This window comes from Solanum dulcamara, chromosome 6 (assembly GCF_947179165.1).
Source record: "Solanum dulcamara chromosome 6, daSolDulc1.2, whole genome shotgun sequence".
NCBI lineage: Eukaryota > Viridiplantae > Streptophyta > Magnoliopsida > Solanales > Solanaceae > Solanum > Solanum dulcamara.
Genome location: NC_077242.1, coordinates 77,772,263 through 77,842,702, shown reverse-complemented (window position 1 = coordinate 77,842,702; position 70,440 = coordinate 77,772,263). Strand labels below are relative to the sequence as shown.

Below are 70,440 nucleotides of genomic sequence, written 5' to 3'. Positions count from 1 at the left end.
TATTCGTACACAAGAAGCCTCTGATCTCCATCTGTGCAACAGCCAAGAAGGCGGACCAGGTTCTTGTGCTGTATGCTTGTTATCAGCCGCACCTCAGAAAGAAACTCCCGGTCGCCTTGCTGCGATTTGTCAAGAGACAGCTTCTTGACAGCAATCAATTGTCCATCTCCTAGCTTCCCCTAAGAAAAAACACTAGCGCCAATTTTTAACCTTGAAAAAGTCCTCATCCTCTTAAACAATGCAGCTAATTATAAAAATGGATTTTACAAGTGGCAAGACACATTAACATTACCAGGAAAACTGGACCAAATCCACCACATCCAAGCAGGTTATTTGAGTGAAAATTCTTGGTAGCCTTCTCCAATGTATGGAAGTTAAAGTAGCTTATTGTACGAAGATATACACTAAGGGCATCATGACTTGTCCCTTTATCATTTGAAAAAAAATAATCTTTAGTTGCGAACAACTATAAGAAACTCAAAAGGGCATGGATCAGTAAAAACAAACCTGGAGGAGGCTTAGGTGTGCAAGTAATCAAAGCAGTCAGTTTTCCTGGTTCGAAAAACTTGCATAGGATGAGTATGAGAAGTAACAGGATAAAAAGAATAACTAGGCTTCCAAGAAAAAAGAACAAGCCAGAGAAAGGCTGCATCTCACTTTTCGATATCACTGTATCCACAAAGGACAAATAGTTAATCAAGCTAGATTATATGATGCCATGCCAAACATAAACACTTGACAAACTATCAGCTTTAAGTATTTCTTTTCAAGAATCCAAAAAAAATGTTACTTTTGACCTTAGCTGATCTTATAAAAGCTTATGGACTATATATTATATTTGACCTTAGCTGATCTTATAAAAGCTTATTGTCATTTCATTGTGGAGGAAGAAACAATATAGTTAGTAGAATAAAGAGATGAAGGTAGAAAGCCAAATCTTCAAATGTTGGGAGAATCGAAAAGCTTCGGAAAATCCAGAGTTTGTCATGCCAGCCTAAACTAAAAATAAAATACTTTGTTTCAGTCGTCACTACTGAGGACGGCAAAATATTGTTAATTCTATAGACAACATCTTTACTTGTATAATATTTTAATTATACCTACTAACTTATAAGAAAAAGACCATATCTAACTTGAACTCAATTGTTTTAATAATAAATGTGAGTTGGAGGAGTACATATACGTGAAGAGATTATATGTACCATGTGGATGTGGAAATAATAAATTAAAAAATAGCTAGTTAATACTATTATTGATTGAATCGGAAAGAAAGTTCATGGAGCTGTATTAAGGATGGGTTATTCATTTGATTTTATGATAAACAATGATCTCATTGATATGTACGCCGCTAAGTCCAGTAGAGTGAAACTGTCTCTCAGTGTTTGACAAAATGCCTGAAAGAAAAGTGGTTTCTTGGACCGCTTTAATGCGTGTATATTTACAACATGCTAATGCTCAAGAATCCTTGTTGATTCTCTTCTCAAACGTAAGACCCAATGAATACACTTATTTTTACTAACTTAAAGGCATGTGGTATTCTTGGGTGTTTTGGAAACTGGACAACGGATTCATGGGTTCTGTACTAAAAGTGGGTTTGAAAAGTATCCAGTTGTGGGAAATTCAATTATTCATATGTACTCAACATGGTGATGCTGAAAATAATTTTCATGAAATGCCAGAAAAGAATCTCATAAGTTGGAATGTTATGATAGCAGGGTATGCAATGGGAGGATTTGGTGATAAATCTATGTTTCTGTTCAAACAAATAGAACAACAAGGAGAAATGCCAGACGAGTTTACGTTTGCAAGCACATTGAAGGCTTGCAGTGATTTTAAGGTTGCCTCTGAAGGAAGCCAAATTCATGGTTTTCGCATCACTAGGGGATTCCTTATTTCCAGCCAGAAGGTTATTGCAGGCGCTCTTATTGATTTGTATGTCAAATCAGGAAACTTGTTCGAAACACATAAGGTGTTTAGCCAAGTTGAACACAAAAGTGTGATATCATGGACGACACTGATTGTTGGGTATGCTCAAGAAGGTAAACTAACTGAAGCATGAACCTGTTCAAATAGCTCAGGGAAAGTAGCATCACGTTGGATGGGTTTGTGCTGTCAAGCATGATGGGTATCTCTGCTGATTTTGCTCTAGTTGAGCTCAGGAAACAATTGCATTGTTGTGCCGTAAAAATACCTGATGGTTTAGACATGTCTATATTGAATTCCATCATGGATATTTATCTAAAATGTGGGATAATAGAGGAAGCTGAAACACTTTTTGATGTTATGCCACAGAAAAATATGACTTTGTGGACAGTTTTGATCACCAGGTATAGGAAGTATGGTCTTGGCGGAGAAGCAGTTGAACAATTCAAGAAAATGTATATAGATAGTATTGAGCCTGATGAGGTTTCTACTTAGCTCTGCTCACAACTTGTAGTCATTCGGGGCTAGTTCAAGAAAGTGAAGAATACTTCTCAAAACATGCAATTCAAACTATGATATCCTGGATCGATCTGGACGCCTAAGAGAAGCTAAGGTTGTGATAGAGAACATGCCCGTAAAACCAAATGTTGGTATTTAGCAGACACTGATTGGTGCATGTAGAGTACACAAGAATGTAGAAATAGGAAGAGAAGTTGGGGAGATTCTCTAGAAAATAGATGGAAATAATCTGGTGAATTATGTTATGATGTCAAACATTTTCGCTGAGGACCGCCTATGGGAAGAATGGGAGGGATTAAGAGAGGCCCGTGAAAGCAAAAGGTTCACGGAAAGAAGCAGGATAAAATTGAGTGGAGATGGACAAGAAGATGCAATTGTTCTACAACAGAGATGGGACGCACCCACTTACTAAAGCTATCCATGAGTTTTTGAATAAGATGGAGAATAAGATGAAAGATGATCTTGGTTACACACGGGAAGTAAGCTTTTCATTACATGGTGTTGAAGATGAAACAAGGGATGAGAGCCTGATATTTCACAATGAGAAATTGGCATTTGGTTTGGCACTTCCTTCTGGTGGAGATGAAATTGAGGGGAAGCCAATTAGTGTTTTCAAGAATTTGAGAGTTGTAAAAATTTTCATGAGTACATCAAGGGTTGGTCAAAGATTTTGAACAAAATACTTCTTGTTAGAGATGCCAATCGGTTCCATAAGTTTCAGAATGGAACATGTTCCTGCAGAGACTATTGGTGATAGTATATTTGATTTGATAGCTGAATATCAAGGTTAAGTGACTATCAGCAACTGTTATAAACCCTATCATTATTTTATCTTAAATCTTTTTTATTAAGAAACAGGAAAACATGACACAACTAAGGGAAAAAGAAAGTGTGAAGGGCTTTCTGAAACCTATCTAAGCAGGAAATGCTGCCAGAGCCCGAAGAGGTAATCTCTGCCTCTTGCTCTCTCATAAATGAAAAATATTAACATGAGAGTTCTTATCTTATGAAAGTATATGTTGTATCATTGAAGGAAAAACTATTATTTGTTCATACAACCTTTATCATCATTATTCTGTGTTTTGCTTAGTTTGGTACTATAATTGCTTACATTCGGTTTTCCCTGGTAAAAAAATAATTCGTAGGTTGTATGAACAAATAATAGTTCAATTCTTGGTACTTAACAATTGATTAGTCACAATTTTTTCTATGGGTAAACACTCATAGTCATTCTTTGATACTTCTGTGTGAATACGTATGTTTGTGTGTAATAAAAGCCGACAAGATTTTGATGTTGTTACAGACTTGCAGTGGTATGAAATTGCATGTCAATCATATTTGTTTGATATTAATACCATGGAATATCCACACTAATTATTTCTGCAGTATATGGAGTTTATTGACATCATTCTAGTCTCTATTGCCCCAAACATTGTGGCAGCCATACATAGAGCAAAATGTCTGGAATATTAGCAGCAAGAGAATGGATATTGACATAGCAACAGGCAAGAACTTGAAAGAAACATAGATGTTTTTCTTCAATCCTCTACGAGCCCTAACGATTAGCCTCTGGTCATAGTACTTGTTGACTTTCTCCATGGCAATCTCCACATTAGAACTTCCAGTAGACCTCACAAATGACCTATGCATGGTACTGAACAAAATGGCAATTTCATTATCAGTCAAATCCCCTTTGATAACACCAGCTTGCCTAAGCAGCCTCACATCCTTAGTAGTATCTGCAGTCCCACTCATTAGATTGATGTATCTAGCAAATTCGAGCTTGGATTTCAACATGGAAGCTTCATAGACCATCAAGTTTCTAATTATGACTTCTGATCCAGCATTCATGGTTATCACAGGAAGATATAAAGTTGAAGAAGCTTGTTCAAATTTAATCCTACTGATACCCTCATGAATGGGGCTGCATCTGACTCTGGCATAACACCATAATCGGGATGCTGAAGGGATAGTATTGATATTCTCGCTTTCTTCATGTCCATTTATTTCCATACCTTTCCTAAATAGATCCGATCAGTTTCGTGATGAAGAGAATTTCCGATGTTGAAAGGTATCGTCACGTGATTTTGGGATCTTTTGTTTGCTCCGTAAGGTAGTCAGAGCCAGCCAGTTTTTCATTAAACAGGCATGATAGTCTTCAACTGCACGAAAAATCACTTTTTGAAAGAAATCACAAAGTCGGAGAAGGGCGGCGGCGGGGGAATTTAGAATGAGTGTCGGTGTCTTGATCAATTTTTGGTTTTTTCTATATATGAATCCCAAGTATGACATAGATAGAGGAAAGAAATTCTCATACATGCCGAAGGTACATCTGAGACCTTCCTTACCGGAAATCGTTGACCATGGTGCATTTCCCATGACCTGGTTAATGGACTTTAGAAGTTTTTGCACGTTTGTTGGGCCTATAGGCTCCAACACCTGACAAGTGAGGCTTGCTCAGTTGGTTAAGCACCTCCACCCACGACCGGTAGGTCCTGGGTTCGAGTCACATTGGAGGGGAAGTGTGGAAACACTATAAATCCTCCAAAATGGGGGGTAAAAAAAGAAAAAAAAAAAATAGGCTCCAACACCTCCAAGATTGTTTCAAAGTTGTGAATGATGTCTTCATGCGTATCTTGATCTTGAACATCTTCTTCATCTTTATCATCATGTTTGATAATGATAGACGACATTTGAATAGGAACCGGAGCAAAATCTACATGATCATCGAGGATTAAATGATACATAAGATCGAGCAAATGAAGAGGCCGAGTTTCTTTGGCATTATTTCTATGGTACTTAGGCAAAGGAAGTGGGGAATGCATTTCACAGAAGCGCCTAAAAATGGAAGTTAACTCAGTGTCTTCTCTATCCTCAGGGGAAGAGAGACAGAGAAACTTTCTGATTTGCTTCATGGCAACAAAGGGGATTTGGTTTTCAAGCATCATAAAGTCTTGGGTGAAAATGGTGTCATCAATATTATTATCATCATGCACATTATTTCCATATGCTGAACGGAGGATGTTAAGCAAGAATAGACCATCTATGGCTACTATCCAAGCTAAAGACTCCTCATCTATGTCCATGAACCGGTTATAACAAGCACAAATAACAAGGTCATTGTCTATAAGTTTGTCGATCAAGAGATGCTCGAAATTGAGGATTTGAGCAGGCTGAAGAATGTCCTTTATGGCAGCAAGTTTGTACCTTTCCATTTGATATAGATCTGGGCTTAAATGATGATAAGGTCCCATGCCAATGAGCTGAGGAGTATAGGCTTGTGGTTTGTGGTGAGTTAGTGTTTTGGGAATGTGGACAGAAACGGGAGGGATAAGATTGAAGTCAATGACAACTTCTTTCTTCAGGGCATTACTTATGCGGTCTGTCCATCTCCTGGCGCTTGAATTTGAGGGAACAATAGGATCCAATGCCATGTTTAAATTAATTGTTTGCAATTATTTCATGCATGCATATACATATTTATAGATGTGGATAATCATTCTATATATTATATATCACGTTTTGTTTATGAGTTTTGAAAGAGACTAGCTATTAAAATTAATTAGTTTGCTGCTATAAGAGAAGTTTCTTGGAGTTGAGATCATGATTGGCAACAAAAATAGTATTAATAAATCTAGGGGAGTATTAGTTAATCACGACAAGTCTAATCTGATTTTATATGATACTTTGTGTAAAAAGTATATATATCTATATAATAATATATTATCACCTAAGTATATGCCAATGGATTATCATTTGATAGTAGAATAAATCTGGGAATTAAATTTGTTATCTATTTGTTATTTGTTTGTTGTTTTTCTCATAAAGCTTTTAATTTTCTATTCTTATCTAACATTTTTTATGCATTTATGCTTTTACTGAGCCGAGGGTCTCCAGGAAACAGCCGTCCTACCTTGGTAGGAGTAAGGTCTGCGTACATTCTACCCTCCCCAGACCCCATGTTGTGGGATTTCACTGGGTTGTTGTTGTTGTTGTTGTTGTTGTAATGTGGTCAGTAGTTCTTTTACACAAATAGTAGTGTTTAATCTAATGTTGTTTGGCATTTCAAATACCCCACATGGGATAATTAAGTTATGCACATGTTATTTTAGAGGTGTCATTTGAAGTAATGCACGTTATGTTAATTTTGAGAGAAGTATCGAAAACACATTCGAACTTGGCGTGGATTATTGATTTATTTTTGAACTATTGGTAGGCTTAAAAACACTCTTCAATGTAACGAACTAAGTTTAAATACACCCCTCTCATTTCATACACAAAAATATGTTATTCACGTGTTATACATGGATTTTTTTAACGGATATGGCATATATATATATATAATTAAAAAAAAAGAGAAAAGTATTAAGAACACCTCCGAACTTGACGTGGATTATTGGTTTCATCCTTGAACTATTGATAAGCTTAAAAACACCCCTCAACTTGACGAACTAAGCTTAAATACACCCCTCCCATTTCAGACATAAAAATGTGTCATTCACGCGCTACACGTGAATTTTTTTGACTGATATATATATATATATATATATATGTATATATATATATGTATATATATATATGTATATATTTATAAAGAAATAAAAGAAAGGGTTTTGTTATTCTAAAGTTCAACAACGAGTCTTTAGTTTCCACCTCTCTTCCCCACCAAAATTTTTCTCCAATGTCACAACATAACCCTTCAGTTTCCATGGAAATCAAAGGGTGTTAGCCTAGAAAACGTTGGTTAAAGTACTGATAAGTATATGCTTTGTTATTTCTTTGTTTTGTTAGGATTTTGTTCGCGTGTTTTTTACTGATTAAATTTTGATTTGAAATTCTTTAGGGCTTTGTTTGCTTCCATATTTTGCTCATCGATATCTTGTTAAGCATCGTCTTCAAGATTAATATCTTCTTCGATTTGGGTTTTCAACAAGCTCGAGCATTCAACTGTAAGAAATTGATTGACGGAACATTAGTAACCAAGTTTAATACATAAAATAAATCCGACAAAAAAAACTAATTCATACCTTATAGTTTTTACAACTCCAAAATCTTCTTTCGGGATTGTCCTCCGATCATTAAATTATTTATGCCGGAAGTCCACATCGACAAAAAATAATCACGAACACAATAGGAGGAGAAAGAATATTATAGCTATGAAATTAAGCTATTAAAAAAGAGAATGAAAAAAAAATTGGATCTTGTTTGGAGGTTTGTGTTAATGGAGGAGAAGTTAAATAATAATAAGAAGAAGGGTAGTAGCCGTTGGTAATTAAAAATTGAAGGAATTTTTTTTGATATGACTTTTTTTTTACCCCTTCACTCGCTTAAATAAATTGTAGCCACTTGCTATGTCATGTGGCATGGGAGGGGTGTATTTAAGCTTAGTTCGTCGAATTGGGGTGTTTTTAAGCTTGTCAATAGTTCACGGACGAAATCAATAATTCTCGCCAATTCGAAGTTGTTTTTGATACTTCTCTAAAAAACAAATAAGGTTGATGTGGCATTTTTTTTTACCCTTTCACGTGCTTAAATAAATTGTAGGCACTTGCTATGTCATGTGGCATGGGAGGGGTGTATTTAAGCTTAGTTCATTTAGTTGAGGGGTATTTTTAAGCCTGTCAATAATTCAGGGACGAAATCAATAATCTGTGCCAAGTTCCAAAATATTTTTGATACTTCTCTCGTTAATTTTTTTTATTTTATTTAGCTTAGGAGGAATCTCAATTTGAATTAAATGGATTAAAGCTACATAGCGATTGATTTTTGTTTCAATGCTTACTAACTGCATAATGAGATAAGAATAGCATGAAGACAAGTAGTTAGGGGACAGTTGAGTAATTGTACAGCTAGACTATTAGTTGTGCAGCTAGTTAGTTAGTTATAAAATAACAAAATCTGTTGGTGGTTAGAGAGTGTAGAATGTGTATATATATAGAGCATTGTAATTGCTCTCTTCTTCCTCAAGACTTCTGAATAAGATCAATACTTCTTCTCTTCTCTCATTTAGTTCATTCATAGTGTATCTGATTTTATGCACTAATGAATTGAAGAAGTAGCATTACTGTATGTGAAAATTCACATGTTATCAGAGCACAAATCATAATTGTGAGTTTATGTTATCCTGTTTGAAGAACAACAATGGGGACAGTCAAGTTCGATCATCATCACACCCTATTTCTACATCCTTCTAATAATACTGGAGCTTCGATTATACCAATGCAGTTAACAGGATCTGAAAATTACTCTATGTGGAGTAGGGCCATGCGTATTCAATTGCTTGGAAAGAACAAGCTTGGAATTGTGGATGGCACCTGAAAGAGGGAGGATTTTGGAACTGAATTAGAACATCAATGGGATAGATGCAATGCAGTCGTCCAAGGATGGATCATGAGCTCAGTAACATCAGAATTGCACATAGAAATTGTGTATGCAACAAGTGCTAAAAGTAAATGTTTCACGAATCTATCAATTACATAAAGATATAGCTAGTCTTATACAAGGAAATGATAGTATTCCTGTGTATTTTTCAAAACTGAGGAATTTTTGGGATGAGTTTGCTAGCATAGTACCACCACCATATGATTGCCCTAGATCTAAAGAGTTTTGTGCTCATATGCATAGACAAAAGTTACTGCAATTCCTGATAGGTTTGAATGAAACATATGATCAATCTCGGAGCCAAATTTTGATGAGTAAACCAACTCCTAGTTTAAACAAGGCTTATGCTACGCTTGTTGAGAGGAAAAGCCAACAAACCGTAGCTAGTTCATCTATGAGTGGTGAAGGAACAGATCTAACAGCACTGATGGCCAAAATAGGTGAAAATTATCAACATAATAAGTGGGAAAATCATCAATATCAGAAAAGGAAGAAGAACTGGGATCAGTAATGTGACTTTTGCAAGTTGAAAGGGCATGTGAAGAGAGACTGGTATAGATTGAATGGATAACCAGCTGACTGAAAATTCAAGAAGAAAGACAATATGAACACTGCTAACAATGTGCATGTTAAGAATGCACACTCAAATGTACTAACAGGGATCAAAGACAAGAAAGATATGTTGAATAAACTGACAGCAGGAGAACTTCCAAGAGCACCTCTTATGACAGGTGAACAATATGATCATATCTTGGGAATGATCAACAAGGATACTTCACAGCATGGTGTAATGACTAGCATAGCAGGTATGGCAGGTATTTCCCAGAATCTTATAACTAAGGTAGAAGATTTAGAATGGATAGTTGACAGTGGTGCAACTAATCACATGGCTTCTAGTTTGTTTATATTAACTGATATCAAGTTGGTTAATTCTGATCATAATAGGAGAGTTCATTTGCCAAATAGAGGAGTTACTTTAGTAACACACACTGGGAGTTGTAGAATAACTTAAACAAGAAAAGTATAAAATGTATTATTTGTCCCAAATTTTCACTACAATCTCTTGTCAGTATCTAAGCTAACCAGGGAACTATATTGTTTTGTTTCATTTTATCCTGAATTTTGTCTATTTCAGGACCTTTCAACTGAAAAATTGAAGGGGATTGATAAGCAACATGATGGGCTTTATCAGTTAATTCCACCATATCCACATAAGGATGGGAACACACAATGTACAGATGCAAAGGGATTCACAACACATAATAACAAGAAGGATGTAATGTTGTGGCATAGAAGATTATCTCATGCTTTTACAAAGTCAATAAAGAATGTATTTGGCTATGCTTTAGATGATTGTAAATCAGTACTAAACAATTGTGACATATGTCCATTAACTAGATATACTAGATTTCTTTTCCCAAGCAGTGATACTAGAACAACTAAGGCATTTGCTTTGTTACATTTGAATGTATGGGGTCCCTATAAGACTCAAACTTTTGATGTGAACAGGTTCTTTCTGAAAGTTGTTGATGATTCCTCCAGGATCATTTGGATATTTCTGTTAAAATTCAAGTGTGATATGTTCATGGTTCTTAAATAATTTTTTAAAATGGTCCTCACTTAGTTCAATACTTTAGTTCAAGGTGTTAGAATAGATAATAGTGGAGAGTTTGTCAGCCACCAGATGCAGGGTCTTTTTAAATACTTAGACATTATTCACTACAGAACATGTGTTCACACCCCTCAGCAAAATGGTATTGCTGAGAGAAAATACAGATATTTATTAGAGGTGGCAAGGGCACTTAAATTTCAAGAAAGCATTCCTATAAAATTCTGGGGACATTGCATTCTTACAATTGTTTATATCATTAACAAACTACCTTCTCATGTTCTTGAAGGTAAGTCACCTTATGAAGTTTTCTTTTAAAAAAACCATGTCTTAAACACTTGAGGACTCTAGGTTGCTTATGTTATGCTAGTACACTGCCTAAAGTTGATAAATTTGCACCCAAAGCTGTCAAGGCAGTATTCATGGGTTATTCTAGTGTTACCAAAGGTTACATCTTATTTGACCTAAATAAATAACAGTTTTTCTTGAATAGATATGTTGTCTTTCATGAATATCACTTTTCTTTTAAAGATTCATCACCTGTTCCTAATAGTCCTGCCTCAGATTTTTTTTTCTATCTTGAGGAGTCCACTGATTTAGTTTCTAATCATTTTATTCCTATTCCTACTGTGTCTCCACCTCAGTCTCCTTTTCTTCCTAATATTCCTCCTGAACCTGTGTCACTGTGGATGAACACTCTTCAGTTTCCTCTTCAGATACTTCTCCAATGAGTCTTCCAAGTTCATGTCCCCAAACATCTATTCCTTTTAATAATTCCCACTCCGTTCCACCCACAAATCCACCTCCAAGAAGGTCTATTAGAACCTCTACTCAACCTATTTGGTTATCAGAGTATGTCACTAAATCTTCTACTAGTTCTACTCTCTATCCCATCGCCAGTTATGTGTCATAGACAAATCTGGCTCCCTCATATCAGCAATACTTAGGTGCCTTCTCAGCCATACAAGAACCTACTTCTTGTAAGGAAGCTATCACTAATTCCAGATGGATTGAAGCCATGGAGTCTGAAATTCAGGCCCTTCAAGACAACCACACCTAGGATCTAGTTCCCTTGCCTCTTGGAAATGTTTCTATTGGGTGTAAATAGGTCTACAAGATAAAGTTGAAATTCAGTGGTGATATAGAAAGGTTTAAGTCTAGATTGGTGGCTAAAGGTTACAATCAGAGGAAAGGTTTTGACTTTAATGAGACATTCTTCCCTGTAGTCAAGATGACTATTGTGAGAACTGTCTTGTCTTTGGCTGCTCAATTCAATTGGCATATCCATCAAATGGATGTTTATAATACTTTCCTCCAAGGTGATCTACATGATGAGATTTATATGCAGTTACCTGAGGGATTTCTAAGCTAGGGGAGTCTACTAATGGCCTTGTATGCAGAATTGTGAAATCCCTCTATGGACTTAAACAAACAAGTAGACAATGGAATCTGAAGTTTTGTGAGGCACTGTGTCACGACCCAAGCCTAGGGCTTAGACGTGACATGGCGAATGAAGAACCCAAAAGTACCTCAAACAAACCTCTTAGCGTACTTTTAGCCTTTCATAGATAATGACAATAAATAAACAAGCGGAAATCATAATAGTAAATCTTCAACTTATATATGTCCAACAATACCTCTAACTTTTAGATTTAACGGGGTTAAGACAAGTCCCTAGCTCACCCTCAATCATAATAGAAAGAAATATCATAGTAAGTGTCTAAAGATCTCAACATATCATAAACGAAAAATATAAAGGAGTATTATTTTCGGAATATGGGAACTCACCAAAAGTAGTGAGTACTATTATTTGAAAAAGAATATGCATTAGTACTTTGAATGTACTAAGTATGTAAGCATACATGAACATTTAGGAAACATTAAAATATTTATGTAATATGAAACATAATGCAATGCATGCATAATCAATCATATAGATATCCTTTAAAACATTTATTTTTTGGGAAGATGACCATAACCGACATTTAAGATCATGCGAACTATTACATAAAATCCAACATAACCCCCTACGTTGGCCGAAGAGACTACTTGCGGGGTAAAACTCCGTCAACTTCATTCATTTCTTTAACTTTAACTTTAAGGGCTTTCATGGATCCATTAGCCTAAGCCTACAAGGTCTCCTATGCTGGCACATAGTTAATGAGATAAGGGGTTGCTACTAGAATTTCCTTATTAAATCCCACCTCATGTCCTATTCGGTGCTAAATCAATCCCACAGAATAGTTTAATACTTCAAAATATTCATAGCATATAGCTTGAGAATTCAAAACATCATATTCAATAGAATAGCTCATTAAAACATTTAGTTATTCAAATATGCAAGAATTATCCTTATTGCATAAAGAATCCACCATTCATATCATTTCATCATTCTTTTATTTCATAAGACTCCCTTTTGATTATAGACATTGCTTTCATAAATATTCATTTGGAGTCAAAGCTTTCAAGTCAAACTTCATTGAAAATATAGTAAAACTAGGTGGGTTCAAATCACTTCAACTTTCAAACATTTGTGTAACTGAAATTATGCATAAATACTTTGAAATCCATTAATTAAAAATCATGTTTTAAACAACCCATCATGAATTTCAAGAACCTTTAAAGAGATAAATAGAGAAATTACTTGCAAACCATCAATTCATACATATAAAATTATTTTGCATCAAAATAGATCAATAATCATTTGTTTAACCATGATCATGCTATTAAGTAGAAATAAGAATTACCCATAAGAAAATTTTATTTGAAATCAAGAGATTTAGTTGAAAGATTTACTACATGGGTGGAAGAACTCATGGATAAACACCCACATAACTTAGAGTAAAACTTGAAAAGAATTGGGTAAATAAATATAATTTATCATATAATCAAAATACTTTAGGCATGAGAGTGGAAGGAATACTCTCATTGAAGTCTTGCATACCTGGAATCCGAAGCGTTACTCAGAATCAAAAGACTTAATGAACACTCTTGAATCCTAGCATTTTCTCCTTGTCGGAGCGTTTTGTGTACTATTCGAAGTATATGAATCACCGAAATAGTATTTTCTACACTACTAAAACTATATTTTGAGAATGAGTAAAAGAGTGTATAGAGAGAAGAGTTGCTTGAGAAAGTTTGATGAACAAAATGATGAAATAAGGTGAGTATTATAGGTGTGAAGGAGGGACCTAACAATAATTAAAATAATTACAAAAAAGATTGAAAATTTAATGGAAGATTGTGATGTCATGGGTGATGCCAAATGGAGGACTATTGATGTCATGAGTGATGTCAAATGGATTTAGATCTTTCCATGGTTGGTGAGATGAACCTTCTTTTAACGGAATACCCTTTTTCGGAGCTGCGTTTGAACAAGATAACTTCCTCATTAGGATTTGGTGTCTTCGTATTGTTTCCCTAGAAGTCTACTTTCATATCGTTCAAGAATCAACTGATTTAGAGCATCTTACAGTGAGATATGATTTTTCTTCTACAAATATTCCATTTCGTCACAGCACCATGTCTTGCAACAATTAATTTATTTGACCTACTTAACCTTCGAAACTTAAAATATGGTCACAAAAGTTGTAGGTAATGATGTTGGGGTTATTCAGAAATTTGAATCACCTAATTTAGACCGTCCTATAAAAAGTTATGTCCAAAATACAAAAGTTATATCATTTTCATCGAGAATTGGAACATCATATACCACGTTTTTAGGGAGTGTTACACACTACTGTAACAAGGTTTTGTTCAAAGTAGTTTGAATCACTCATTGTTCCTCAAGAAACAAGGGATAGACATTGTAGTGATTTTAATCTATGTGGATGATATGTTATTAACAGGAGGCAACATGAGACTCATTGAACACACTAAAGCTGACCTGCACAGGGCTTTTAAGATCAAGGACATAGATGATCTTAAGTTCTTCCTTGGCATGGAGTTCAGCATGTCAAGTAAGGGAATTTTAATCAACCAAAGAAAATATGCACCGGAGATAATCTCAAAACTGGGACTAGGAAGCGCAAAGCCATCCTAGACATTACTTGGGGCAAACATTAAGTTAACAACACATGAGGTAGATGAAGTGACAGAATCTGTTGGTGGTTAGGGAGTGTAGAATGTGTATATATATAGAGCATTGTAATTGCTTTCTTCTTCCTCAAGACTTTTGAATAAGATCAATACTTCTTCTCTTCTCTCGTTTAGTTCTCGTTTAGTTCATTCATAGTGAGTCTGAGTATATGCACTGATGAATTGAAGAAGTAGCATTGTTGTATGTGAAAATTCAAACTGCACATGCAAGATCTTTGTAAGAAGTTAAACACATTATTTATTTTAAATCAAACTCTAATAGAAAATTAACTAAAATAACCCTTTATTAATGAAAGATATCCTGCATGATTTGAGAGAGAGAGATTTAAAAAATAAAAGCAAGTATGTATTCAATTTTTTATTCCTATAATTAATTTGATTTCAGAATATAAAGGAAGATATTAGAAAGACTTTTTGGAAAATTAGATTGGTAGATAAAGAATTCCTTACTATAATTTTGAATTTAAATATAGTAAGTTGACTGAGTAAAAAAAATGAAAGTGAAATTATTAATTTTGTGTGGCATTATTACTATTTACCAAAAAGAAAAAAAAATGGTTTGCGTTAATTCATGTTTGTCGGCCTTATAGGTGGGAAGAAAATGCCTTATTGCATTCCTCCATATGGCACGTTATACTATTTTCCTTGTCCTTTTCTTTCTAATTTCAAGTCTCTTCTTTTTTAGCAGAAGAGTTGTTGAACCCAAAATCTCTTTTTACAGAGACGGCCTTTCTCAAACACCTATACTCTTGCAAAATCAGACACCCATTTTGCCAAGATCTGATTTTTATGATAGTTTGGTTAAACCCATTTCACCAGAGACATCAAAGTCTCAAGGACTAGAGGAGATACCCATTTTGCCAAAATCTGATTTTGATGTTAATTTGGTTAAACCCATTTTACCTGAGACTAACTCTAGTTCTAGTGAGACGCCAAAATCTCAAGGACCCATTTTGCCAAAATCTGATTTTGATGATAATTTGGTTAAACCAGAGACCAACTCTAGTTCTAGTGAGACATCAAAATCTGATACACCCAAATCTAATTTAGTTGAGAAAAACTCAAGACCAAAGTTGGTTGACTCAAGTTGTGATCTTTTCAAGGGAATTTGGGTGAGAGATGAGAATCACCCAATTTATAAGCCAGGTTCTTGCCCTTATGTGGATGAGGCTTTTGATTGCCAGACTAATGGTAGGCCCGACTCACAATATCTTAAATGGAGATGGAAGCCACATGGATGCCATCTTCCAAGGTAACTTAAATTACTCATTCTTCTTTTTTCTCTTTGATCCATCATGTTTTGTGTTAACATTTCTAGGATAGTCAAGGAGGTTGTTATACTTCTCATATTCATTTCCTACATTGTGCTTAGTTACCAACTTCATCACGGTATATATCATCTTTTTGATATGGATTAAAAAGGGAAGTGAGTCGTATAAATTGTGACATAGGGAGTACTATTATTTGTAAAGAAAAAGGGATATTATATATTTGAGTATTTTCGATTGTAACTCTGTGTTTGAGTAGGGTAAACAGTCTTAGTGTAGAGTGAAGTGCAATGTAAGTTCTAGAGAACAAATTCTTATTATCATTTGACAGAATGTATTCTTCCTCTTTAGCTGGACCAAAAGTTTCTGGTTTCCATAAAACATTATATTCTGTCTTATAATGAGGCAGTTTGTCAATGAAAGATTTGCGATTCTTGAAAGAAAGAAATGGTTGAGATCTGTGGTCAAAGGAAGATTTTCAACTCTTGAAGAAAGAGATGGTTTTGTAGTCCAAGTTTGCAAGTTCTGCTTGTGTCGTTACGATAAGAAACCCATGTATAGCTTGTCTTTTTACCGTTCTAGTAGAAATCATATTGGAACCAACTACTGGAAGTGTGTCTGATATGTAGATGATAAAAGAAATGGAAGGAGGTCTCAGGAACGAAAGATCACTTGGGTAAATTCCCCAATAATTTGTAATGTCTGCAGTTACTTTAGTTGGAAGAGAATAAATGCAAATGTGCTACCACTATAAATTGATTTCTTATTTAAAATTAGTACTGGAAAATAAATAGATAAACTGGTAAGACAAGGAGTTAGTAATTGTTATAGGTTTCGACTTTCGACTGTTAAAGAAAATTGGCAAGTATTGATTAGTATCTACACTAAAGATTTGGTTGACTATTTCCCAAGGATGTACTTTTGTTTTTGTTTTGTGTTGCCAGGGCTATAATCCTGTTTGTGTAATATTCTTCTTCTCTTCGTGTTGTTGGACTGAATAATAGTTATAGTTAAAAATACCAAGGGTGGAGTTCGACTTGTGTCAAATGGTGTGCTCTAGATTTCAACCTGCACTAAGAGTCATCTCGCAATTTTTTTTTCCTATGTTCATGTTGTCTTAATGTTCATCTTCATAAAAAAATGTTGTCTAATGATATTTTTTTTTTGTCCAACCGGAGAAGGTATGACAGTCTCATAAATCTCCTGTAATATCTATAGGTTTGACTCACCATTAACTATTCTGCTGATTCATATGATGATAAAGCTTATTCATCTCATTGATAAATAGCCGGTCATTTGTTGATTCAGGGGACTACTTATAGAACTTGTATCCTTAAACCAGTTATATTTCTTTGTAGGTTTAGTCCATCAGATTTTTTGAAGAGATTGAAAGGAAAGAGGTTGATGCTGGTTGGGGACTCAATGAACCGGAACCAATTTGAATCGCTCCTTTGCCTTCTTCGTGAAGGCCTCACTAATAAGAGTAAAATGTATGAGATCCATGGGTATAAGATAACAAAAGGAAGAGGCTACTATGTTTTCAAATTTGAGGTGATTTTGCATATGCATTTATTAAGATTTCATTCTAGCTAAGCTGACACCATTTATATCAGTTGAAGATTTCTTCTTCATATGTACATATGTATGTGCGTAGAGAGAGAGAGAGAGAGATTTTATATACTTGAGCAGTTATTTGTTATCTATACAACAACAACATACCCAGTAAAGTCCCACTAAGTGGGGTCTGGGGATGGTAGAATGTACGCAGACCTTATCACTACCTCGAGGAGGTACAGAGGCTGTTTCTGAAAGACCCTCGGCTCAAGTGCCTCAAACCCAAGAGAATTGAATGATCTTTCTGTTTGGTATATATTTATAACTTAAAATGATGAAATGTTATGAATGCTTCTTAGAAATGAGAGCAGTGAGGACTAAAATATTATGGTTTTGCAGGATTATAACTGCACAGTTGAATTCGTGCGCTCACACTTCCTTGTTAGGGAAGGAGTACGTATCAATCCTCAAGGAAGCTCAAATCCAACTCTGTCAATAGATCGCATAGACAAAACATCTAATCGTTGGAAGGGAGCTGATATTCTTATCTTCAATACGGGGCATTGGTGGACTCATGGAAAGACTGCCAGGGGGTGTGTTTTATTCTTCTTACGATATCTCTTGCTGAAATGCAATATATATGCTCTCGTTGCCATTAGTACCTTTTCTTACTATCTGAGGTTCACTTCTCTGAGCTGGAGGATCATTTGACTTATCGTTCTATAGTGATCTGAGAGCATTATAGCTTACTTCAACGTTGAAGTCCTTATAAAGTAACCTGTCTCTTTGACACAATATCTTTAATTATTTTCTACTAAATATTCTCAATCCTTGTGTGTTTTCTAGTTTGACTAAATGCATCTAAAATGAGGGTTTTGTTGGTGCAGGAAAAACTATTATAAAGAAGGTGACCATATATACCCTAAATTCGATGCTGTTGAAGCTTATAGGAGAGCATTGAAGACCTGGGCTAAGTGGATTGACGAAAACATGAGCCGTGAAAAGTTGATTATATATCGTGGGTACTCTTCAGCTCACTATAGGTACTTACTATTGCTTCCACAATAGAAATTTTTGAAACCAAATGCTAAGGTTTGTCCAATGAAAAAAAAGCTCGTCTCATTACTATACTCATCAAGATTGGTCTTAAATAGCATTTCCATTTGGTTGTATTCTTCTACAAATTTGTCTAACGTTTACTTGTATTTAAACAGAGGCGGAGATTGGGATTCAGGTGGAAGTTGTAATAAAGAGAGTGAACCTGTTTCGAGAGGAGCTATCCTTGGAAACTATCCTTTGAAAATGAAGATTGTGGAAGAGGTGATTAAGGAAATGCAGTTTCCAGTAGTCCTTTTAAACGTAACACAGTCAACAAATTTCCGCAAGGATGGGCACCCATCAGTGTATGGTAAGGTTGGTAAAAAAGGGAAGCAAGATTGTAGCCATTGGTGTCTACCGGGAGTCCCTGATGCATGGAATGAGCTAATCTATGTCACTTTGGTGTTGCAACCATGACCTGCTTTCTTGAATACAAAAGAGGCTGATGTGCAGCAAATGTTTTTTTTACCTCTTCCCTAGGAGTTCCCACCTTTTTACTTCCGAACTCACAATCTTAGAATTGAATAAGATTTGAAAGTGAGGGGCAGCAAATATAAAATTGTAAAATGAGATGAATATACGTTGCATCATTTCAGATTTTGTACCAAAAATAGGCAATGTTATTATATTGGAGGTTGAAAGAGAAAAAAACACAATCAAATATATACTAGTATTGACTAATTTCAACCCAAAACTTCATTTGGAATTAAAGGTGGCCCTACAGACAAGTACTTGACCTAATCCCTTAAACACAGTAGAGGGGGGACCAATTAATAACAAGGATTAACTTGAAATCTAAATGGCACTCTCCCCTTTTTTTTGTTTTGTTTCTGATATGATACTCACATAAATTCTAATTAAATTTAAATTTGCGTTTAAAAATTTTTATATTAGGGATAAAACATATAAATTTGAGATCTTTGATTAAAGAATGAACCACAATCTTGTTGGAAAAGAAAAAAAAATAATCAATTTTATGATCTTAAATAAAGTTGTATAACTTAAATAAATTCTAAAGTTATGTGAACTGTTTTCAATTAATGTGATGTTCAACTGTGTGTCTGTCGGTGCATTCCCGTGATTTTCTCTGACAATCCATTGCACATCCCCACAATACTATAGTCTTGGTCAGTTGTACCTAAAGCTTTAACTCAAATCACTTCGTTAAACCCGACAAAACCCTCTTTCCTTAAAAATATTGATTACACTCACTAGTCTCTGAGATATCGGCTTTCTTTCTTTCATTCGAAAAAACAAATCTTTTATTTTGGGTGAATGCTAGCTAGCTGATACAGAAATTAGTTAAATAGAAAGAAAGATGATGGGTTTTTTGATGAGAAAAGATGTGAGAAAATTACTCAAGAGGAAGGACAGTGATGCTGGTGAAAAAGGTACTTCTTCAATTAGATGTGTAAATGTCTATTCTTTTGGGTTTTTTCTAAAATGTGTAAATGTCTATTCTTTTAAATTCTGTTATTGAGGGATTTGGTTGCTATTTTTGCAATTGGATGCTTCTAGTTGTTCAAAGTCTTGCCATTTCTGTTGACATGGGTCCATCCTTCTTCTGTTACTGCTTGTTGTTTAGACTTCATACTAATTCATGAGGAATCTACAATATTTAAAGAATTGGGAGGAGATCTCTGTAAAGCAACCAATTGTGATAAGTATATGTTTGCAATTGACCAAAATGAAGGACCATCTGTCAGAAATATAACAGAAAACATATATATTTTCCCAGTTTGCTGTGGGTTTTTACTTAAATGGAACAATGACTATATTCCATAACCTCAGCTTTGCTCATGTCAAGTCACTGTATTCACAAGTTCTTCAACTCAGCTAACTCTACTATTACTTATGAATGGTTTTCCTCTGCACTTAAAATTATGAAATGCATAAACTCTTTCTACAAGATGTTTGATGTTGATGGTCTAGTAGTCCATTGTTCAACGATCGACAAGGATTTGGGATGGAATACTATTGATTCATACGGAAGGAAAGATGTTCTATGTTCCTTTTTCTTGATGCAGGAAGAGCATTGGAGGAGGTACGGGCCTCTTTGTTTAGCAAGTTACGAGCATTTGGAGGTGGAAAGCGTCAACAAACTACCATATGGGGGCCTACTGTTGCTTTGACATTCAATTTTTTTGTTTCTGTTAGTATTATCTTGATGAACAAATTGGTCAGTCTACTTAACCTTACTCTTAACTGGAAGTAGATATTACATCTTTTAGAGATGGTAACATTTGCTTTCCTCTTTTTCCCTTCCAGGTTCTTGTTACAGTCGGATTTAATTATCCAATTTTCCTCTCTTTCCTACATTATGTATGTAGCTGGTTGATAATGGCTATTCTTAATGCTCTCTCCATCCTTTCCTTGTCTACGCCATCAAAATCAACAAAATATTCATCGTTGTTGTCTCTTGGTATAGTTATGTCACTTTCTACTGGGCTCGCAAATGTGAGTTTGAAGTATAATAGGTGAGACCTATGGTAATCTTTTCTCCTCTGAAATCTTAACAGGTCTTCTTTCTTGATAGTTAACAAGCACGATATATATATTTCCAGTGTAGGATTTTACCAGATGGCAAAGATTGCAGTAACACCAGCTATCGTTTTAGCTGAATTTGTTCTCTTTCGGAAGAAAATTTCTTTCCTGAAGGTAATTGCTTCTTATTGTTAATATACAAGTGTATGCTTGTAGCCTAGTGGAGAGCTAGGTTTAGTTGCTTTATGCATTGTTTTTTCTTTCCATATGCCGTTAATATTCTTGGGAAAATCTCATACCTTTTACTCTAATTTGCTGTTACAGTTACTCTATGTGTGAGTAAGATTTCATTTAAATGCTTTGACTATTATTATTTTTTAGAATAGATGAGATAGGCTGCTAGATAAGACTAGTTTTTGATGTTATATTTTCATCGAAGAAAAGATAGGCATGCAAAAACAAACACCAGAGAAGATCCTAGTCTATCACAAGCTGAGACAGCCGTGTGTATCATCTATTTACCTGTTTGGTGTTGTAACCTATAGATATGCTTAAACTGCTTGTTAATATAGGTAAGCCTTTTATGCTTAACTGATTACTATGGTCAGTTTAGTCAACCCAATGATTTCCGTTTGGTCTGTCTGCACCTCCCTTGATAAGAAAATTGATCCTTAACCTTATATTTCAGGTACTTGCTCTCGCTGTTGTATCAGTAGGTGTTGCTGTTGCTACGGTGACAGATTTGCAGTTTCACTTTTTTGGTGCTTGCATTGCAGTAGCATGGATAGTACCAAGTGCAGTTAATAAAATACTATGGTCCAATCTCCAGCAGCAGGAGAATTGGACTGCCCTGGCGTATGCTCCAAAATGAATTCACTTCTTTTAATTTTTAATCACTTCATTGTATTTTGGAACCTCAAATTTGCAATTCGGGTGACAGGCTAATGTGGAAGACCACACCAATTACGTTATTCTTTCTAGTGATGTTGATGCCATCACTTGATCCTCCCGGTGTCCTTTCATTTAATTGGAACTTTTACAACTCAACAATCATTGGTGCCTCTGCTGTTCTTGGTTTCTTGCTTCAGTGGTCAGGTGCTCTAGCACTTGGGTATGCATTGCTTAGTACGTCATTTGGAAATTGCAAAGTTCCTTATTATGTATGCTTCTAATTATGACTTGTTTTCCTCGTCTATCTAGGGCAACATCTGCAACAACTCATGTCGTACTTGGACAGTTTAAAACGTGTGTTATTCTACTTGGGGGTTTTCTTCTCTTTGGTTCAAATCCAGGTCCAACTAGCATACTGGGAGCAATTACAGCACTTGTTGGAATGTCTTTCTACACTTACCTTAACTTGAAGCCGTCATCGTCCAAACAATCTCTATCCAAATCAAAGCTAGGCAAAGAAAATGCAGATGGAAGTCATGCTGATGAATCTGTGTAGTGAACTCTGGACCAACAGACGAGTAAGTTTTGTGAATGGAGTAGCAATTCACTAGCCACGTACGACATTATTTGGCTAAAGTGTATTTTTTGTTCCTTTTATTTGGTAACAAATGATAGCTAACATGAGCATTTTATAAAGTTACGTTGTATATGCAAATACAATGACTTTGGCTATACATAATGTTTGTCAAGATTGTTATTATTATACGAAATTGTTATACGAAAAATGCAACGGTTATTCATCCGTTTCTCTCAACAAGACTTTCAGATTGAGTTTATTACTAATTTTTATACACTCAAAATGTTTGAAGAATTCTTTTACTTATAATCACCTAAAAAATAATTATAAGTAGTCAGCTTTACACAAAAAGTAAGATTAACTAGTAACTGTGATATTTAATTTCATTATGGATTTGATCAAATAAAGGTTTGTTTGATCACAAGATTGAGCATTTGCTGTCCAGCTTAGCTCGAGCTCAATTCAATATATATATATAACACGTAATTTTTCATAATAAGCCATATATATATATACGGTGTAAGAATATTTTTAAAATAATATACTCTGCATCTCATATTATAAGTTTTTATCACATTTACTTAGAGAATGCATCCTTTTCTTTGTAACTGCTCCAAAGTAGGTCCTTCAAATACTTTCTTGACTTTATTAATTTCTGAAAATTTCAAGAAGAAAAAAAGCTATTGTTCTCCATTTTGTTCATCGAATTTGTGCAAAACTGTGAAATTTTTGAATGTGATTGGGTTGGTGTATTGAATCTACGCATTATTTGTTAATAGATTTTGAATTTTGTGTGAAGATTTGAGCCAAAAATTAGAAAATTCCATTAATGTAAGAATGTGGGTTTGAATCCAAATCTGAAAATTTTCAGTTGAAATTACTAATTTGTAGAGACTAAATTGAATCTTCTATGGGAATCCCATTGTTGAGTTCTTAAGTTTGAAAGCATCTTAGATCAATTGATTTGAACTAAAAGAAAATTTGACGAATGAAGTAAAAAACACAAATCCATGGAAAGTCATTGTTAAAAAGCTTCAAAATTCAAGTATGAATTTGTCGGTGAATTCATCTTTTCCGATGATTTACTTCCTCATCATCGTCGGCTCGTTCGATGGATTTCTCTAGCAAATATATATATTTATCATCCATCAAAGATGGATTGTTGGGATTGTTGATTCTTCTTCTCCATTGAAGTGAAAGGGAAAGTAATTCCCTCCATTAAAAGGGGGTCATTTTGCTTATAAAAATAAATAAATAAAAAGAAAAAAAGAAGAATATATTATTTAATTATAACAGAAATGTAATAAAAATATTTTATTTATTTATTTATTGCTTCTCACTCTCTCAAAGAGAGTGAAATACACTCTCTATGCCATGTCAAAACTTAAGTGGTTATTTATTCCTTTTAAAAGTAGTTAAAGAGGATAATAAGACTCTCGTAAAGAATAATAAGTGTGTAATTGGAAATCCGATCATAGCTTAAGAGGCCATTTGGCTATTTTTTCTAATAATTTAGCTAGAAATAAATTAAAAAGTCATGTGCTGTTGTAGAGGAACATTATCACATGCATTATATTGCTTGTAGTGGCCAATTGATAATTAAAAAAATTGAGAAAATGTCTTGTTCTTTGAACTAAATAATCTATAAGAAGAGATTCAAAAGAGTTAAATTGCGATATACAAGATTTAAAAAATCAGAATTGTTAGGAGCGTCACTCTTAAATGGGTCTTATAATGTGCGATTCAGATTTAGTTGGCGTTCTAATGGAAGCTCTAGACACCGAACGAAAAAATAAATCATAAGAGTAAATATTGGAACAATGCGTTGAAGCTAAAAAAATTTCTTCTTCCCACTATGATTATTGAATTAAAGCTTTCACGGTTATGGAGAAATAATATTTCCGCAAAAATTGTAAAAAGGATAAAATCCACCTTGTTTGACTTATTCTATTTTATAATAAATTATTCTCATGCTTAAACAGTACTAAAAGTAGAAGTGTCATTTCTACAGTACAAGTAATCTTGAAAAGGTGGATTTTAGCAAACTGATTTAATGTTATAAAAAAACGATGTATAATAACCAAATTCTTTAATTGAACTTATTAAAGACCTTAGAAATTCCTTAGGCACACGATTGAAACTCCATAAAATTAAATAATTACTCTCACATAGATCACTATATTAAATATAGTTGTTCCATATTAGTTGATCACCTTATTAAATTAGAAAAACATTAACAGATTCTTTCTCATATTACCCTTGCAATTAATTCTTTTTGAGAGTGTTTACACTTGTTTGTTCCAAAGAAGTTCTTAAGGGTTGAAATGGTAAAACGATCCTCTTATTTATGATTTCTTAATATGCGTGTAAAAAGAAAAATGATCAACTAATATGGGACGTAGAGAGTAATATTTTGTTCTATATTTCTCTGCTAGTCTTTTGCGAATAACTATATATGTTATTGGACTGAAACAATATGAAGGCAAGACAATATATAGTGTCAAATGTTTAGATCTGAACTTTGATAATAGTAAATGAAGTAATAATACAACATGACTATTGATGACCAGTTCTTCCTAGCTAACTATAAAAATTAAAACTACAAAATTAAAGAAAAAGAATGAAAATAAATTAATGCGCTTTTTGTATAATTAAGAAGTCACATGCAGGGAGCATATAGTAGTTTCCTATTGTCTTTCCATATTGTTGAATCCATTGAACTTATCTGTCTCTGTTCCCCATGTCTACACCCCAAGAAGTATGTAATATAGTATTGTAATTGGCAACGCAACTAGCATTCCAAATATAACCCTGCCAAACAAAAACAATTTAAATTAAAATATATAATTTTACCTAGCAGAAGCGTATTCAAAATTTAAGAGTTGCAGAAGAAATTTACGCGGTGCTAAGAATATCAGGATGGACGTTGTATTCTTTTGCAAACACAAAGGGAACAATGCCTTGGGGAAGAGCAGCCTGCAAGTTATAAATAAATTAAAATGTCAGTATATATAAGTTAAACTAACTCGTAAAATAAAATATATAAAAGTTGATCTCATTATACCTGAACGATGGCAACATGTAGTAATACACCACGAAGGCCAATAGCGATAGAAGTAGCAGCAATAACAGCAGGTCCTGTTAAGAACCTAACTGCCATGGAAAATGTCGCAACTGACTTCCCACAAGCTATGATCTTTGGTTGTAAAGCCATAAATAGACCTACACAAATATATATCATTAAGTAAATAAAAAATATATAATTGTGTTTGTAACATTATAATTCTTCTTTTTTAGAGCGAAATATATATACCTAGACTGAACATAGCCATTCCAAGACCAGCATCTGATAGAATTGAGATTGAACCTTTCACAATCGAAGGCATTTGAATATTCCACCTGCACATTCATTTTCAACACCAACATTTATTATTGAATCGTTCACCAACAAGGTGAAAGTTCAAAGAGACAAGTTAGGAAAAGACCTGAATGATACGAGTGACCAAATGAGTCCTATCAAACTTGCATAGGTGTTTGGATTTCTTATCAACTTCCTCCATACCATAATAAGTATGAGCCTTGTCATAACACTTGCAGGAGGCATCTGTGTTTTCTTCTCTTCTTCAGTTCCCATATTCTTCGAACAATCCTCAATCTCTATTTCTTTTTCGACATTTCCTTTACCAACGGAACTTGCATTCTCTATCATCAATTAATAAGTCAACAGTACAGGAACATAAGTTAACAAAAAATAATAATTGAGTCTAACAAGAGCTCTCATATTCAAACTCTTCCCTTTTGGTAGAGAGTGTTTTACTTTCAAAATGGAACTATCCGATGCAATTAGTTGGATACAAAGTAGGTAGTATTTGGTGCATTTTACACTATCAGATCACCTAAAAATATCTTTAACAGTTTTTTGTCCACAAAAGTGAGATCAATAGCTTGAAAAATAAGATAAGATTACCCTAATAGAGTAAAGTTTGTTTGTATACAAAATGAATTCTTTATCAATCTAAAAGCACTTGGCTGGATTGAAGAAGGTCAACTAAAGTAAACTGAACAAGGACGAGGAACTTGTAACAAGAAGCCAAAAAGGTGATCTTTTTTGCATGCGCTACAGACAAAAGACATGACAAAAGAAAAAGGACTTTACTAGTTAAGGGCACTTTTTGTTTTAAGGACATTTTTAACCATTTTTGGAAAAAAATAGGAATTTACTAGTTACCTCTTGCTGCAGCTATCTCTTGTTGAAGAACGGCTTTGGATGCATCAAGAACTCCAAGTTCAGTTGAACCACCTCTATTAACTGCATGTTTATGATTAGCTTCAGATGTAGGAGAAGCACTTGAACTCCAAACAAACATATGAAGCTCTTTACTATTATTGTTATTCGTATTCGGCATTGGCATTGGCATTGGCACTGGCACTGACGGTGTTGGCACTCCACTTCCGCTTCCAACTTCCTTTTTCCTTTGCCCCGAAAACATTGGATTTGGAGGCGGATACACCAATCCATTAGCAGAAGCAGTACTACCACTGTTGTATAGCTCTCCGCTCATACTCCTACCTGTCCAGACATAACATATTATTAAGCACTGTTCAATATGTATTACTATTTACTACTTATATGATATATATACCTCCTCTATGCTTCTTATTATTGCTTCCAATCTTGGACATCTCCTCTTCAAAATTTGAGGTTCGCGGTGTTGGACCTTTAGATGACTGCAGAGAGAACACATGATCTCCACCAAAGCTATTCGTGTACCCGTGCTTCGGACTAGCTGTTTTGCTAGCAAACATAGCGTAAAAATCTGTCTGGTTAAAACTAGACGCTCTTGGAGTTGGTTCTCGAGATGATTGCACCGAATAAATCTCAACACCGGTTAAATTAGAAGCTCTGGGAGTCATATTATTCGATTGCAGTATCCCTTTATTGTAAGAGGAAATAATTGATGAAGCAGAGGATCTCCTAACAATAACATGTAATTTCCCATCGTCCCCAATTTCAGCATCGGCCTGTAAAGGTTCACGCCCGTTAAGCGAAACTACATCCGATTCAACCCGAAATGAAGTAATCGATGCAGCTGTTTCAGGGAATTGCTCTCCGATTAGTAACTTAGCACCTCTGTACTCGAACATGAATAACATGAGAGTGTACCAAACCACACTCTGCATAACAACAATTTGAACCATGAGATTCCCTGAGAAATCTCCGTACATTGCTTTAAGCAGAGGAATTCCCATCACTAAAGTATTGGGCAGAGTAGAAAGCGAAAACAGAGTAATCATCCATTCTAAACTTCCTCTTTTGGTGAAAACATGCCATATGAAAAGTGCGAAAAGGATGACAACTTTCTGTAAGGAATCAGCAGCAATGAAATGGTAATTCATAGAGTAAGGATCATTAGTGGAGATGAAGTGAAAACCAAGCAGAGGAACGGCGAAAACCGCCACGAATCGGTTAATACCGGAACACTGATCGGGGGTGAAGATTTTCCACCACCGAACAGAGCCGTAAGCTAACATCATAGCAACATATAAAGGTATAATTGCTGCAAGAACATCATATATGTCTTTACCATTAATCATGGCTCTATGCAAAAATTATTTCAGACCAAAACAGAGGGAGAAAGGAGAGAATTGGATGAATGTGATCTAACAAAGATGTATACTCCCTCCCACTTCTCATTTTATATTACCTTAAGAGTTCGAATTTCGAGAATCGAACAAAAATGTTATAAAGATTGTATATTTAAAAATAAAAGAGCTTCATCTTAAAATTCAAATTATATCATATAAATTACTCCCTTAAGTCCATACCAAGTGAATTGTTTTTTAATTCTTAAAACAAATAAATTTAAAATTCAAAAGAATTGTTGAGACCTTTTTTTTTCTTTTCATATTCACCTTTATTATGAAATTCTTAACTACATCACATTATTTAGGAGATTTAGTTTAAAAATAATCAAAAGAGTAATAATGAAAAGTAGCCTATAATTTTTTTAAAAATTATTTTTCAATAATTTACTTAATATGATTTTTTTTTTAAAATTCACGGACTCTAGGAAGTAATAAGATGAAGAAAGCACTCCATTTGCTATTTTTACTCGCTCCATAACAATCAATAATATAAAATTACATTTTGAATATAATAAATTTAATATTTTAAAGAATACATTAAAAATGACTATAACTTAAAATAAAGATAAATTTAAAAAATTAAATGATAAATCATCAGTAAAAATAAGCATTTATTTTTAATAAATATAACGGATAAATAAAAATAGATGGGAGGAAGTAGTTTATTGGTCAAAGGAGGTGGGGACGTATAGTAATTAAATGGAGGGATTAATTTAATGCAATGGAAATTAGAGAATCTTGTTAAATGAGTTTTTGCTTAATCTTCTTCTTCATGGAATTGCATGTAAAAGGAAAAAAAATACGTTGACTATTGTGGCGGTGTAACTTTTTTCTAAATTTTTAAAGGAATAGCTAATTTGTATAAAGTTTTGACTTTAACAGCTTATATTATCTGCACTCTTGTGTTTATACCCGACAAATAAATATAGAATAAATATTTATACTATTTAACCATAATTAGTTCATGTATAATATTGCCATATTAGATTACTTAATTATTATAAGTTATTAGAACAAAGCATTTAATTAATTATATGAAATTATTTTAGGTGTATATAAAGGGTACTACTTAAATTTGTAAGCAAGTCAAACTAAGTTATAAACACTTTTTCTATTGTATATATATACATTTAGCAAATATCAAAAGTAAGTCAAAAACATATAGAAGTAATAAGTTGGTCATCCAAAATTATAATTTTCTTTCTTATAATAATATGATTTTTACTTTGTTCAAGTTTTTATACTATTTTATCCTTGATCTTTTTGTAATTTTCAAAATACTCTTTGTTAAAACATAACTCCTAATTATCTCACTTTATACATTAACGGTTTATTATCAAATTAAGCACTTCTATTCAAAAAAAAGTATATGTTTATTATCAATTTCAGTACTTTTATTTGAAAAACGTAATTATTTATTTATAAAATCAATTTTAACACTTAAAATTATTCTTAACACTCGATAGTTATCGGCTATTTTTAATTAGCTAACTCCTAAGATATTCTACGATTTTTTGTTAAATCAAAAGGAGACATTATCCAATAATTCCGCTGTAAGTTATGTGTAAGATCATATGGTGAGGCAGAGGATAAAACCAGTTGATTATAAATATTTTGAACACATAAAGAGAATCTTGTTTGTAATTTATGTGTTTAGATCTGGGATTTGTGAAATTTTAAGAAAAACAAATGGCTCGATTGATTTATTCCTAACTCGTCGCCACAGCACACGTTCATGCACATGCAAAATCTCATTTTTAAATTAGGGGACAATTGCTGCAATTCAAAATTAATTATTAATTATATAAGCTGCAATTTAATTAATGATACTCTATTTAATACTTATAATGTTTATTGTCTGAGGATGTGACGTATAAGAGACGATTTGGGACAGAACCAGCTGTGTACACATATTTGGACAGGCCAAATGTGCCTATTATATATGCAAATTAGTAGTAGTAAAGTTTGTATTCTCAATATTATCGCAGTTGATGGTATAGAGTTAGTCGATGTTTTATCTCAGATATCGTTGACTCTTTTTTTTTAAATCACAAAATTTATTTGTTTATTATCTTGCTCATTTAGTTGTGCATCTAATGACCTAATTTTACAATCAATTTAAGTGTTTTATTTTCTTTTGGGTATATTCAAAGAAAAATGTAACTAACTTTAATTTAGCTAATTTTATGTCATTCCTTGATCTCTATCTATTTTTCATATATGCATAATGCATCTATTTAATTTCTCCATAATCTGCAATGGACCAAACGGTTAAGAATATCATTTCCCTTTTGTAATTTTAGCAACTTATAGTTAATATATAAATAAAAAAAGATATACTAAACCTTTTCTAGTAATTAGTGTACCTGCATTGTATTTTTCTAATAATTATATTACTTTATTCAATAAGCATGTGTGGTGAGTATCTGTTCCTATCAATTTAATATCTAATAGGTAGACTCACACAGTAAAAAATAAAATAAACATATGTGGTGTCACGTGCTGGCCGTTTGAATTTCGTAAAACAAAATCAAGAAAAATTGAAACAGTTGTATAAAAATAAATAGAAATATCATGCACAGGGGCGGTCAAGAGATTGGCCTTTGCCTTTTAGGTCCTCAAAATTTTGAGGCCAAAATTGTAATTGTAATTTTTTTATTATTATTGGTTTCTTTTAGAATTTTTTTAATTGATAATATAATTAAAAAAATTAATCTTTACTCCAGATGCTTCAAACTTCTTCAAATAATTCTTTTCTCTAATATGAAAAAATAATCTTTATTAAAAACAGTACTCAATATTTTTTTAAAAAAAATTTATAACCTATTATTATAAAAAAAATAAAAAATAAAGCCCTTCAAATTTAAAGGCGACACTTGCCTTTTTACTAAGCTTATCAAGGCAGCCGTAGACTTTTCCGTTACATCAAGTCAATAATACATGCAACTTGAAATATAAGAACTTTCAGAATTAAAACCAACACAATTTAAACTCCATAAAATACAATTTATAGTAAGGTTTGTTGTAATTCCACAACACAATCATATAGTAGATGGTATCAAAGATTGCTTTTGTCAATGAAACAATTATAGATATTTGCAAGACAAATTATATATAACTTCATCTCACAGGAATAATGATGATTATCAAAAAAAAATAAAAAAAAAATACATATATACTCAACCAATTATTGAAAAGCAAATAATTCAAAAAAGCATACAATAAAAACTACTTTTTCAGTACTATTAATTCCTTTCTTCAATAGTAACAGGAAAACCTCCTTTCATCTTGGCCGTCAGATATGATATGAACATCGGCTCCGCCCCTTTCTCCGCCACCGGAATCACCTTAAACCGCTGCATAACACCAGCCACCACCCTCTTCATTTGCAAAAACGCCATTTCTTTCCCTAAACAAACTCTTGGCCCTGCTTGAAATACCGGATATGTATATGCATCTTTTCCCACAAATATCCAATTCCCTGTTACTTCATCCTTATTCAACCATCTCTCCGGCTTAAATTCTGCCCAATTTTTTCCCCAAATTTCCTCTGATCTTCCCATTGCGTAAGGATGATAAGCCACCCTCGATCCTTTTTTAACAAATGTACCGTCCGGTAATACATCATCCTTAACTGCTTCTTTAGAATCCATTGGTACTGGTGGATAAAATCTCATGCTTTCACAAAGCGAAGCATGACAATACATCATGTTCTTCACTTCGTCGTAACGTACTAAAGCCTCTGTTTTAAAATCTCCAATCTCTTTCAATATTTCGGATTCTACTTCTGGATTCTTCGAAATCAACCAAAAAAACCATGTCAATACAGCTGAAGTTGTGTCACGTCCAGCTAATATAAAACTTATAACAATATCAGTAACGAAATCTTCATCTGAATGACCTGTACACAAAAATCTTGATAATAAATCAGCTGAATCAAGCGATGACTTCTCATTCAGCTCCCTCTGTTTCTCTCTCACAATTTTTCTCGCGAATTCGCGTACTTGTTTGATTGCAATTTGCAATTTCTTCTCCGAACCAATATTAAGTGCACGTTTAATTTTCCAAATTAATGAAAAAGGAAGAATAAATCTTTCGCTGCTTAATCGAACAGAATCTTCAAATGCAACAGCGAATTCTGCTTCGGGCAGATTCGGTAACAAATAACCCGGGTCATACCCGAATGCAATTTTACAAATGTTATCAAATGCAAACCTTTGTAAAATGTCTTGTAAATCAACAACTTTATTTTCAGCAGCTGCATTGGCAAATATTGGAATTAAACGTTCAGAAAGTTCAGTATCAACGACCGTTTCAACGAATTTTCGCAAGGATCTCGTGTTAAATTCGTGACTAGCAACTTGTCTTTGGTACTTCCATTTATCGCCATCGACGTTAAAAATGCCGTTACTGAGAAAATCAGCTAGAGTACTGTTTGAATTATGGCCTTTTTGGTAAACAGAGAAGTTTGTTTTCAGCATGTGTTGGACGTTAGATGGATTGGCAGTGAAAATAGTGTGGAAACTGAAGGGGCGAATGAGAGTAAAAGTAAGTTTAGGGGTGCTGAGTATAATATCAGATAACCATTGAATTCTTTGTTCCTGATTTGCTATGATAGAAAAATAGGAACCAATAATAGGATATGATTTTGGTATTTTAGTACTTGATGAAAGGGTATTTTTTCTTGTTTTCTTGAATTTGATGAAGAGAATGAATAGAAAAGGAACAAGGCAAAACAGTAATGAGTTTGAGAGTTGTAAGTCTATAAGTGCCATGATGAATATTCGAGTTTGGTTTTTGATTAATGGAATATTGAAGAGTACTATAATTGAAGAAGCTTGGGAATGAGGAAAACTATTTATACAACTTTTTGGGATGTTATTATCATATTATTCAGACTGCCACACGTTTCTCTATCGCGTGTGTGCACTATACATTTAGACGCGTTGATAAACATGACATAACCAGTGATGCTACTATTTCTTCTAGAACAATTGATTTTGAATTTAAGCCTTACAGTTACATTAGAAAATTCAGTTCAGAGTGAATTTTAATACGCGATTTAAATTTAATCGGAATTTTAATATGGATTTCGAACATCGAATAAAAATGACATAGTTCATCAGTTGTGGAACAGTGATGAGATTGTTTTCTTCTAAAATAAATAGTTTCGAGTTTAAGCCTTAGGTAAGTAGAAAATCATTTTGAGAGCGTCATTCTCGAATAAACCTTTCAATACACGATCTGAATTTAATCGGAATTATAATGCGGATTTCGAGCACTGAATTAAAAAAAAAAAACATGGCATAGCCTACCACTAAAGATTGTGCTGCCACGGATGGGAACACTTTTATTCTTTTAATCAAAGTTTTAGTGAATCCTAAATATTAATCCTCTTATGAATGGATTCAACCATTAGCTATTTCCAACAAAACGTTTGACTTAAAGCTTTAAATAAAAAAAAATTATAAAAAATATTTTTTCTTAAATAAATCTTTACACGATATGAATTTAGATTAATCAATGCACCAATATAAATATAAAACATCAAATTAAAAAAAAAAAAGGTAACCTAATGTAGGCCATAGCAAAGGGATTAGTCATTATGTCTAAAAATAGTGTTTCGAAAGCTAAGTGACGTTAGCTAACACGTCAAGAAATATTCCTTTGAATATTTTTTTTCTCTGTCAATGTTTGACCCGTTACGAATTCAGACTTTAATTGAACTCCATACAAATGGAGCTTAATTAGCCAAAACAATATAATTTATTTTATATTATTTAATTATTAATAATGGTTGGTTATCCAAGTGCTTTATGTTTGTTTCTAAATAATGTCTACTTATTTTAATCTAGAAAAATAATCCACGTCTTATTTTCTCTTTTTGAAGTCCAAACTAATTATCGGGACGTGCACTAATTGTTAGTTTGTCTAAAACTCATACAATTTAAATTTTAAATTAATTTTCGTAAACTAGCTAGCAAGTGCGTGATTGTTTCTAAACTTTGTTCACACCACAAAGTATGAAACTTGTTGACCAAACCACGAGGAAAAAATAGTTGTAGAGTACAGCTATATTTTTTTTAGAAAAATCTTTTTCTTAATATATATAATAATATGATTGAGTTCCATGGGGAAGTTTCCACGTCTGAACCCAAACCCATTGTCTATAAATAATGATGTCCCTACAATTCTCTTTGAAAAGTCAAAGATAACTTGTCATAATTCAAAGAACTAACTAACGTCACCAATTACTTCATATTTCTCATCTAGATTGTCCCAAAACATTCATTTTAATTTCCTCAAAATTGATCACATTATATTTATGCTAATTAAAACTGACTAAACAACTAGAAAATAATGTCTCCATCTTTGGGATGAAGTTAGTACGAGGAAGTCTAGAAGAGATGTATCAACGACACGATTAAAAGTTAATTATAGTCGATATTGAGCAAGTGCATAAATATACTTTTAAAAAATAAGTAGATAAAGGAAAATTGTGTTGTTCAGAGTTATCTGACTATAAATATCTGCGAATTTTTTTTATTTGAAATTCCTTTTGAATTCAACGGGACCCATAAACTACGCTCTAGCTTCGCTCTTGGTCAAATAAATATAAATGTAATGTGAATTAAAAAGATTATCATTTATCAATATTTGGAAATTAGTTAGATTTAAAATTCACATTTGTAGTGGTCGAAATCGAATTTGGGCTGGGCCTCATTAGTATCAAAGTCCGTCCAGATTACCCAAAATCAAGTTAAACCTGAACAAAGCATTAAACATGGCATGACATATTATTACTATTACTAATACATAATATCGAAAAAGCGGAGCTAAGGTACCACAGTGTTCATTTTAATTGTTTTCACTGAAAAAAGTTATACAATATATACAAGATTAAATTATCTTTTATGTTTATATTGTAGTTGTAATTGAATACGGTCCTTGGCTTCTTTGTATATCATTTTATACTTTATATTTTAGTGAAATTTTAACTTCGCCGCTGCCTTTGTCGAGAGGGACATTTCATTACATTGCATTGTCGAGAGGGCCATTATCATATCATTGCCGAGAGGGCCATTTCATTATCATATTCATTTGCCAAGAGGGTCATTTCATTTTCATTGCATTACCAAGAGGGTCATGCATCATTCAAATTATCCAAGAGGATGACATTTGCATATTCATTTGCCGAGAGACCATCTGATATCATATCATTGCCAAGAGGGCCATTATCATATCATTGCCAAAATGGCCATTTCATTATCATATCATTGCCAAGAGGGTCATTTCATTATCATATCATTGTCAAGAGGGTCATTTCATTATCATATCATTTGCCAAGAAGGCTATTTCATTTTCATTGCATTACCAAAAGGGTCATTCATCATTCAAATTATCCAAGAGGATGACATTTGCATATTCATTTGCCGAGAGGGCCATTTCATTATCATATTCATTTGCCAAGAGGGCCATTCATTATCATATTCATTGCCAAGAGGGTCATTTTATTATCATATCATTGCCAAGAGGGACATTATCGTATCATTTCCACCATTTCATTATCATATCATTGCCAAGAGGGTCATTTCATTATCATATTCATTGCCAAGAAGGCCATTTCATTATCATATTCATTGCAAAAAGGGTCATTTCATTACATTGCATTGCCGAGAGGGCCATTTCATTACATTGCATTGCCAAGAGGGTCGTGCATTATTCAAATCATCCAAGAGGATGACATTTGTATATTTATTGCCAAGAGGGTCATTCATTATCATATCATTGCCGAGAAGGTCATTATCATATCATTGCCAAGAGGGTCATTTCATTATCATATCATTGCCAAGAGGGTCATTATCATATCACTGTCAAGAGGGCCATTTCATTATCATATTCATTGCCAAGAGGGCCATTTCATTACATTACATTGCCGAGAAGGACATTTTATTACATTGCATTGCCAAAAGGGTCGTGCATCATTCAAATCATCCAAGAGGATGACATTTGCATATTCATTACCAAGAGGGACATTTTATTAAATTGCATTGCCAAGAGGGTCGTGCATCACTCAAATCATCCAAGAGGATGATATTTGCATATTTATTTGCCGAAAGGGTCATTTCATTATATTGCATTGCCGAGAGGGACATTTTATTATATTGCATTGCCGACTCAACTGCGGATTAGACTTCACAAAAAATTCGATGAGAATATTCAATTGCTACTAGAAATAGATGGGCTTATTTCTAGTGGACAAGGCTCAAGTTCTACATAACTTGCCCTTTGATGAACTATAGCCTAAGTAAAAAGGGACAACCCATTGATTTGTTTTCCTTTTTTATAAAAGATTTCAATATAATCCGTTGGTTTGTAATTTATACAACAACAACAACCTAGTAAAATTTCACAACGTGGGGTCTAGGGAGGGTAAAATATATGCAGACCTTACTCCTATCAAGGTAGGACGATTATTTCCGAGAGACCCTCGGCTCAATAGAAGTATAAAAAGAGGTTAGATACTGCTAAGAAGTACAAGAAGTTCAAAGCGTTATGTAAAAGCAAATAACGAAAGAGACACAGATAAAATATAATAATCAAAGTACAGAGAGTAGTATATAATAACAAAAATCAGAGTACAAGAAATTATAGCGTGCTAATGTGCCTACTAATAAGGAAGAATAACGATACTTTGTACTAGCTTTTACCCTAATATGGGTCCTCCACACCCTCCTATCTAAGGCCATGTCCTACGTAAGCTGTAACTGCATCATGTCCTGTCTAATCACCTCTCCCCAATATTTCTTCGGCCTACCTTTGCCTTTTCTGAAACCATCCATGGCCTACCTCTCACATCCCTACACTGAGACATCTGTGTATCTCTTCTTCACAAGCCCAAACCATCTCAGTCACACTTCTCGCATCTTGTCTTCCACCGAAGCCACTCCTACCTTATCTCGAATAGCCTCATTTCTAATTTTGTCGCTCCTGGTATGTCCATACATCCATCTCAATATTCTCATCTCGACAACTTTCATCTTTTAAACGTGAGACACATTAACTGGCCAACATTCTGCCCCATATAACATAGCTGGTCTAACCACCACTTTGTAGAACTTGCCCTTAAGTTGTAGTGGCACCTTCTAGTCACATAGCACACTGGAAGCGGGCCTCCATTTCATCCACCCTGCTCCAATACGATGTGTGACATTAACGTTAATCTCCCCACTGCCTTTCATGATAGACTCAAAGTACTTGACACTACTTTTCTTTTGGATGACCTAGTCACCAAGCCTAACTTCCGCGTCAATCTCATGAGGTATCTCACTGAACTTGCACTCTAAGTATTATATCTTGGTCCTACTCAACTTAAACCTTTTAGACTCCAAGATATGTCTCCAATCCTCTAGCTTAGTGTTAACTTCGCTACGAGTCTCATTGATGAGGACTATGTCGTCCACCAAAAGCATACACTATGGCACCTCACCTTGAATTTATCGCGTCAATCCATCCATCACCAAGGCAAATAAAAACGGACTAAGAGTTGATTCTTGATGTAACCCCATCACAACTGGAAAGTGCTCTAAGTCCCCTCCTACTGTCCTTACCCTGGTTTTGGCACCCTCATACATATCCTTGATCACCCTAATGTACGCCACAAGTACACCTTTAGCCTCTAATCATCTCCATAGTATCTCTCGTGGAACTTTATCGTAAGTCTTTTCTAGGTCAATGAATACCATATGGAAGTCCCTCTTTCTCTCCCTATACTGCTCCACCAGTCTCCTCATAAGATGGATGGCTTCTGTAGTTGAGCATTCTGGCATAAATCTGAATTTGTTCTCTGAAATAGACATGCCTCTCCTCACCCTCATCTCCACCACTCTTTCCCACACTTTTATAGTATGGCTTAGAAGCTTGATACCTCAAATAGTTATTGCAATTCTGGATATCCTCCTTATTTTTGTATAGAGGGATCATTACGCTCACCTCCATTCTTCGGGCATCGTTGCTGTTTTAAAAATGACATTAAATAACCTAGTCATCCAATTCAAAAATATCGAGCTCGCGCTTTTCCAAAATTCCCACGAATCTCGTCAGGTCCGATCGCTCTTCCCCAGCGCATCTTACACACAACACCCTTAACCTCTTCGATCGTAATATTTCTGCAACACCCAAAATCGTGAAGCCTCCCTGTATGTTCCAAATCTCCCTAAACAATCTCTCTGTCCCCTTCTTCATTCAAGAGTTTATGGAAGTATGACTGTCATCTCTGTTTAATGAGGTTTCCATGCTCTTCCTTAATGCAATTCACTTGATCCACATTGCGTGCCCTTCTCTCCCACGCCCTGGCTAGCTGAACAATTTCCTATCTCAACCTTTCTCTTCTAGTTCAGCATAAAGGCGTTCAAAAGTTATCGTTTTTTCCATCAAAACCGCCGACTTCGCCTCCTACCTCGCTCTCTTATAAAGTTCCCTATTCGTCCACTTCTCCACCTCATCCTTACTTTCTATCAATTTTGTATACGCCATCTTCTTTGCTTCTACCTTCCCGCACTTCTCCATTCCACCACCAGTCCCCTCAATGCCGACTACGACTACCTGTCGAGACTCCCAACACTTCCCATGCTACAACCCTAATACAACTAGCCGACCTATCCCACATACTTATCACATCCCACATACTGTTTGCGATTTATAAACATGTTAAATTAATAATCAATTCAGTAAATTATGCATTTTTGGTTAATCGATGTACGGTCCTTAACAGAAGTGAATTTAAGATTTCTAGAACATGAGTGTACCACTAAAAAAAGGAGGAAAAAAATGTATGAAGTCAAATTGATTCGTAGTCCTCAGGTAAAAAAATTCAACCTTCAACTAAGTGCACCATTTAGCATTTGTATAGCATGAGTTTCAGAAGATAATATCATACCAATTTTAGAAATATATAAATAAAATATCAAGTTTTATGGAGAGACCATAGGCTCATATGCCCCAATAATTTAGGCAATAAATTCGCCACTGATCCTTAACATTTCAGTTATTGATTTAACCATTACAAAAAAATACTCCTCTAATTTATTTTCCTTTCCCCTTCTTTCCATTTATTAATATGCACTGTTTTCAACTTCCATACTAGCATGTGCTACCAAAAAAAAAAAACTAATTCAAAGCCAATAAATCAAATATTACAATTAATGGAATCACATGCTATTTCTCCTGGGGGGATAAAATGTTATTAATCTGTATTGTAAAATATTAAAACAGTAACAATAATTTTTGAAAAAATTAAAACAGAAACTGAAAATAGGAATAGTATTTGGAAAAATTATGTAAGAACAAAGATCGAGCCACTGAATGCACAGTGTGTTCTTAAGGAAACCATTCCCCTCAACGTACCCAAGGTTTTGCAATCTTTCCTCCCAGAATAGAACGATTTACTCACCAGAATAGCGGTACAACAAATTATGGTGACTGCGAACCACTCGAAAGCAGTATATCACACGAGATTTTAGAAAGTGCAGAAAAGAAAAAGAAGAAGATTGTTTATCAGAAAATTTTCGTTAGAACAATTCTGAGGATCAACAGAAATATATAGTTTGTTTGCAACTTTTCAGAAAAGGTGTCTGTTGGGAAAAAGGTCTTTTCAGAAAATGTACCTGTTGGGAAAAGGTTGCAACTTTAAGGTTTGCTAAATCTGAATCCGTAGCCGAGCCGAGCGAGCAACGATAACAGCACGAGGGGAGACCCTCTTCTTGACCCTTTAGCAACACAAAGGAGTGCTTCTACTTTTAAGTAGGAGATTTTTTCTTTCTACCACCTATGTGGGACAAATGCTTATTTCATAAAGCAAGAGGGAACAACTCATTTTTCCCTCCACTTCTTTTCCCTCCATTTTCCATTCAACCTATCAATTAAACCCAACATAAAAAAGTACTCATCGGTTATCAGTTTAAATGTGAGAGAATTAATAACCAAATCAATAAACCAATATAAAAAATATAAATCGTTATACCAAAAAATCAATATCAACTTCCCCTTTATCCCATGTTATGGAAATTTAAAAGAAAAGATAATTAAATGGCTAAAAGTATTCATGGAATTGCTCATTTAGTCTTGGTATACATGTTAGTAAAATGTGTTTTAGATACGTGGTCCAGGACGACTAGATATTTGTGATATTTTGGCATGAAACACTCTTTTATTTGACAGTTTTTGTGATGTTTTTGCATATACATTACATTAGGTTACTATTGGATGGGTGTTTGGAGGGACTACTTAACATTCATCCTTAATCAGAAGTTTCAGGTTTAAGTCCTGCTGGATATATACTTTTCGTTATATGAAGCGGTTTATCCCCAAATAGGGGACTTTCCCAATGCGGATAATGGACACCCAGGTGGAAACAAAAAAAATGTTTGGGTCATTTGCACAAATGCCCTTACTTTGAAATGGTCTTTAAATTTTTGAGCCTCAAAATCGTGGATAAGTTGATCTTTAATTTTTACTCTTTAGAATAACTTTATGGTTACTCCAAAACTTAACTTCAATTAGTTTTCATCATCCGGTAAAATGATACAATGTATACAAACAAATGTTTATAAAAATAGGACTGCAAGAAGAGAATAATAAAACATGAATTGAATCTTATATTGATCAATTAATGCACAACAACAAATTCTATCTTATTTCAATAACTTTGCTGACACAAGTGAATTATAGTATCATATAACAATTCATATTATATTAAAAAAATGATAGGAAGAAGAACGAAATCAAGGACTCTGAAGCGTGAAATTGAATTTTCTTACAACGATATTGCCCGTATATACATTTTTAGGAAAAGAAGAAGAAAAGCAATTTTCTTCATGATACCAACAAAGTCAATATATATTAGAAATTTTTTCAGGAGAATTCTTATATTTAGAAAAATTTAAAAATAACGCATATATATTTAACTTAAGACCTCGGGCTAAAAGAGATTTCTCATCCTTCCGTTAATTAATAAGAACTCTGAGAAGAATTTTTAATTAATTAACCACCTCAAAATAGGTTGAAAATTACAACAATTTCATGAAGTAACAAATAACCAAAAAAAAAAGTTGTTGATGATGATCAAAGCCTCAAGGACAAGTCAAGGTGGCCAAAATCCTCTTGAACACTCTCATGACCATTTTTCATAGAGTCATAACTCATCATAATCTCTCTTCTTCCATAGCTTATTAAATCATTATTTGTAACAAACCTAGCACCATGACCATGACCACCATGGCTCAGACCACTAGGGCTCAACGAGCCACCAGTCCGATTATTATTATTATTATTATTATTATTCGACCAACTTGAATGAGGCACGCGGAGGGATGAACTCAGCTCCCTACTCTTCTTAGCTAGGGTTCTTTCGAGTTTATGAGCATTCTGGTGTCCTCCTAGAGCCTGTGAACTATAGAACTTTCTTCTACAATAGTTGCACGAGAAAACACGTGGCTCTATCGGGCTTAAAGGGGACGATGATGACGACGACGATGATTGATCAAGTAAAAGATCATTTCTTGATAGGCTTAGGTTTAAGACCGTGTTTGGTTCATAACTCATAGCTAAAGATTTCAATAATAATAAGAAAACGACGACAATCAAGAAGTTGAAGAAGAAGAAGTAATAGTTAATAAGTTTTTTTTATATTTGTGAGTAGTGTAATTGGTGAGTTGAAGTTAGGTTTGTGGAAAGTGAAGGGGGGCCAAATGTATATATAGGGAAAATATTGAGTGTATCTGTGTGCGAAATAGAGAGAGAAATTAAAGGAGGGCATGTCGTGAATTATAAGAAGAGCTAAAGATTTATTTTTTTTATATATTCATAGTATAAAATTATTATTATGAATCTGTTAATAAAGATTACATATTTGGTCAAGAAGAAGAACCTTATATATATATATTATATTATAGACGTTCATTATTAATTTAGCCTATTAATCCTACAATATGCTTGTTTCAATAGTTTTCGTTCTTTAGACTTCTTTTTAGCTACATAATTGACTTGATAGGAAAATACTTTCAATAACTTAGAACAAACCTAAAATTTTAAGCAGATTAATTAGATAACCTCTTACGACATGTTGAGATGTATTACTCCATTCGTTTTAATTTATGTGATATCTTTCGAATTTCGCGATTCAAATATTTGTCTATCTTTGATAATAGTTTTTTCATATATTCTTTAAATATTTTAAATTGACAATCATTTTGACTTATACTACTATTTATGTAGTATCCGAATATATAAATTTTATTTTAAAAAAATTAAAGATTTCATATTCGAATTTACAGTTAAAATTAAATTAGTTGATTCTTCGAAAGTGAAAAATGTCATATTAATTGAGACCGAGGTAGTATTAATGATATATAGTGGAAAAAATACTAATCCCATATGGTGAACAATAAGTTTTTAATTAACCAAATAAAAAATTAAAATATTGAATAGGTGAAGAAAAGTGATGGATTTTTTTTATTAATTATAATTAGAATAAGAGAGAGACAAAATAACTGCAAAAATCAGTAAGGGAATCAAAGGGTTGTCACCTCCACTAAGGGCAGCATTCGACTCTCTTGTCGGTCCAATTAAATTTCCATGTTCTCTTAAACTTATAAAAAAAAAATTAAAGAAAATAAAAAACATATTTACCAAGATATAATGTTTGTAAAAATCAGTTTTTAATTCAATTAAATTTAAATTTGTTCCCGAAAATTTCACATTTGATAGAAAATCGTTCTCTAACAAATGACATAGGCATATTCATACTTAGAAAAACTCGACTTAAATCTCTTATTAAAAATATCACGCCTTTGTTTTTTTCTTTTATTTGTGAAACGAATAGGCTATCAAATCATGAGTCCAATCAAAACTTTGGTTCTAGCTAATTAGGTCCCAGTAATTATCACATATAGGACAAATAGGCTTCTAAGATCTTGCTAATTGATTTTCCCATTAAATAAATTAATTAGTGATTGAGATAAACTAGCTTGACTAGACAAATTCTGCAATAAAATAATTAATTGCATAATTTTATGTATGGTGTACAGGTGTATAATGAACTCATGTTGTACCATGTAGTCCTAAACATGTTTCATTTTCTATATGCTTCCTGCCCCTAATTTATAGTACCATATATAATATGTGTCGTGTAATAGTATATTATTTTAATTTGTAGCCCTAACAGGATCCTAGTATATTTTTAGGGGGTCTAGCTAGTTGTAATTTGACTAGGAACATGTTCATTAGCTTTTTAAAAGTTGAGTAATTTAGTTCAATGGAGTGGAGTCTTACTATATTAATGGATGTTGGATATAATTCCCAACAAAAACCTTAACTTTAACAACTTTTAAAAACCAAGATTTGCCTGCTAATTGGACAAAGTCATTAGAAATGTAGATCACGAATCACAATTCACAACAAAGATATATCTAAGTACATAGAAATAACAAAATCCAAAATTAATATCAAATGGATATTTTAATATACTTATATTAAAATATAAATATTAGTTCTCAAATTATTTTCTTAGAAAATGTTAAGTAATTAAGAACCTTATTAAATGAAGACTAAATATAAAAAAAAAATCTCTACTTTAAAAAATTTTGAACAATTTATTTATTTTGATTTATGAAAATAATTTGAAAAAATTTACTTAATATAGACAGAGCGAGTGAATAAGTAAAACGCAACACTGACAGGATCACTTGGGGATCATCAATTTTCTTGGCAGTATAACAAATAATTATATCATTTGATCATTCATTCATTTTAATGTCATTTGATGCCATTTATGAACTAACTAGAATTCAGAGCCAAAAAAGAGTAAGTTACAAACTTTAGTTCATTTCTGGGAAATGTTTGATGTGACTTATATAGAGTACGTTATTAACTCAATTACATTACTCTATTTATTATGGGTCCCTTCTATTATCTTGCATGTACGCCACCCAAGTGCTTCTCCTTTTTTTTTTTTATATCCCGGATATTCATATTGAAATATGATTAAGTTTGGATTCGTGTCAAAAAATTTTATATTAAAAAATAAAATACTTTTTAAGAAAGGCGATTTGAACTCGAGATCTTTAATTTTGAATGAATTAGTACTTACCAATTTACTACAACTTTTGTTGGTAAGTGTTTTCCCCTTACTTTGCAGTTCGCACCCCACTCCCACATTAAAACTCCTTTTTTTTTGGGTACTCTGTATCAATATTATTGAAGCCTCGATTAATTCGGATTTAGATCGTGCAACAGTCCAAAAGTCATTAAGGAGAAAATAAATTTTTATTTTTGATAATATTTACTCAAATTCAAAATTTCTACTTAAAGATAATAAAATTATATCAATCCTAATATACCTCAAAAATACTTATTGCTTTACTATTTACAAGAATCAATTGGATCCATTAAATATTAAGAAATGTCAGACCAGAAAAGTAATACTAGTATTATATTTCCATACAAGGAGAATTAAAACATCGTCGGTGCGGGCCAAACCTTGTTAAATCAAATCTTGTCTTCTTAATTTGATTTATGTGCTCGTTAATTCACCATCTTCCGCAAAAATTTTAGTTATAAAAGGAAATGGACTAATAATTCTTGGCCATACATTTAGCTAGCTAGGTAAATAGTGGATGTGAAGTCGAATCACATAAATTATCAAATTAATAAGTAGTCAAGATTGGCATTTGATCGAACCCACTAGCTGGGTATGAATATTAATGAAGATAAACTGAGCACAAAGCACATGGGGATGTGCCTTAAACTGTAGAAAAACAGGAAAATAATAAATCCCACTATTTGCTATAACAAAAAAGGGATGGGCTCTCCTGAAGTATTTCTTAATATATAGTTTGTGACACATAATTAATTAATCATAATAATATTGATCTTTATTCTTGCCTTGTCGCCTATCAATTCTGCTATCAACAGACACAACATAATCTCATAATTAATTAATATTTATTTACCACCTGTTTGGAACATATAGGCCTTGAGATTCCAAGCCAAATTAAACACATCAATTCTTTTCCATAATACAATATTATAAATGATAAATAAAATGTAGCTCGATTGACACTAAAAATAATAAGATTCCTCTCGCTAAATAGTCTACATAACCCATGGTTGACAAAACTGTTTTTAAGAATCCTCCACTAATTCCTTTTTAAATAGAATTAACGATACAAGTTATCAGTCGCTAATTTTTTTCGTACCACCAAGGGATCCTGGTTTTTATGTTCTAAATTGTTCCTTTGACTAATGGATTTGCACTTATAATTGAGTGTAACAACTAAAGATTCATGTGGTGTTGTGTCTCATAGTTAATAAGTAGTACTATTTATTGGCAAAGTGCACCATATATAACAAAATATAGCAGCATATGAATTTGACAAAATAATAAAAGAAAAAAATTTAAAAAAAGAAGAAGAAGAAGAGAGAGTCACATGAGAAAATGGCAGACTTTGGTAGAACAGTGAATTAATTGGAGGTAGTGTTTCTTTGCATACAGCATATTGGAATTCCTATGATCAAGGTGTAGTGGACATGTTTGTGATTTGTCGAATTTTTATTGCATCAAAATTCATGAACACATTATATATAGGTTATAAATTTGTGTGGCTCGTCATGGAGGCGAACCAACGAGAAGGACGGATAGATTTTTAGACCTTGTAAATTTTTGAAAAAGAAAATGAACATGATATTTTAAGCGAATTCTGCATTGAAATAAAAGCAGAAATAGAAAAGCTTTATAAGCCATAATATGTATTATCATTTTTATAGTAGGCGTGATTTAATTTTCGATTCGATTATGACCCAGTTCTAGCTAGAGACAAGTTTGTGAGATTTATTAGGCTAATTAAAGAGGATTATATAGTAAGGTGAAATATTAAGTTGTTGAAAAAATAATAAGTACTATATAACAATAATAATGAAAGTTAGGATGGAAGATATGAATCTTTTCGTCATAGGATTTTCAGTGGTTTTGATGTTGAAATCCAACTTTGTTTTATCTCCTTTATATATGCCATGAACATTGGCCTTCCTTTTGTAGTGTTCCTCTTTTGCCATGAATTTCAAGATAGGCCGTCCACTAAAATCTCACGTTTTCCAATCCATCCTAGTCACTATATTTACTTAATGATGTCTTCACTAACATGTCATCTCATGTGTACGTGTGCGTCTGAATCATTTTCATTATCAAAGCATGTTGATTTTTTTTTTAATAATGGATGACAGTGTGATCGATCAAATCAAATACCTCTGGCTTAGGGTTATATGTTAAATGGATGGGTTTGAGTGAATTTTTACGAGATAAATCAACCAAACTAACACTAATTTTTTTTTTAATTCTTTGTTATTTTCTTATAATTTATTTAACTATCTAATAAAATATTTGTATTCCTTTATTATGATTTGTATAATGTATCAAATAAAAAATAAATAGAATATTATTTTTGAGGAGAAACATACATTCAAATTATTAAGAAATAATTTTACATTATGTATATTATATTGGCCTATCTTACTCTTGAAAAGCCATTCCTTAATTAAAAAAACTACACGAAAGAGAAAAGGACCCACATTTTTGAAGGGTCGAAATGTCGTAATCCGATATCAACCCACTAAAATGGATCGGATCGTGGTGAAATGGTTAGAATCCATTCATTCTTAACTAGAGATTTTGAATTTGAGTTTCTAAAAATAAAGAGGGTGTGAGGGGAGGAGGCTCCTGTTAGAAGATCCCATAAATCTGAATTTAATCAAACATCAATGCAGATGAATATTGAGAACACTAAGTGAGAAAAAAAACTTTTATATATATATAAACACCCTCTCCAATAACAAGACATTAGAGATGGGCCAAACCCTAAACACTATATCCAAATTCTAACAGCCGGTCATTATCCATGCATACATATAAAAGATGTTAGGGGAGGAAGCAGCACAACTAAAGTTTGAAATGATAATAAATAATGAAAATAAATTGGACACGAGAATTTTACGTGGAAATCCCTCAAACAGATAGAGGGAAAAAATCACGGGGTAGAAAGATTTTACTATGATAATATTGGATACACTGCTCTCAAATACAAGAAGAAAACAACAATAAACACTTTTCTCTTGTAAAATGAATAACTCACTAAAGAGGACATTCAAGACTACAATATTTATCTTGGTGTATAACTCTCTTTGTGTTCTTACTCTTTTGAATTATATTTTTGTGGGATGATCTAAATGAGGGCAAGAAGCCCTCTATTTATAGGAAACTGGGAACATGAAAATACGCATTTTTTGTGTAAAATACGTATTTTCTTGTCAAAGGCTGCTAAAGAAGGCAACAACGCATAAAATACACGTTTTCTTCTTGGATGGTGCATGTGCACCTCCCTTTTTGACTTTCTTTCATTCTCCCACTTAAAGATTTAATTGAGAATCAATTAAGTCTTCACACCATCCTTTCTACCCAATTACTGCAATGTTACGTTCCTGTTAGGCCAATAGAAGATCGACACCATATAAACTTGTTACTGTTGATCGGCTTAGTAAACATATCTGCTAGGTTGTCATTAGTATGAATTTTCTGAATATCCATACTGCCTTCTTCCACCTTCTCATGAACAAAGTGATACTGAACTCGTATGTGTTTTGTCCTTGAATGAAATATCAGATTCTTTGCAAGATGCAAAGCACTCTAACTGTCACAAAATAGAGCAACGTTCTCTTGTTTGTGCCTGAGCTCATCCAGTAACATCTGCATCCATATTGCCTTTTTGCTAGCTTGTGTAGCCGCTACATATTCTGCTTCCGTCGTAGATGTAGCTACGATAGACTGTAGTTTTGAAACCCAGCTTACAGCTCCTCTAGCAAGAGTGAACACATAACCTGTGATGAACTTGCTTTTATCAAGATCACCTGCATAATCTGAATCAACACAACATTTAACAGTAAAGTCTGATCATCTATAACACATTGCAACATTTGAGGTACCCTTGATATATCTTAGGATCCTCTTAACAGTATTCAAATATTCTCTATCAGGATTAGTCATGTATCGACTAATCACTCGCACTGCTTGTGCAATGTCAGGTCTTGTACATATCATGGTGAACATTAAACTTCCCACTACTGATGCATACGGTACTCGATATATCTTTATCCTCTCTGCTTCATTGCTAGGACTCATACTTGAGGATAACTTGAAATTAATAGGAAGTGGGGTAGAAATTGACTTATAGTCTTGCATCTTGAAGCGTCGCAAGATTTTCTTCAAGTACTTCTCTTGAGAAAGCCAAATCTTCTTATTATTTCTATTTCGTTGAATTTGCATTCCTAGAATCTTGTTTGCTTGTCCCAAGTCCTTCATTTCAAACTCCCTAGCGAACTGTGCCTTTAAATTTGTGAGTCGATCTTTGTTGGGGCCTGCTACCAACATGTCATCAACATAAAATAGCAAAATAATAAAATCGTCATCACCAAATCTCTTGTAATAAATACAAGGATCTGAATTATGTTTGTTGTATCCAAGGCTTATAATGAAGGAATCAAATCTCTTATACTAACATCTCAGTGCCTGTTTGAGACCGTATAGAGATTTTTTCAACTTGCAAACCAAGTTCTCTTTTCCCTGTTCTTCAAAACCTTCTGGTTGCAGCATGTAAATTTCTTCTTCAAGCTCTCCATGAAGAAATGCAGTTTTGACATCTAAATGCTTCAAGTACAAGTCAAATGCAGCACACGTTACCAAGACTATTCGAATTATTATGAGTCGAACCACCAAAGAAAATATCTCATTGAAGTCTATACTTTCTTTCTGATCGAATCATTTTACTATCAATCTTGCACGATACTTCTCCACTTGATCATTATCATTGCGTTTGATCTTGTAGATCCATTTATTTTTAATGGTCTTTCTTTCTTGTGGTAATTGAACAAGATCCAATATTTTATTTTTATGAAGAGCTTCAATTTCTTCTCGCATTGCTTCCATCCAAAAAGATGATTCTTTGACTTTCATAGCCTCGTAAAAAGTTGAAGGCTCTCCATCCTCTGTTAATAGTCAATATGCAACATTGTCCTCCATAGAATAATTTGAATGCCAAGTTGTTTCTCTTATTTCCCTAGTTGACCATCAAACTTATGGAGTTTCGATCTCAGCTTGCTCTTGTTCTTCGTGCTTTGGTGCTGCTTTAGAAGAAACTAGAACTTCTTCTATTTCTTCAATTTCAACTGTAGTAGTCTCTGATTTTTTTTGAAGTGCTACCTTCTTTTGCTTGTATTTTATTTTCAACAAATACAATATCTCTACTGATTATCACCTTGTGGGTAGTGGGATCCCAGAAGCGATACCCCTTGACTCCATCAGCATACTCTAAGAAAATGCATTCCCTAGATTTCGAATCCAACTTCTATTTTTCTTGAGTGTTGTACATAAAATAAGTAGGACTTCCGAATATATGTAAACAAGAATAATTAGTTGGTTTTCCTGTTCACATCTCCATTGGCGTTTTTCAGATCAATTGCGGTTGATGGTGACTGATTGATCACATAACATGTGGTTTTGATTGCTTCTGCCAGAATGATTTTTTCAATCTTGCAGTTTCCAACATAGCTCTTGTCCGTTTCAATAAGGTTTTGTTTATCCGCTCTGCTACTCCATTTTGCTGTGGAGTATATGCCACTGTGTACTGCCTTTTAATACCTTCTTATTTACAGAAGTTATCAAATTCATCACCAGTATATTTTTCTCTGTTATCTGTCCTCAAATACTTGATCTTTTTCTTAGATTCAAGTTCCACCCGCATTTTGAACTCTTTGAAAATTGCAAAAACATCTTCCTTTCTCCTGATTGAACACACTCAACTTCTCCTAGAGTAATTATCGATAAATGACATGGAATATTTCGCTCCTCCTAGGAACTTCACATGTGTTTACTAGACATCATAGTGGATCAGATCTAATATTTCCTTATTTTTAGCAGAGGAACTGCTAAACTTCAGTCTATGTTGCTTACTGGTAACACAATGCTCGCAAAATGGTAGTGAAACCTTTCTGAGCCTCAGAAGAAACTTCTGCTCAGCAAGAATCTTCAAACCTCATTCCGACATATGGCCAAGTTTATGATGCCACATCATTGTTGATTCTTCAAATAAACTTGCTGACGTGGTTGATGCTTCTCCTTCTTGATGCGTTTCAACTTTAAACACATAGATTTGCAGCAAGTTTTTTCGCTTTCATCACTACAAGCGCTCATTTTGATATTTTCATGATTCCACTATGAGTCTTATATGAACATCCATTATCATCTAATTATTTCAAAGAAAATAGATTCTTTCTCAAGTCTTTTACATGTCATACCTCCTAGATGGTGCGTACCGTGCCATCATACATCTTTATTTTGATGGACCCAATACCAATAACATCCAAAGCATGATCGTCTCCATGAACACAAATCCTCTTGAGATAAGTTTATATTGATGGAAATATTCTCTCCAGAAAGTCATGTGCCATGTTGCTCTATTGTCCACGATCCAGACATTAGTGAAACGTTTTCTGCCTTCTTTATTTGATATTGCTTCACTATATAAAATATCACCATCATCCGAGGTAATTGCGACATTTCCTTGAGCATTTGATGACTCAGGGTGTTCACTCTTCTTCTTGAACCAACAATCTTTCTTGATGTGCCATTTCTTGCCATAGTTGTGACACTTGATATTCTTCTTACTTCTTGATTTAGATCTACCATGATTGTGACTTCCATTGGGGCCACGTTTCGTTGGTCTTTCTCTCACCATAGTCAAAGCTTCAGCTTGCTGCGAACCTGCTTGTCTGTCTTCTTTATTTTTGCATCGATTTTCTTCTTCTAAGACAGCGGTTGCAGCTTCATCAAAAACTAGACTGTCTGTATTGTTCGCCAGGTTAATGATGAGTTGATCATACGAGTCAGGTAGACTTTGAAGTAGAAGCTCCGCACGTTCAGTCCCCTCCATTTTGCAGCCCATTGTTGTAAGTTGTGAAAATAGAGTATTCAAAGTATTGATGTATTCAATAACTGACATGGACTCTGTCATTCGAAGAGTATACAATCTTCTTTTTAAGAAGATTTTATTATGCAAAAATTTGGCCTCATACAATCCCGTAAGAGTATCCCATATTTCATTCGCTGTCCGTTTTTAAGCCATACTAGACAACACTTGATCATCTAGTGTCAAGTGTAGATCAACAACTGCGTTGCTGTCTATGTCGTTCCACTTGATGTCATTAGTAAAGTCTGTGGGTCTATCTTCAATTGCAGCTAAGCAATTGTCTTTTCTTAATATCGCTCTTATTTTTAATTTTCACAATGAGAAATTAGTCTTATTGAATTTCTCAACGTCAAACTTTGTTGTACTCGACATTGTTATTTGCTTCACACCCTTGTAGATTATTTTTGAATATTTTTGCGAACAATCGTGACAAACTGTACCGTCACCAAAATTTACTATTCACATAAATAGTACTTTTCACCAAATTTTACTATTCACAAAAAATTAGTATTCACAGATAGTACCTTCGCGTAAAACAAACAAAATAACCGAGGGCTCTGATTCCACTGTTAGGGGGAGGAAGCACCATAACTAAAGTTTGAAATGATAATAAATAATGAAAATAAATTGGACACGAGAATTTTAAGTGGAAATCCCTCAAACAGATAGAGGAGAAAAACCACGGGGTAGAAGGACTTTACTATGATAATATGAGAGTACACTGCTCTCAAATATAAGGAGAAAACAACAATAAACACTTCTCTCTTGTAAAAGAAATAACTCACTAAAGAGGACACTCAAAACTACAATATTTATCTTGGTTTATAACTCTCTTTGTGTTCTTACTTTTTTTGATTGTATTTTTGTGGAATGATCTAAATGAGGGCAAAAAACCCTTTATTTATAGAAAACTGAAAACGTGTAAAATACACATTTTCGTATAAAATACACATTTTCTTGTCAAAAATTGATAAAAAAGGCAATAACGCGTAAAATACGCATTTTTTTTGAACGGTCATGTGCACCTCCTTTTTTGATTTTTTTGCAAAAGAAATGTCTTAACAAGTACAATCTTTTCATTGCACCATCTATTAAGGGACAAGGGAAATTGGAAAAGCAAAAAGAAAGTTTATGAAAAAATGGAAATAGAGAAAAATACACAAAAAAATGTTTCAAAAGTCATATAAATGTTTGTTATATCATATTTATTTAAGATTGTGACTATTAAAATTCATTTTAAAATCACAAAATGTTATGCTATGTTTAAAATTATATATATCAATTTTTTTTATTTACTTAAATTTCCTATCAAATTAAACTACACATATTCAAACAATCTTCAAAAGAATCTTGGAAGACATAGTTTCTTTAAAACTACTCCACCTTCAAGTTTCAACTCATTTGATAGTCACTAAGCTTTGATAGATATATAGATAAATAATGGAAGTTTTTTTTGTTTGTTTGTTAAATAATTGAAGTACTAATGAGAATAAACGCAAAATAATTGATCATCTGATTCAGTTGGTGTTTCTCTATTTATATTGATCGATAGCTAATACTCACTTCTTACAAAGACGGATCCAAAATTTAAAATTTACGAATTTAATCAGATCTTTAACATTAAATTTATTATAATGTTATAATTATGAATTTATATATACTATTTACTGCATTTTTAATAAATTCGTACAAATAAATTTTATGGTTCATATCATAAAAAAAGTATTAGGTTAAAATAAACTCGATACCTAAGCTACTTCCGCCCCTGGTTTTCTTAGCTAATGACCATTTTTTTCTGATACGTCTTGTCAAATTACTAACATTTTCTAATTTTTGTGTATAATTATTGTACTATATGTTTTGGTTTTGGTACGTTAGTAGTTCTGACAATATTTAATTTTGTACAAATTAAAGTCAGTGTCATTTAGTCTTATATGATTGTACCCAACTAATTACACTCACATGAGATGACTCTCCAATATTAGCTCTTCATTTTTTGTAACTTGCCAAAATATATATCAGCACCTAATTATGGTCATCTGTAAATTAAATGAATTACCCTAGCTAGCTAGCTGATGAAAGAAGATTTAATATTTAATATATCAAATTCTAATTATTATTTTTTCCCATCGAGTCTTCGGAGCCTGCATTGATGCCCCGATTAATTTCGAATCACGCACTGCATGCCCAAATTCTAATTATTATTTTTTCCCATCGAGTCTTCGGAGCCCGCATTGATGCTCCGATTAATTTCGAATCACGCACTGCATGCTCATTTGGGGTTGACTCTCCCAACAAAATTTTCTCTATACTTAGGATTCAAATCCAAGATCTCTGGTTAAGGGTGAAACAATCTTATTACTGCACCACAACCTATGCTGGTAAAATTCTGGCATTCATAGGCCTATTAAAATTAAATTAGGGAGGTCATTATGTGACCTTCATAAAGTTAAGAGGGTAATGTGTCAAATTGTAAAGAATAATGGGGTGAGGTATTATTTTTGGAAATGGAATGTTTGTATCCCAATCAATATGCCGTTTAAGACGAAACATTTTGTAATTATTAGCGTTACGCAACTGGTTTAAGTTAAAAGACAGATTAAACAACTTGAACTAAAACACACCTATTATTAGCATTTCAATTCCAATTAAACTTCAATTACGCAGAAACCGTCGGTCGTTTCATTAACTAGCTAGATCAAGATTATAATCTCGAGATAAATTATGAAATTATTTTATTTTATTTTTTAGAAAATTTTTAATTTCGAAAATAACAATTATGTAATTGCGCATTATGCACTTATTTTCCCAGTATCTGGAAAGGTAACACAAACACTACGAGTGCGCTAGCTCCTAAATGGACCTATATTGTAATTTTTTATTAAAACATTAGTAAATGGTTGCTTATAGTTAAGAGTGTCAAAGGAGCAGATTGAGTTAAAATTGAACAGATCAAAATAATTAAGATGAAGTAATAATTTATGGCGCTTAAATTGAAATAAGATGAGTTAAAAGATTTATGGAGGGTCATAACTTCTATCAAATTTAATTTTCTTATTCCTTTGGTATAATTTATTTCACCAAATTTCAAACCGTGTCCTAGTTGTCGATTATCACAAATAATAATAATAATTATACTCACACAAATTTCATTCATATTATTAAAATTTCTTATATATCATGTAACAACTCCGAAATTCAGATTATATCGATAGTAATATCTATGAAAAATAAAACAACAGTAATAGAAGTATAATATGCAAAAGCCAGTAAAATAGAACAGAATCAAAGAAGGTGATGAAGGAATATAACAATTCGTAAAACGTCTTCTATCTAACCCCAACTCCTATTTAATCAATTGTATTCGTGAGAGAATAGGAATGTATCAGCGAGAGGGGAGTGATGTATCTGATAGGAAAATTTTAATTTTTTTTTTAATTGATAAAGAATTTTAAAAATTATGATAAAAAGACATACGTATCTAAAGTATTTATTCACTGGTAGAATATAGCCTATCGAACATAATCCTCATAGTCACATATAATTAAATTATATCTAAATATAAAATAATATTATTTTTTGATCGAACTAATAGGAAATGATATTTACTCTTTGGGATACATATTATTTGATTTTAAAGTAACAAGAACTTTCTCTCCTGCGACTTCATCTTTCATCCTGCATCATACTATTACTAGGCTTGAGTAATTAAACGGACGGGTCATTAAAACAAATTTTAGCGAATTATTTTTATATAGTAATTTTGTCACAACTACTATTAATGATAAAAAGAAGGGACTTACGACACAACATCGTGATGTTGGTGTGCGTTTTCTGATCCCACTAATCTGAATCCAAGTTGGAAAGTCATTCCACTTTGGAGGTATAGCGCTTCATCCAGAGGAGAGATTTCATTTAAAGAGATCGAACTCGAAATCTTTTACTAACGATGAAGAAACACTACATCAAAAATGATCTTTAGTGATAATTAATTAATGACAATAGCTCAATTGCCATTAAAAATGTCTTTTTAGAGGCAATTAACACTCTTTGTAAATGTCGCTAAAGACTATAGCGACATTGACTCTAATGACAATTAATTAATGCCGGTAAAAATTTTAGCACTCTTTGTTAATGTGCATATTTATTCTCACTAAAAGTTATTTTTATTGTAGTGAAATATATACTTATCATTCCATCATAATTATTTATGCTCTTTTCCAAATTTATTGTACAAGGTAAGTTACAAAAGAGAAATATATACATCAAAGCCCACTAGTGATTGGGCTTCCATGACCTAGTGGAAGCATCAACGTAATTGTTACGTACTTTATAAGACATTGAGAAAATGATAGGACACAAGTTATATTACATCAAAAATAATTGAGAGGGGTCAGAATTCAGAAGTTAACTAGGTTATTAAATGGTTTTGTTATATTATTGCGGTGGAGTAGTAAGCACTCCTTCATCCTATACCAGAAATTTCAAGTTAGTCGTCTTTGGTGGGGAGCGTTTACCCTTCAAAGTGGGATTTTTCGATGTGAATTCAGATTAGTTGAGCCCCAAAATAAATACAAAACATCAAGTGGAAAGAATATAGTTCTGTTATAAGATCATTTAATCTCCATTAGAAAAATATGGAGAATGTTGTTTAGTTTGAAGCATGTTATTAAAAGACTTTGTGATTGGTTCTCCAAATATCATGTTTATGTACGTTTTTGATCAACGACTAACTAACTAGTGTATAAGGAAAACAATTTATTTATTTATTTAGACTTCTTTAATTTTAAACTTTTATTTTATTGTTAATGAGATAATTTATAGTCTCATAATTGTCTCTGACTTGTTTTTTAATTACCACACGTTTCAAAAGGAACTAATTTAAAAGCATCTCATAAACTGAGACATGAATAGTAGAATACTATATGAGAACCCAATACCGTTGGCCATAAATAAGATTTGAAATATTTAAACTAATATTCACATATTTTTCAGATAAATTTTTATTTATTAAATAAAGTTATAAAATCTGAAGTTTTGAATAACAAGTTTTAGGAGTTTTTCAAGTTTTCCCTGATGAAACTTTGATTTTGTGTTCATATCCATACACACAATTCAACCTTGGAATACTCTTTTTCAACTTAACTTCATATATTACTTCTTTTTGTTTTTCAAAAATCTCAACCAAACTATGTCAGAAACGCCACACTCCATCTCTCTTCTCTAGTAACTACTCTATCAATTATACAAAATAAATAATCAAGTAACACAAGAAAATAAATATATTTCTGAATAAGAGCATAGTCCAATTACTAATCCACCATTAATTTATTTTTACATAGAGATCAAAAGCAATTCATGAACTAAGGAAGCAAATTGTATCAATATCAATTATTTTATAGATGGTTATCATTATCATCAAGAATTAATTTACTTTTAAGTTTAAGGAAATGCTTAGGTGAGTAGAGCCTAAATAATTGAAAGGCAGAAAGTGATGAGACCATAAACAATAAAAGGACAGCAAGATAGCCCAGTATTAAAGCAGCTCCAATTTGGATACAAAATCTAGTGAATCTATTGCACATTTTCATCCATTGTAAACTTTTAATCCCAATCAATGCTATTGCTGATGCTTCAATTGCTGCTGAATTTCCTGCAAATACAATGTACACAACTGCCTGCACACAAAATATATAAACAATTTCTTTTAATTAAACACTATTAATCATATAGTATTACTCTTAATTGTAGCTTCTTGTCCTTTGAAATTTTGGTTGCTATAATTTGTTTTTTTTGTAGTTAGATTATCATAATCTTGTTATGACTACGGTCCAGGATGATTTGACAGGTCACGTTGTCCATATTTTTTTTTTGGAACCCTAGGTAAACCCGCAACCACTACAACTTCTGCTACAACCTCTGCCCTTCGGATGAGCATTCTATGGTGAGCACTTTGTGCGCAATTGTCCGTAGTATTATTCCATGACATCTTTATTTTTGTTATTTCTTTCTCAATTTGCTATGGACTTTTTATTTTTTGAGTTGTGGTTCTATCGGAAACAACATTTTTACCACCAAGATAGGGATAAGCTCTGTATAAACTATAATTATGTCATTATTATTTGGGAATATCAGGGAAAAGAATTAAAGTAGTAGGTAGATGTGATTTTCCCTCCTAAAGGGAAGAAAGGTAAGTATGAACAAGAGTGTAATTGAAGTCTTTACATTTTCGTTATTAATAACAATCATACTCTATAGAAAGTCAATGAATAAACACAAATTAAAGCACGAGACGAAAAATAAACGAAACCAATAAATTAATACTCCCTCTATTCCATATTAAGTGAATTTTTGAGAGATTTTTCATTGTTCAAAATAATTAAATTGTTCAAAGTTCAAGATAGATATTCGAAACTTTTTCCATATTTGCCCTTTCATTTATTGAAGTTTTATATTTTCTAGGAGATAAATCACACTACTTGCAAAGTTATATGTATGATTTTACAAAGGGCAATAGTGGAAAGTATGGTTTAAATTATGTCCTTAAATATTTTTCTTAATATGTGTGCATTGCTCACAAATTCACTTAATATGAAATGAAGAGAGTAATACGTTAGATTACCACATTAAATAGCATTAATATCTCAACTATAATTCATCTTTTTATCTAGTATTAAAGCAACAACGTGAAGTATGCATGCTTATTAAGGAACCTAATCACCTCCTAACTAGCTTCAATAGTGACAGGTAGGAGTAACAACTATTCTTCCATTTTTAATTAGAGGTCTCAGATTTGAGTCCTGGATATGAAATCGTCTTTGATAGAGAGCCTTTAATTTACCCTCAAAGTGTGAATTCTCGACGTAAATCCAGATTTGATCGGACCCCAAACGGATATCAAACATCAGGGTTGGAAACACAAAAAAGAATGATGAAGGTAGGAATATTAACTTTTCTCCTTCACCTTAGCGTACTTCTCAAAGAAATTGACATTTTATTTGTAGGGATCAACAATATAATAATATTCCAATAACCCCATTTCTTCTACTTTTGTTTAATAAAATATTAAAGGGAGGAAGAACAAGTAAAAGTTATAGAGGAGTTAATTACAATTACCTGGTCTAAGAAGAAAAAGAACCAATAATTCTTGTGAGAAGATTGTTTAATATCCCCCTTTGAAGTAGTAATGTAAAAACATTTCAGCAGTTGGAGTATATTATAAATGGCAGCAGCAGCATCAATCCATACCAAAACACTTATATATATGCCAATAAATAAAACAAACAATTAGATTTAAGTAGAAAAAAATGATGCAATAATATGCCTCTAAATATAAATTACAATAACAATATATCCGGTGTATATAATTCCCACCAAAGAGGATGATGTGTATGTATCCTTACTCTTGTCATATGAAGATAGAGAGTTGACTAAATAAGTGACTTTCATATTACACATTGATACACATTTGATACAGAGCAGGTTGAAGTTATAATAAAACAATAAGATATGTTGCAAGGAGCCCTTTGGACAAAGAAATGGAAAATAATTTGAGAACGTATTAAGAGGCAGATCCAAAATTAAATTTTATGGAATCCCATGAGTTCAGGATTCTACCATAATTCAATGGATTTGGAATCTACTTTTTATACTAAATATAATTCTAAGATAAGATGGTTCCCACCCTCAGGTCCTTTTATTCAAAGATGAGTATGTGTTCCTTAGGACAGTGACCTGTGCCATAATATCTTGGAGGAGGCACAGGAATAAAGCTAACAATATCGAATAAAATAACAATTCCTAATCCGAATCGTGAACCTGGTTTAATTTACTCTTCAAAGCAACAATTGTATGCTCCAATTAATTTCAAAGAACATATAATTAGTAATAGAACTCACCACAAGGCATCCAAATATTTGAAGTTTGCTTTAATGTGGACAGATAAGAAGACAACTTTAGTTTGAGAATCAAATCCAACAAGACAAGCAGTCAAAACCAACAACAAAGTTGCAAAAAGCCTCAACAATAACTCTATTCTCACAATATCCATATGATCTTTATAATGTTTTTTTTTCCTTCCAAAATGATGAAAAAGATGAAGGCAGATCCAGTTAGGCATCATACATTTTTATAACACTTGCTGGATCTTTCAAAATCATTAATGTTTCAATTAATTATGTTAGTTGTATCTAGGTGGGGTGATAAAGTTCTGGATTGTAAATGGTGCACGTGATCAAGAGGGGACCTAATGTGACAATGTAGGAACATTTATAATTAGATGGTCCTTGCACAGGCCAGTTTATATGGATTTTGATTATTTTATCGAATACTTATTATCTTTCATCGTTACATCAACTTAAGCTTAATCATATGGAAAATCAACTAAATTAATATTAATTATCTTAGGTAGAATTTGAACACTTTTCTCCAAAATTAGAACTGCTGATTTTATTATTCACTGACCTACACACTTTAATGTTACTTTCTCTATATGACTATTTATTTATGGACCCATAAATAAAAGTAGTTTGAAGTGATTGGAAAATGGAGTAAAAGGATTGCCTTGTTTTTCCATACTTGGTCCAAGATTGTTCCCTTTTGTTAACTCAACAAGCAAAAGAATGGAAAATTGGGATTTGGATTTTCCCAATTGTTTGGACCAACCTGTCTCAATGCAAATAATGTGATTTAATTTTAATAAAACGTGGAACATGGTGTAAATGCTGCTCAAATTTTTTAAAATATGATATCGCATTCGTAACAAATCTTTCAAAAAAATGTATTATTGGATGGAAAATCTAATATGCACCATCAATATTTAAAGAGTATTAGCAACATAACGTATATGATGTAAGTTATCTAAGATTCCTTTCATTATTTAAAATAAGTCACTTGTACAAAAAGCACCAATATTTGGCTAAAAACTAAATTTCTAAAGGTAAAAAAAACACATGATATGTTGTTGTTACTTAAATCCAGTTAGCGCCCAACAAAAATATGCAGCCTGCAATAATTAGGATAGCAACCCTAAAAGAATGTAGAATCAGCCCAATATAATACACCTAAAAAGTAGCAAAGTTTGTTGCATTCTATGTTACCTTTTCAACTAGCTATAAGGTTATCAGGTCGGTCCGATTTTGAAATTTATCGATTCGACATATTAGTTATCGGTAAGTAGATATATTAAATCATTATAGAATTTCATTAAGATATTGACTTATCGGTTATAAATCATTATCAGTTTAACCGCTAAGATTTGATACAATTTTTTTTATTGAAAGTTACTTAGAAACAAGGTAACAAACCCAATGCGCATAGGTTGACAGATTGTATCTTGCTCAAAAGCAAACATTGTCACATTGTAGAATAAGTGAGAGTTTGAGACAGTCAGAAATAAAAGTATATGAAACTGAATTCTAACTCAAGGACTTTATATATCAAATGATATAAATAGAATTATTTAGTTTACTATCGGGTTATCGGTTAGCCGGCCCGTTAAGGGAAAAAATCTAAAACCGTTAAGAACTGATAACCCGATGATTAAAAAAATCAAAATCATTACCTAAACTCCTAAATCAATAACCCATTATCAATAAATTAACGGGGAAAAAATACCCTTAAACTATGTGAAATGAGCAAAAATGCACTCTATTATTGGTTTGGTCTAAAAATGTCATTGAAGTTAATACTCGATCCAAAAATGCCCTTGTCGTTGATAATTTGGTCCAAAAATACCCCTATTGTTACTAAATGGGTCAAAATGTCATTTTTCGAATAAAAAATTATTTCTTTTCTTTTTACACACATCTTGTTTCGAATAAAAATATTACTTTTAAAGAACTCATCTATTCTTGTTTTCTTTCTTTTAAAACCACTTTGACTAATAAAAATGTCGGAAATAATTTTCTTTTCTTAATCAATTAAAATACCCTTATTGTTACTAAATGGGTCAAAATATCATTTTTCGAATAAAAAATTATTTTTTTTCTTTTTACACACATCTTGTTTCGAATAAAAATATTTCTTTTAAAGAACTCATCTATTCTTGTTTTCTTTCTTTTAAAACCACTTTAACTAATAAAAATGTAGGAAATAATTTTCTTTTCTTAATCTCAATTTTATCAATTAAAATAGAATAATTTCATGTATCTTTTCAACGGATAATATTGTCATATATATAAGATTAGTAAATTCATCATTAATTTTTATTTAGATAGCGATAAAAAATAATTATAATAAATAAGAAATATTTTTATATTTTAATTTTTTCAAGTTGAAGTAGGATAAACATTTGCTAATAAAAAAATATTATTAGAAAAAGAATGTGTTCAAAAAGAAAATAAATAATATATTTGTTTGGAAAAAGAACATTTTGATCCATTAAGTAACAATATGGATATTTTTGGACTAAAGTATTGACGACAAGATATTTTTGGACCAAACTATAAACGAATGACATTTTTAGTCATTTCACATAGTTTAAAAACATTTTGACCCTTTTTCAATAAATTAATAACTATTTTTTGATTCGAATTATCAATTTTGAATAGCCCTATTTTCAACCAACGATATTCTTGTTTTTAAATTTGTGTTCCATCTTTCTATAAATAAATACAGTGAAATCGATATTTATAATCGTTCACATTACTTAGGATGCGCTGGGGAAGAGCAACCGGACCTGACGAGATTTCTGGGGAATTTTGAAAGAGCACGAGGTCGGTAGGTTTGGAGTGGTTGACTAGGTTATTTAATGTCATCTTTAAAACGGCAACGATGCCCGAAGAATGGAGGTCGAGCATAATGATCCCTCTATATAAAAACAAAGGGGATATCTAGAGTTGCAACAACTATAGAGGTATTAAGCTACTAAGCCATACTATGAAACTGTGGGAAAGAGTGGTAGAGATGAGGGTGAGGAGAGACGTGTCTATTTCAGAGAACCAGTTTGGATTTATGCCGGGACGCTCAACTACAGAAGCCATCCATCTTATGAGGAGACTGGTGGAGCAGCATAGGGAGAGGAAAAGGGACTTGCATATGGTATTCATCGACCTAGAAAAAGCTTATGATAAAGTCCCAAGAGAAATACTATGGACATGTTTGGAGGCTAAAGGTGTACCTATGACATACATTAGGGTGATCAAGGACATGTACGAGGGAGCCAAAACCAGGGTAAGGACAGTAGGAGGGGACTCAGAGCACTTCCCAGTGGTGATGGGGTTGCATCAAGGATCAACTCTTAGTCCTTTTTTATTTTCCTTGGTGATAGATGGATTGACGCGACAAATTCAAGATGCGGTGCCATGGTGTATGCTTTTCGCGGATGACATAGTCCTGATCGATGAGACTCGCCGCGGAGTTAACGCTAAGCTGGAGGATTGGAGACATACCTTAGAGTCTAAAGGGTTTAAGTTGAGTAGGACAAAGACAGAGTACTTAGAGTGCCAGTTCAGTGAGACACCTCAGGAGGTTAGCGTTGAAGTTAGGCTTGGTGCTCAGGCCATCCAAAAGAGAAGTAGTTGCAAGTATCTTGGGTCTATCATGCAAGGCAGCGGGGAGATTGACGATGATGTCACACATCGTATTGGGGTAGGGTGGATGAAATGGAGGCTCGCTTCCAGAGTGCTATGTGACAAGAATGTGCCACCAAAACTTAAGGGCAAGTTCTACAAAGTGGTGGTTAGACCGGCTATGCTGTATGGGGCGGAGTGTTGGCCAGTTAAGACTTCTCACATTCAAAAGATGAAAGTTGCTGAGATGAGAATGCTGAGATGGATGTGTGGGCACACCAGGAGCGACAGGATTAGAAATGAGGCTATTCGGAACAATGTAGGAGTGGCCTCGGTGGAAGACAAGATGCGGAAAATGCGACTAAGATGGTATGGACATGTGAAGAAGAGAGACACAGATGCCCCAGTGCGGAGGTGTGAGAGGCTGGCCATGGATGGTTACATAAGAGGTAGGGGTAGGCCGAAGAAGTATTGGGGAGAGGTGATTAGACAGGACATGACGCAGTTACAGCTTACGGAGAACATGACCTTAGATAGGAGGGTGTGGATGACCCACATTAGGGTAGAAGGCTAGTTCATAGTCTCGTTATTCTTCTCTATTCATAGGCGTAGTAGTGCATTACGATCTCTTGCGCTTTGACTTCTGATTTCTGTTATTTCTGTTATTATTTATTACTTTCTATGCTTTGATTACTCAATTTTACTTGTGACGCTTTCATTATTTATTTAATCGTTATTTGTTATTTGTATTTATTTATTTGTATTTATTTGTTATCTATTCGTTATTTGTTTGTTGTTTTTCTCATAAAGCTTTTAATTTTCTATTGTTATCTAACATTTTTTTTATGCATTTATGCTTTTACTGAGCCGAGGATCTCCAGGAAACAGCCGTCCTACCTTGGTAGGAGTAAGGTCTGCGTACATTCTACCCTCCCCAGACCCCATGTTGTGGGATTTCACTGGGTTATTGTTGTTGTTGTACTTAGGTCTCACCACCCCTTTTTATAAGACAAATCGATATTTAGTGCGTGCATAGAATGTTGTGCAATTCATTCATACTCATCTTCTTATTTTTTTTAATTGCAAATCCGTGACCTACTGAATTACTCAAACTACTAAAAATATATATAAATAGATAGAACTATAGAACAAGTTCCCTAGCTATAACAACATCAAGTATTGAAAGGACAAGAGAAGAGATAAGATAATAATTTCTTGTTGATTTGATAATTTTCCCTAAAGTACTGTGTATTCTTGAAGAATTGATTTTGCTACTATTAGAAAAATATATAACCTAAGGCTGAATATGTCAACAAACATTAAAATTTATGAGTAAATTTCATTCACACTCTTGAAGAAGTATGATAGTTTTCAATTAAATATCTCTAACACATGATGATAAAAGTATTTTTATTAAACACTTCCAATTCAAATTTTCCAAAATTTAAATTAGAAGTGAACATGTCATTTAAAGTGTCTTAGATAAAATTTATTGAAAGAAAAAATTATGTATCAGCAAAAATAAAAGTCCGCAAACTATTTTTAGCTTCCTACTAACAAAGCAATTAGTTTCCAATGTATAGTGTTTTGGTTTAGCTTCTTGCAATTTTCTTTTATCTATAGTCTACATCTAGTATGATATAAATAAAAATTAAGAATATAAAAGATGATAACAATAAAGAAAAATAATATTATCAAAGACAGAAATTAACATCATAAAAAAAAAAATCTGCGCAAAAGCCAATATTTCCATGTACGCTATTACTAGCAACAAAACAATAACATATCCAATATAATTTCATTACAACCAACACATAAAATTTATTATACGTACATAATACTTTTAACCTTCAATATTAAACACCTAATATAGAAATATTACAACACCCTCCCTTACCACTTAAGCCACAACATAAAATTAAGGAATATTAAACCAACTTTATTTTCTACCTATATTAATTAATTAATTAATTAAGTGGCACTACACTCTGTAGGAAAACCTTGAGGAAATCTCTTATTATCAGTACAATAATTATATATCATATATTTTTGTTGCACCCTTCTTAATCTTTCTTCATTCACAGGATCCAAATTTTCTACTAAAAATTTGCAAGATGAATTATTATTATTTTTGCAAATATTGGCATTGAAATTTCTGTAAGAGGCAGTGAATGGGGCTTGGGCCCAATCAGTCTTGATAAGCCCACCCATTGTGGCCCATTCATCAGCATTCCATAAACTTGAGTACAGTTTCATTGCTTGAGATTTTGGAAATGCAACTCCTATGCCTTCCAAGTTCTTGAATTCCCTTATTGGTACATTCTCCACTGAGAAACTGAAAAAATTACAATAATTTTATCATCTAAAAGATAATTATAATTTATTTTAAAAAAAAAACAAAATTAATTATATAAAAAATACTACACATTATTTATTATAACATATTTAAATACACTAATAAAAGAAAAAGAATATACTGTCAGTATAAAAAATTTAAAACAATGCATATCCAATGGAAAATAGTATATTTTTTGGTGCCTTTTGACTGCTCCTAACCTATTTTTTCAAGGAAAAAAAAATCTCCCAAAATTGGTAAAATGCATATTCAAACATATATAATTTTAATTTTTAAAATATACTTCTTCTTTTTTTATGATGTCTCATAGTTTCTTATATAGTGTACAATATTTTTATTGGAGCTGAAATGTTTTTTTTTTTTATCATATTCAAGATATGAACTGAGTGAAGATATACGCGACTTTATAACTATATTCTTGAAAAAGAGATTGTTAAGAGTACTTACACAATAGTGTGTGGATTCCAAAGGATAGAATAAGTATGAAAATCATTAGTAGGATCAAACCACAAATGAAATTGTTGCTCTCTTTCACCTTTGCCTTGTGTATACACATTTGTATGAAGTGTGTATGGCTCTCCACTTAAATTACCAAGAAACTCAAAATCAATCTCATCATGATTTGATCCTTCTGATGACAACTAAATCAAAAAAAAATAAAAAAAAAATACCCACATCACAAAACATAATAATCAATAAAAATAACCAATTTTCTTGAAAATAATAATAAAGTTACATAGTAAGCAGTGACAGTGCCAGCAGAATTCCCTTGGACTAATTTGATTTGCATATCAATTTTCCCAAACAAGTATTCCCTCTTTGATACAAATCCAGAACCTGAAGTATTATCAAGTGTAAGAGTAAGAATTTCCCCATTATTTAATATTTTTCCCCTTCCATTTCCCCATGTAATATCAAAATCTTGATTAAGATCACTAGCACAATATTCAACAACCATACAACTTATAAGTACTAGTACCAAATTAAGTCTAATTCTTAAGGAAAATAGAGAAACCATTATTATTTTTATTGGATTTTTTAAATTTGAAAATTGAAAGTGGAATGAATATAATTTCCCTTTTTATAGAGGAATTAAGATGAAAAAGAGACAAAATTGTGTCCAGAAAGGGTGGTTCAATGAATGCCATTTCAAAAAAAAAAAAAAAGAGTTGTCAACAGCTTGCCAATTAGTATAAAAAAGGGTTAAATTTGTGAATAAAAAAGCGGTTAATTTTTTAAAATATATATAGCTCGGTTTGTTCGTGATTACTCCAATGGATGATGATAAGAGTGCTTTTTATATTTTGAAATTATTAATTTTATTTTAATAATAGAATAGTGATATATATTATCAACAAATTATTAATTACGATTTACGAGAATTTTGTGAAAAAATTTATAATTAACTTTAATTTTTTATAGTAAAATAATATTAATCCAGTTTATTGGAAAATAAATAAGAACTTGGAAGTTAATACATTTAATTTTAAAATGGCATGTTATAAATTTGGTTCAGTAAGATTACGTGCAACTCCATTTTGTCATTGTAAGCATATATACATTTTGCAAGTATAGGCATAAATGAATTTAGTCAAATATATTTTTTGCTTAGATTTCACAATAAAACATAGTCAAAAATTCACTTAATAATCATAAACACATTACAATTTGAAGTATATAAGGTAATATATATTAAATATAGTAGAAAGTGATTAGATAAGACATATTTTTAATTTATTGAGAACATGATATTAAATAAAAAGATATGAAAATCACAAATTAAAATAAAAGATTAGCTGATATTCAAGCACTTTCTCATTTTTTTGTGAGATAGGTTTAATGATCATACTTATATCTATTTTTTTTCATTACTATTATTTTCATAGTTTTTTTTATTCTTTAGTTTCAATTCTGTATCACTTATATTTTTTTATGTTTTGATATCACATTATTTTATTGCTATTATTGTTTTTTTCTTCCATATGTACTATTTTTTTTTATTTTGGTTATTTCGTAGTTATTGATGTTATATCTGTATTGAAGTCTTGATTGAATTTGAATTGTGTATTATAAGGTTTATTTGGAGGTGATTATTTTAATAAGATTTTTTTTATATTCAGAACTCGAATTTGAGATCTGTTGTCGAGAGTGAAGCGATTCCAACACTATTACTGTACTACAATTTATATTATATTTTTTTTATCTTTATTATATCTTTATAATATAATATGGTTGTGGAAATTGGGAAGAAATGATAGGTTTGATGCCTAGTGCCAAGTGATGACTTGATTACTCTGACTCATATTTTAGCAAGTCATGACTCATCAATAATTTTTAGCTACGTGTCATCTCTTGCGACCTTCTTGCCTCTCTAGCTCATCATGTGAATTGTATAAATTAATTTTTAAAAAATGACAAACATCAGTCGTCATTTTTTTGTTGGCCTATTTCATTGGACCTAACTTTTAAATAATGTATATATATATATAGCCTCAACATTTTCTTCATTGGACCTTACATTTCATGTGGCCACATTGTTATTTGGTCGGGGAAAGTAATTTTTATGAAATATGAACTATATCATGTGTAATCACATATTTGTTATGGAAATTTGTTCTTTTTTAAGAAGAAACCTTCGTAAAAATCTTCAATAAAGCCTTATAGAAATTGGAGAAAGAAAAAGAGGGAAGAAAGAAATGTTTTGTTTTTTCTATTAAATATGAATCCGGGCTGACTCACTGTGATCCAATTTTCTTGAGTAATAAAATATTTTGCAACTTTATCGAAAACAACTTCAGATACATGAAATTAAAAAGTTATAAAGATCTGTGTTTGAAATTGCAAAAATTATGTTGATTGGTGGACTGAATTTCAGTCACATATGATCAAGATGTTCATACATACACTTTCAATCATAATTTATATATTCAGACAATTTCGTATGATGTTATGACCTTACAGTCTCAAACACTATTTGAAGTTGGCACAATCTAATTAAAGTTAATTTTAACAAAAAAAAAAAGTATTATGATGACCAATGTGTTCTAATGAGATTTTTGTCTAGAGTTTTGGACTAACAACAATCCCAAATGTTTGAAAACAAACATATGTCAAAGAAGCTTTAACAAAGTCTGAATCAAACTTCACTTATTACAAAACTCAAATATATATATAAAGTTAAAAGAATTAATATATGCCCACTAATTGTCAATAGTACATTTCATTACATGATCCTATTTCAAAATTTATTATATGTGAAAATGAATTTAGTAAATTACAAGGGAATATAATAATTAATTACCAAGATCACTGATAAAATCAATATTTCTCATAAATGCTGACTAATGCATGTCAAATTCTTTAAAAGTAAGTACATTATAGAAGTGTCTTAAAACCTATAATTAACTAGTTGTAGAGGTGAAAGTGCATTCTAGAGGAAGGCCTTGAGGGAACCTATTAATATCATTACAATAATTATAAATCATATAGTTGTTTTGCACCCATTGTAATCTAGCTTGGGTTGTAGAATCAAGTTGTTGAGAGAACCATGGCTTTGTTGAATTTGTGCATGAGGATTTTCCAAATTCCCAAACACAAGCATTAATGTCTTTGAAATTTCTAAAGGAAGCTATAAATGGAGCATTGGACCAATCTGTTTTAACAAGCCCACCCCTTGTGGCCCAATCATCTGCATTCCATAGACTTGCATACACCCTCATAGGTTGGTTATTTGGGTAAGCTACTCCACTTGACTTCATATTCTTGAACACTCTTATTGGTGTGCCATCCACATAAAATCTACAACAACAACAACAAAAATATTGAACAATATTGTCAATTTTTGAAGGAAGAAATGAAATAAAATTTTCATGTAATTATTAAGAATCAAAGATATTATTTAACATATTTCAAATTTTTATTGTGTTTCTATATTCAGCTTAGAGTTATATTCGATCCATTTCAAATATCGTTTAAAATTTTGATACATTTTTTTTAAAAAATCTTTTAGTAGTATTAATGATAAGAATTGTTTGACTAAATTACTCTGTATCGCTCATCAAATGTATAAAATGAGCCGGCCAGAATAAATAGACATATAGTGGTATATATTGGCCATTTATATAGGAATTGTCGAAAAGAATGAATAGTTAAGTCAATATTAAGATAAAGTTAAAATTGTAGAACTTTAGGGTGAAAAAAACAAGAGAGAGATCTTCATATGACTTTGTATATTTTGCTGATCTATCGAATACTAAGGGGATATATTCCTTTTTCCGTTCACTTTTACTTGTTCATTATTCTAAAAAAATTATTATTTTTTATTTGTCATTTTTAATATATCAAGAACGTCATTTATTTCTTCTTGTTTTATGCTTAATATTAATTATTTATTTTCCAAATTATTTTTCAAAGCTTAAAACTATACATCAATTACTATGAATATTATGAATAAAATTAATTATTATTTCTTAACAGACGTGCAAATTCTAAAATGAATGAATAAATAAAAGTGAACGAGATATATGTATACTTACATAATTGTTTGTGGATTCCAAAGAATGGAGTATGTATGAAAATCTACAGTGGGATCAAACCATAAGTAGAATTGTTGTTCTCTGTCACCTTTGCCTTGAGTGTACACATTTGTGTGAACAATATAAGGATCTCCACTAAGGTTTCCCAAGAATTCAAAATCTATCTCATCATGTGTTGACCCTTGTGATGATAACTACATATAAAATTGATATTAAAAGAAATTTTTAGTATTTCATATGATTTTAAATATTCTTAATATAGTTTAAATGATGCATCACTCGTAATCACTATCATATATAAGTCCAACTTTTGACGTACGTAACACTTACATAATATGTTGTAACTGTACCAGCTGAATTATTACGCACGAGCTTAAGTTGCATATCAATCCTTCCAAACAAATATTCTTTCTTGGATTTAACACCAGAACCAGAGGCTTTGTCAAGGGAAAGAGTAAGAAGTTTGCCATTGTTTAAAACTTTTGCCCTACCATCTCCCCATGTAACATCAAAATCTTGATTGAAATTACCATAAGCCAAACTATAATGCAAAGAGCAAAAGACAAAAATGACCAAACAAAGAACTAAGGAAGAATGATAAGAAGCCATTGGGCAATTGGTTCAATTTTAATGATCTTTCTTGATTTGTTTTTCACAAGTCAAAGGTTGTATGTTATTTTGTATCCATAGGTTACAATATATATAGGGATGAAAGTTGTTAGGACCCAAAGAAAGTTCTTAGAAATTGGAGGGGCCATTTTGGTAATGGAGTAGGACAGCTGGAAAATATTTTTACTCCCACTATAATAGTGCGTGGGCCCTATGCATCTGACGTGGCTTAATTTGATTGTTTAGCAAAGTTCATAAAATAGTTTAGTCATCATTATACATCATGATGAAAACAAACAACAAACTCTTATTC

The 70,440-nt window shown here is 32.6% G+C and overlaps 10 protein-coding genes, 1 long non-coding RNA gene and 1 pseudogene across 13 annotated transcripts in view; 4 read left to right on the top strand and 8 right to left on the bottom strand.

Annotated features, from left to right (window-relative positions):
- LOC129893018 (probable LRR receptor-like serine/threonine-protein kinase At1g56140) overlaps positions 1-652 on the bottom strand; it is a 2,115-nt gene extending 1,463 nt beyond the window's left edge. Inside the window, exons 1-3 of the mRNA XM_055968507.1 lie at positions 542-652; positions 293-466; positions 1-179 (exon numbers count right to left, since the gene is read on the bottom strand). The exon at positions 1-179 is cut by the window's left edge and continues 35 nt beyond it. Of these exons, the coding sequence (XP_055824482.1) occupies positions 1-179; positions 293-466; positions 542-652 (464 nt within the window). The remainder of the gene's footprint in view (positions 180-292; positions 467-541) is intronic.
- A 608-nt stretch (positions 653-1,260) lies between these two features.
- Positions 1,261-3,196, top strand: LOC129893017 (putative pentatricopeptide repeat-containing protein At3g15130; annotated as a pseudogene).
- Positions 3,197-3,852: 656 nt separating this feature from the next.
- On the bottom strand, positions 3,853-5,876 carry LOC129893015 (putative UPF0481 protein At3g02645). The gene is made up of 3 exons (XM_055968506.1): positions 5,034-5,876; positions 4,760-4,881; positions 3,853-4,378 (listed from the first exon to the last, which is right to left on the bottom strand). Exons 1-3 carry the CDS (start codon positions 5,874-5,876, stop codon positions 3,853-3,855), a joined length of 1,491 nt encoding a protein of 496 aa, XP_055824481.1.
- A 2,481-nt stretch (positions 5,877-8,357) lies between these two features.
- On the top strand, positions 8,358-10,376 carry LOC129893169 (uncharacterized). Its single transcript, XR_008767394.1, has 2 exons — positions 8,358-9,629; positions 9,959-10,376. It is a non-coding gene; the product is annotated as an uncharacterized LOC129893169 (long non-coding RNA).
- Positions 10,377-15,144: 4,768 nt separating this feature from the next.
- On the top strand, positions 15,145-19,148 carry LOC129891648 (protein trichome birefringence-like 5). The gene is made up of 5 exons (XM_055967072.1): positions 15,145-15,782; positions 17,157-17,349; positions 17,752-17,945; positions 18,240-18,395; positions 18,567-19,148. The coding sequence occupies exons 1-5, from the start codon at positions 15,154-15,156 to the stop codon at positions 18,865-18,867; spliced, it is 1,473 nt and encodes a 490-aa protein (XP_055823047.1). The 5' UTR covers positions 15,145-15,153; the 3' UTR covers positions 18,868-19,148.
- A 327-nt stretch (positions 19,149-19,475) lies between these two features.
- Positions 19,476-22,625, top strand: LOC129891647 (nucleotide-sugar uncharacterized transporter 2-like). 3 transcript variants are annotated; one of them, XM_055967071.1, is made up of 7 exons: positions 19,476-19,841; positions 20,478-20,629; positions 20,719-20,927; positions 21,015-21,108; positions 21,623-21,789; positions 21,875-22,029; positions 22,135-22,625. In XM_055967071.1, the coding sequence occupies exons 1-7, from the start codon at positions 19,769-19,771 to the stop codon at positions 22,293-22,295; spliced, it is 1,011 nt and encodes a 336-aa protein (XP_055823046.1). In that variant the 5' UTR covers positions 19,476-19,768; the 3' UTR covers positions 22,296-22,625. The 3 variants fall into 3 exon arrangements, with proteins under 3 accessions (XP_055823046.1, XP_055823045.1, XP_055823044.1); XM_055967070.1 differs by having other exon boundaries at positions 21,875-22,059; XM_055967069.1 differs by having other exon boundaries at positions 19,478-19,841; positions 21,875-22,045.
- Positions 22,626-24,908: 2,283 nt separating this feature from the next.
- LOC129893168 (auxin efflux carrier component 2) lies at positions 24,909-27,997 on the bottom strand. The gene is made up of 7 exons (XM_055968661.1): positions 27,046-27,997; positions 26,631-26,972; positions 25,888-26,104; positions 25,716-25,801; positions 25,467-25,624; positions 25,302-25,378; positions 24,909-25,213 (listed from the first exon to the last, which is right to left on the bottom strand). Exons 1-7 carry the CDS (start codon positions 27,995-27,997, stop codon positions 25,147-25,149), a joined length of 1,899 nt encoding a protein of 632 aa, XP_055824636.1. The 3' UTR covers positions 24,909-25,146.
- A 3,206-nt stretch (positions 27,998-31,203) lies between these two features.
- LOC129891646 (cytochrome P450 94A1-like) lies at positions 31,204-32,858 on the bottom strand. Its single transcript, XM_055967068.1, has one exon. The coding sequence runs from the start codon at positions 32,821-32,823 to the stop codon at positions 31,294-31,296; it is 1,530 nt and encodes a 509-aa protein (XP_055823043.1). The 5' UTR covers positions 32,824-32,858; the 3' UTR covers positions 31,204-31,293.
- An 8,146-nt stretch (positions 32,859-41,004) lies between these two features.
- On the bottom strand, positions 41,005-41,801 carry LOC129893166 (zinc finger protein 2). Its single transcript, XM_055968660.1, has one exon. It carries the CDS (start codon positions 41,648-41,650, stop codon positions 41,171-41,173), a length of 480 nt encoding a protein of 159 aa, XP_055824635.1. The 5' UTR covers positions 41,651-41,801; the 3' UTR covers positions 41,005-41,170.
- Positions 41,802-56,472: 14,671 nt separating this feature from the next.
- On the bottom strand, positions 56,473-59,220 carry LOC129893165 (CASP-like protein 2C1). The gene is made up of 3 exons (XM_055968659.1): positions 59,016-59,220; positions 58,234-58,372; positions 56,473-56,795 (listed from the first exon to the last, which is right to left on the bottom strand). The coding sequence occupies exons 1-3, from the start codon at positions 59,165-59,167 to the stop codon at positions 56,514-56,516; spliced, it is 573 nt and encodes a 190-aa protein (XP_055824634.1). The 5' UTR covers positions 59,168-59,220; the 3' UTR covers positions 56,473-56,513.
- Positions 59,221-64,457: 5,237 nt separating this feature from the next.
- Positions 64,458-66,001, bottom strand: LOC129893164 (probable xyloglucan endotransglucosylase/hydrolase protein 25). Its single transcript, XM_055968658.1, has 3 exons — positions 65,720-66,001; positions 65,431-65,624; positions 64,458-64,962 (listed from the first exon to the last, which is right to left on the bottom strand). The coding sequence occupies exons 1-3, from the start codon at positions 65,999-66,001 to the stop codon at positions 64,599-64,601; spliced, it is 840 nt and encodes a 279-aa protein (XP_055824633.1). The 3' UTR covers positions 64,458-64,598.
- Positions 66,002-68,186: 2,185 nt separating this feature from the next.
- LOC129891645 (probable xyloglucan endotransglucosylase/hydrolase protein 23) lies at positions 68,187-70,182 on the bottom strand. Its single transcript, XM_055967066.1, has 3 exons — positions 69,849-70,182; positions 69,519-69,712; positions 68,187-68,781 (listed from the first exon to the last, which is right to left on the bottom strand). The coding sequence occupies exons 1-3, from the start codon at positions 70,125-70,127 to the stop codon at positions 68,385-68,387; spliced, it is 870 nt and encodes a 289-aa protein (XP_055823041.1). The 5' UTR covers positions 70,128-70,182; the 3' UTR covers positions 68,187-68,384.
- Positions 70,183-70,440: the final 258 nt, after the last annotated feature.

Coding starts and splice junctions, on each gene's coding strand:
- LOC129891645 (XM_055967066.1), bottom strand. CDS start 70,127: ATGGCTTCTTATCATTCTTCCTTAGTTCTTTGTTTGGTCATTTTTGTC. Junction 69,713..69,848: donor GTACAGTTACAACATATTAT/GTAAGTGTTACG, acceptor TTTTATATGTAG/TTATCATCACAAGGGTCAAC. Junction 68,782..69,518: donor TGGAATCCACAAACAATTAT/GTAAGTATACAT, acceptor TTGTTGTTGTAG/ATTTTATGTGGATGGCACAC.
- LOC129893015 (XM_055968506.1), bottom strand. CDS start 5,876: ATGGCATTGGATCCTATTGTTCCCTCAAATTCAAGCGCCAGGAGATGG. Junction 4,882..5,033: donor ACTTTGAAACAATCTTGGAG/GTGTTGGAGCCT, acceptor CTCACTTGTCAG/GTGTTGGAGCCTATAGGCCC. Junction 4,379..4,759: donor CTCAGATGTACCTTCGGCAT/GTATGAGAATTT, acceptor GTGTTATGCCAG/AGTCAGATGCAGCCCCATTC.
- LOC129893165 (XM_055968659.1), bottom strand. CDS start 59,167: ATGGATATTGTGAGAATAGAGTTATTGTTGAGGCTTTTTGCAACTTTG. Junction 58,373..59,015: donor AAATATTTGGATGCCTTGTG/GTGAGTTCTATT, acceptor CATATATATAAG/TGTTTTGGTATGGATTGATG. Junction 56,796..58,233: donor TCTTTTTCTTCTTAGACCAG/GTAATTGTAATT, acceptor TTTTGTGTGCAG/GCAGTTGTGTACATTGTATT.
- LOC129891648 (XM_055967072.1), top strand. CDS start 15,154: ATGGCACGTTATACTATTTTCCTTGTCCTTTTCTTTCTAATTTCAAGT. Junction 15,783..17,156: donor CATGGATGCCATCTTCCAAG/GTAACTTAAATT, acceptor ATTTCTTTGTAG/GTTTAGTCCATCAGATTTTT. Junction 17,350..17,751: donor ACTATGTTTTCAAATTTGAG/GTGATTTTGCAT, acceptor ATGGTTTTGCAG/GATTATAACTGCACAGTTGA.
- LOC129893168 (XM_055968661.1), bottom strand. CDS start 27,997: ATGATTAATGGTAAAGACATATATGATGTTCTTGCAGCAATTATACCT. Junction 26,973..27,045: donor TAATAAGAAGCATAGAGGAG/GTATATATATCA, acceptor ATGTCTGGACAG/GTAGGAGTATGAGCGGAGAG. Junction 25,214..25,301: donor CCTGATATTCTTAGCACCGC/GTAAATTTCTTC, acceptor TTTGTTTGGCAG/GGTTATATTTGGAATGCTAG.
- LOC129891646 (XM_055967068.1), bottom strand. CDS start 32,823: ATGGCACTTATAGACTTACAACTCTCAAACTCATTACTGTTTTGCCTT.
- LOC129893164 (XM_055968658.1), bottom strand. CDS start 66,001: ATGGTTTCTCTATTTTCCTTAAGAATTAGACTTAATTTGGTACTAGTA. Junction 65,625..65,719: donor GCACTGTCACTGCTTACTAT/GTAACTTTATTA, acceptor TTTTTGATTTAG/TTGTCATCAGAAGGATCAAA. Junction 64,963..65,430: donor TGGAATCCACACACTATTGT/GTAAGTACTCTT, acceptor TAATTTTTTCAG/TTTCTCAGTGGAGAATGTAC.
- LOC129891647 (XM_055967069.1), top strand. CDS start 19,769: ATGATGGGTTTTTTGATGAGAAAAGATGTGAGAAAATTACTCAAGAGG. Junction 21,790..21,874: donor GAGAATTGGACTGCCCTGGC/GTATGCTCCAAA, acceptor TTCGGGTGACAG/GCTAATGTGGAAGACCACAC. Junction 22,046..22,134: donor TCAGGTGCTCTAGCACTTGG/GTATGCATTGCT, acceptor TCGTCTATCTAG/GGCAACATCTGCAACAACTC.
- LOC129893166 (XM_055968660.1), bottom strand. CDS start 41,650: ATGAGTTATGAACCAAACACGGTCTTAAACCTAAGCCTATCAAGAAAT.